The sequence below is a fragment of the Arvicola amphibius genome, chromosome 11, assembly GCF_903992535.2.
Source record: "Arvicola amphibius chromosome 11, mArvAmp1.2, whole genome shotgun sequence".
Classification (NCBI taxonomy): domain Eukaryota; kingdom Metazoa; phylum Chordata; class Mammalia; order Rodentia; family Cricetidae; genus Arvicola; species Arvicola amphibius.
The window spans coordinates 62,186,603-62,258,691 of NC_052057.2; the positions used below are offsets into that span (position 1 = coordinate 62,186,603).

General features: G+C 42.5%; 1 protein-coding gene across 2 annotated transcripts; it reads right to left on the reverse strand.

The window, feature by feature from the left end:
* Positions 1 to 18,636: 18,636 nt before the first annotated feature.
* Positions 18,637 to 52,012, reverse strand: Zbtb10 (zinc finger and BTB domain containing 10). Of its 2 annotated transcripts, none has more exons than XM_038348102.1 (6): positions 51,022 to 52,012; positions 37,586 to 38,468; positions 27,748 to 27,846; positions 22,656 to 22,832; positions 22,300 to 22,472; positions 18,637 to 21,838 (listed from the first exon to the last, which is right to left on the reverse strand). In XM_038348102.1, exons 1-6 carry the CDS (start codon positions 51,976 to 51,978, stop codon positions 21,533 to 21,535), a joined length of 2,595 nt encoding a protein of 864 aa, XP_038204030.1. In that variant the 5' UTR covers positions 51,979 to 52,012; the 3' UTR covers positions 18,637 to 21,532. The 2 variants fall into 2 exon arrangements, with proteins under 2 accessions (XP_038204030.1, XP_038204029.1); XM_038348101.1 differs by having other exon boundaries at positions 22,629 to 22,832.
* Positions 52,013 to 72,089: the final 20,077 nt, after the last annotated feature.

A 72,089-nucleotide genomic window follows, 5' to 3' on the forward strand; every position in this document is an offset into this window, starting at 1 on the left:
CTCTCTATGTAGACTAGGCTGGCCTCGAACTCACAAAAATTCACCTACCTCTGCCTTCTGAGTGCTGGGAGTAAAAGCATGTACACTATGCCCAGCTTTAGTTAATGAACTGGATATTTAATGTTTAAGCTTAGCAAGATCCATATGAATCATCTCAATTCTTCATTTTTAAAAGTTATTTCAAGTCAGGCGGTGGTGGTGTATGCCTTTGATCCCAGCACTTGGGAAGCAGAGGCAGGAGAATTTCTGTGAGTTTGAGAACAGCTTGATCTACAGAGTGAGTTCCAGGACAGTCAGGGCTACACAGAGAAACCCTGACTTAAAGAAATAATTTTTTAAAAAGTAATTTAAAACTTTGGTTTTCTTGTTTTTGATGCAGGACTGGCTTGTTTTGTAGTCCTGGCTGGCTTGAAACTCAGTATGTAGACCACCAAGGCCTGGAACTCACAGAGATCCTCCTGCCTCTGCCACTCCCAAGAACTGGAACTAAGGCATGGGCCGCCACCACAGCTCTCAAAGTGTGGACAGACTTTCACATTCTCTTGTTGGGGATCATGACATCTAAATATTCAAACAAAATATCACAAGCTGCCTTAGCTCATTCTGGCTGCTGTAAAAAAAATGCCATAAATTGAGTAATTTAGAAACAACAGGAATTTGTTCTGGGGGCTGAGATGTCCAAGATCAAGGAAGCAGGAGTTTCCGAAGGTTGTTTTTCTTGTTTGCTGGGATGGGGACAGCTGTTTTGAGACACACCCACAGTCACTGAACTCTGGGCATGGACTGCTACGATTGGCCAGAAGACCAGAAGGAGAAGAAATTATTCCGAGGAATCCAAAGTGGTGGCGACCACGGAGTGCTACATTAAGACAGAAGTGGAGCTGTGGAAGGATGGTTTGGTTTGGCCTTTTCGAGTTTACTTTTTTAAAAATTGAAGTATAACACCCACAGACAAGCACGTACACTTTAAATATGGAATTTGTTGAATGATTGCGTAGTGGCTTCACTGATATAACTACTGCCAAGATTCTGGAGTCAAAAGTCATGCTTGGAGGTCTCTGAAGCCCATGTCATGAAGCCCATGGCTCCACTTGGGGTGCTGTCTAAATGCGCCAACTCATCTCCCCAACCGTGTGCAACCTCCTCCAGCACTGGCTAAAAGCAGGGACCACTTGGTGTTTCTATTTCCTTCTTGCTCTCGGATACAGCCCTTTTTAAAGTGGAGATGGATGTGAGCCATCCTCAGGACACATCTTCCACCACTTCTCGCTCAGTCACCCATCTGTCAGCTTCCGGTCCAGCTCCCAATCCTACAGCAGTAGGGAACAGCAAATGGTCTGATGATTCTTCTGAATATTTGGCTAGCATTTCATTATTATGTTTTTACTCAGAAATAAAATCACGATACACACCTCAAACAATGTCCCCTCTCCTAAGTGTCAGGAATGAGGCATAAGTGAATGTCTGCACCCCCCATGTTTATTTTGTAATATGAAAGTAGTGCGTGTTACTGCGTAGGCTGTAACCACCATAGATCCACCACACAGAAGTGATTGGTGCAGACATTATCTGCCCAGGGTTTACCCCTTCAGTATTGGTGCAGACATTATCTGCCCGGGGTTTACCCCTTCAGTATTGGTGCAGACATTATCTGCCCGGGGTTTACCCCTTCAGTATTGGTGCAGACATTATCTGCCCGGGGTTTACCCCTTCAGTATTGGTGCAGACATTATCTGCCCGGGGTTTACCCCTTCAGTATTGGTGCAGACATTATCTTCCCGGGGTTTACCCCTTCAGTATTGGTGCAGACATTATCTGCCCAGGGTTTACCCCTTCAATATTTGCTATGCTTCTTTTTCACAAACTCACAACAGCTGCCATTTGAACATACCTCTTGGCTTCCTTATCAGCCTATAAAAGCATGTGAGTCTGCATTTCCCACAGGAAGTGTGGGTGAAATTAATTTTTTTTTACTGGTTACTTAGGAGCACTTCGCCTTGAGCCCATGGGAAGGCTGTAGACCAAAGTACCTTTGGATCACATAGAGAAAATTGTTTTGAAGAAAGATATTATGAAGTTTTCATAGCCAATATGCCGCTGTAAAGCCAGAACGTTCATTTGGTGGAGCACAAACTATAAATCTCAATCACATGAACGTATAACCAACTTAGAGGGCCTTCAGAGACTGAAGTCACAGCCTGCGGGTCATCCATTAGCGGGTCACAACACAGAGAGGCCATGTAACAGGCCATTTCTGTATTACATTACATCTCTCCTGGGCTGCTCATAAGAGAGTGGTTAAGACACTCTGCAGGGTTAGCTGGTTGTTTAGATAGTGATTTGAGATTAATGTCTTGCAGCAGGAACTCCCTTCCCTGCCCATGACTTCTGTGCAGGTAATAAACACGAAATAGCTTCCCAGGCAACAGAATCCATTGAAAAGCAGAATTAAAGTTGAACACAGTCAATTCAGATGTCAAGACTCATAATGGAGAAGAGACTGCATGACCAAATTGTCGTCTAACTCCTTGTACTCACATGAAGGCAGAAGCATGCTAAGCCTGGAGCCCTGACATAAACTACCTCCAGATAAAGTACTAAAGCATCCCACAAAGGACTCCCGGCAGCACCGAAAGGGAAACGCGAGAAATAAAACAAAACAAACAAACAAACAAAAAAACGAATGGCTATTCCAATAATTTTGGATTGAAGAATATACTTTATGTGAGGCATAAATCAAACCAAAACAAAATGATTTCATTATGTAAAAATATCCACACCTCAAAAGACCGCAAGACAATGCTGAAGGTTTTGTTTATGTTTACAATACAGGGAAATACAACCCTACCTACCTGAGGGTTCTTGAGTGTAATCGCTGGTGGAGCTTGGTTCATTCTGAGCCTTTGTTCTGAATGGGGCATGGACAAAGACAAGGCTTTGCAGTGGCGTCAGAATGACCTCTAAGGCGGTTCACACTGAGTGCCCGAAATGGCTTCATCCAGAAGGCAGATAAGCCACTGTCGTGAAGGGTCCACCGCTTCAGAGCAGTGCCCAGGAGGACTTCAACCTGGGTCTAACCCAGGTCCTGCAGCTGCTGGATGAGTGACCTCAGGCTGGCCCTAAGCTCACCACACAGCTCAGGTGTACCGGGAGCTCCTCTCAATCTTCCTGTCTCTGTCTCCCAAGTGCTGGAAGTACGGGCGAGCGTCGTCAGGCCTGGACAGACTCACAAGTTTACTATCCTAAAGAGAAGTGACTGAGCTCAGCACGGTGATGTGTGTATGCCTGTAACCCTAGTATTCCCGAGGCAGAGGTAGGAAAGTCGAGTTCAAGGTTATCGCCAGCTACTTAGTGAATCAGAGACGCTCTAATGGTAACTCACAACTATCTGTAACTCCTGTTTCATGGGATCTGACATGCCTCTGGTCATTCCTCAGGCACCATGCACATACATGCCGACAAAACATACATACCCATGAAATTAAAGACATTTTCTCTCATAAACAATGCTCTGAAGAATGTTTTCATGCAGAATCATCTGCCCTGGGAAAGGTCCGGTTGTACATTTGAAGGACTTGAGTGACAGTTGTTCTCCCAGGGCTCTGCCACCTGTCTCTACTTTCTCTTCACTTTACATTTGCAAGTTTAGAGTAGACCAGGCTGGTCTCGAACTCACAGAGATCCGCCTGCCTCTGCCTCCCTCCCAAGTGCTGGGATTAATAGTGTGCGCCAAACCGCCTGGCTAAGGTTATTATTGGTTAAAGTTGACCTGTTCTGTTATGGTCTGGTTCTGGCATTTTTGTGCACATGTGTTCCACTTGCTCCAAGTCACCCTTTTGTTAGCACGTTAGGTTGGCCTATCCCTTCTTCCTCCAGACAGTCTGTTGCCTCTTCTGCTTTTCTACCCCTTGTGCCCTATTACCTGACCCTTGATGGTGGCGTTTCAACCTCAGCTGGTGAATGTGGCAGGTTTTCATGTTCATCTTGCGTATGTCAGTACCGTATACTGAATCATTAAGAGAAAAAAAGGGCTATGTTCCATACTACACAGACTACGGCATTTGCCTCTGCTAAACAGTTGTAAGTTTATTTTCAAAAGGATATGTTTGCTTCTAGGAAGTATCTTTTTTCACATAGTTACTACAGGGGGGCATCAGGGAACCACACAACACAGGTTTACATCATTTTTTGTTTTTTAAAATTTAGGATATTTTTGGCTGGTGTGCAGTGCATTCAACCCCTGCACAAGGGAGGCTGCGCAGATGGGTCTCTGTGGGTTCGAGGTTGGCCTATTCTACATAGTGAGTTCTAAGGCAGTCAGGGCTACCCAATAAGAACTTGTCTCAAATCAAAACCACTAGCAGAACTTTTAATATTTAGGTTTGGCTACTACAAGGAACAGTAACTTAGAAATATCAAGAGTAAAGCCAGTAGGGTGGTGGCGGCGCACGCCTTTAATCCCAGCACTTGGGAGGCAGAGGCAAGAGGATCTCTGAGTTTGAGGTCAACTTGGTCTACAAAATGAGTTCCAGAAGAGAGCCAGGTCTACACATAGAAACCCTGTCTCATAAAACCAGAGAGAGAGAGAGAGAGAGAGAGAGAGAGGGAGGGAGGGAGGGAGGGAGGGAAGGACGGAGGGAGGGAGGGGAGGGGAGGGGAGGGGAGAGGAGAGGAGAGGAGAGAGAGAAAGAAGCCAATTCTGGTCATCCAGAGGCTAAGTAAGCAGGATCTCAAGTTCAATACCTCCCTGGACGACAGAGTGAGTTTCAAGTTAGACTGGGCAATCTAGCAAGACACCATCTCAAAATGGACAACTGGATGCCGCTCAGTGGCAGAGCATTGGTCTGCATGCCAGAGGCAATACCTCAACAAATAAATAAATAAAAGAGATGCGTGATGGTCCATGACTTTTTAAAAAGAGATTTGTTTATCTTGTGTGTATGAGTGATCTTTTATATTTTTATTTTTATTTTTTTGGTTTTTCGAGGCAGGGTTTCTCTGTAACTTTGGAGCCTGTCCTGGAACTAGCTCTTGTAGAGCAGACTAGCCTTGAACTCACAGAGGTCTGCCTGCCTCTGCCTCCCGAGTGCTGGGATTAAAGGTGTTCATATATATATATATATATATATATATATATATATATATATATATATATATATAGTGTGTGTGTGTGTGTGTGTGTGTCTATGTATGTATGTCTATCACGTGCATCCTGTAACTGCAGTTGAGGATGGCTGTGAGTCACCACATGGGTGCTGAGAGTCCTCTCAAGAACAAATGTCCTCACTGAGCCGTCTGTTGCACCGCTGGAGCAGACATTTGATCTGAGGCTTTGGGAGGATGAGCCAGGCCTGCTATGGAAGTTGCAGCGTCAGTCTGAGATCAGCCTGCTAACACAGTGAGTTCCAGGCTAGCTAGGCCTACATAAAGAGACACTGTCTCAACAGGGAAAATGAAATAGAATCTAGGTTTGTTTCTAAAAGAAGCAGATGCATTCACATTTTTCTCGTCAACCTTAACTGCTACCAGTGAGCACTATCGCAACCCTGGCCTCATCTTTACTGTCTGTCGTCATGGAAACCATACCCTATATCGCAACCCTGGCCTCATCTTTACTGTCTGTTGTCATGGAAACCGTACCCTATATCGCAACCCTGGCCTCGTCTTTACTGTCTGTCGTCATGGAAACCGTAGCCTATATCGCAACCCTGGCCTCGTCTTTACTGTCTGTCGTCTACGTTCATGGAAACCGTACCCTATATCACAACCCTGGCCCCATCTTTACTGTCTGTCGTCATGGAAACCGTACCCTGGGATCTCTCCACGGACCCTTCTACCTACCCCTCTGTGTAGCTGAGAGAATGGCTCTGGTCATCTTCCACAGTAAGCTATAAACAAGACAGGCCTGTTTTCTCTTCTGTGATGGAAGTAAAACCACGCAGAAAAACGGCCAGGCTCTTCCCTTACCACAGTGCCTGCCCGTGGTCAGCAGGAGGGTCTCTTTAAGCTATCCTAAGGAACAGCACAGCTTGTAGCACCGCTCAAGGGTCATTGCGTTCATTACTCTGATTCATTCTGTTGGTGGTGCTGCTGCCCAGCCATTCCTACTTTTACCAAAAAAAAAAAAAAAAAAAAAAAAGAAAGAAAGAAAGAAAGAAAGAAAGAAAAGAAAAAACAAGAAAGAAAGAGAATTCATCAGAAATAGCTTTTAGGAAGAAGCTCTTTATTCACGGAGAACACTTTAAGACACATCTCAACATTTTTATGAGGAATCTAAAGGATTCCATGGCAATGGTCACATGAGGTAATGTGCACACCGGTGACAGCTTCTGAAGAGAGGGCAGCCATCTATTTAAGGAAGCCAGACTTTAACGCCCATCTTCAACAATAACAAAAATGACACAATTTTAAAAAATGTTTGAAATAATTTCAAAATAAACAATAATGCTTCTTGCTAGCATACAAAACTGTGTGGAACTGACAAGTGATTTCATAGCAAGTTCCTAAATATAGCCTTGGGCCTCTTGGCGTAGCTGCCATGAGTCATGCAGTCTTGCACCTAACAGGAAAAACTTTAATTGGACCCAACTTTCCCGCTAAGAATGGGCACGGCCCAGTACCTGCTGGCAAGAGCACTGAAAATCAGCTGGGGACTGGGCGTGTTCCCTCTCAAAATATGTGGGCGTTTACCCAACCCGAGGGCTATGCCAGTCTGGGGTGCGGAATCCTGATAGTAGAGATCTGGGTGATGGAAACTGGCGGATGTAGCCAGGAAGGCGTTCTCTGCCCTTGCCCTTATAGAAATATAAAAATTAAACTCCTGTACCGAAGGGCTGTCAGAATGAGGAGAGCGAAGTGAGAGTGTGATTTGGTGGACTCCTCCACGGAGGCGTCGAGGGTGGGCTCAGTGGTTTCCACAAACACCAAACCCAGAACATGGCGATGCTTTGGAATCAGATGCCTCACCTCGGAGTGGGAGACGACCGCCACACACTGCATGCACACTCCACCGCACCCCATTAGGGTTCTCAGGCTGCGCTGGTGGGGGCAGCCCTGCTCCGCGGTTTCTGCTCATTAGCCTAGCCTGCCTCAGATGAGGGCTGGACCTGGTCTGCCTGGTTTCTCTTCAGGGTTGATTGACACTCACAGACTCAAATCTTAAACTTCTTGTGCAAGTTATTGAGTTGATTTCAAGTCTTAACTCTGACCATTTGTAAAACGGGCTTAGAACGAAATAATCTTGAGTCCTTTAAGAATTAATGTTCAAAAATATGGAAGAAGAAGTGGAAATAGGGCTGCCGACAAGACCACTATTTAATGGCACTTCTATTTATTATCACACACCGGTGCTCTTAAATTAGTGACTTTTGTTGTTTGAGCTGTGGAGCTCAGCTTATGGCCTCGGATTTATGGCAAGTTTCCTACCAAAAACTGGGATTATTGGCATGAGTCACTGTGCCTAGCTTTAAAGAAAAAAAAATAAGCCCTGCTGAGGAGTTTCATCCAGGCGGAACCTTCATCTGGTGATGGATGGAGATAGAGACAGAGACCCACATTGGAGCACTGGACTGAACTCCCAAGGTCCTGATGAGGAGCAGAAGGAGGGAGAAGATGAGCAAGAAAGTCAGGACCGTGAGGGGTGCATTCACCCACTGCGACGGTGGGACAGAACTAACGGGAGATCACCAAGACCAGTTGGAATGGGACTGAGGGAACATGCGATCAAACCAGACTCTTTGAATGTGGCTGACGGTGGAGGCTGACTGAGAAGCCAAAGACAATGGCAATGGGCTTTGATTCTCCGGCATGGACAGGCTCTGTGTGAGCCTTGTCAGTTTGATTGCTCACCTTCCTGGACCTGGGGGGAGTTGGGAGGACCTTGGACTCAGCATAGTGTAGGGAACCCTGATGGCTCTTTGGCCTGGAGAGGGAGGGAGTGGGGGTATGGGTGGAGGGGAGGGGAGGGAAGGGGGAGGAGGGGAAGAGATGGAAATTTTTAATCAAAAAAAGAAAAAAAGAAAAAAATAATAAAAAAAACAACACACACACACACACACACACACACACACACACCCCAAAACAGTAAGCACTGGAATCTGAAGGCCTAACAAGCCAGGCTGCAGTCACGGAGGCTTGGCTGAAGGCCCAAGCCGCTTCCACCTGCTCTGCCTAGCCCCACACCCAACTAGTAGACCAGAGGCATCTTCAAAGAACCACTTGGACCCCACAGTAGCCTGAAAATCACTGTGGAAGGCTATTTAGAGTAGAATCGACTCTACTCTTCTTAGGCTTGGTCTGCGCTTCTTAGCCAGTTTCCGCTTAGACAGAAGGCTGGGGACAGGGCAAGACCGCCAAGGGAAAGGCTGAGAAAGTGTGCCACAGAGGCTGTTCCAGAAGATCTGGCAATTCATGGCAAACACTAGAATAAAATGTAAACATCGAGGAAAGTTTTGTCCAGTAAGTGTGAATTAAAGCTCACCGTACGGTCACCTGAGAATCTGAAAGGTCCTTAACTGCCTTTTCCCCCAAGTCTGCCTGGATACACTAAAGCAATTGGGCTGGGAGGGAGGCAGAGACCCATGGGTCTCTGATAGCCTGGTTTACAAAGTAAATGTAAACCAGGGCTACACAGTGAGACCCCTATCTCTCTCAAGTAACTATATAAACAAACAAGTAAATAAATAATCACCAGCGATCAATTCCAAGAGTTAGTTAAAGAGCTAAAATAGAAATCCCAAGGTGAAGACAGAAAATGTATGGAAGACACACTGGGCTCTAATACAGAGGGAAAAGGAGATGCTGAAACAATTACTTCAAAACTTAAAATTCATACACATAAACTTCAAAAATTCAGGCTTGCAATCCTTGCACTTGGGAGGTGCAAGCAAGAAGGTCAAGAGTTCAAGGTCATCTTTGACTAGTTTGAGGCCTAAGATATATAAGATTCTGTCTTCAAAACAAAAATAAGACCAATAAAACAAAACAAAACAAACAAACAAACAAAAACCTCCTCCCCCAAACTAAAACCCTCAAACTTCCAGACTTGATATCTCTTCTTTCTGGAAACGCCAGCACTACCAAGACAGGGGGACTGCCCATAGTTCCAGGCCAGTCACGGCCATACAGTGAGACCCCATTCAAACAAAAGTCACATTATAAGTAACTTATGTAGATTATTTACAGAAATTATTCGTATAGACACAATGTACATACATATAAATTTAGATAAATATTTACTGATGAAAAATAACATGTTTCTACAAGGCTAAAGAAATACAGTTGTTAGCAATAGTATTCTCATGCCAAGTAGTCTGAAGAGTGAAAGAATTAGGCTTCAACTAGTCACCAAATTTACCTGCTGAATGGAAGTAAAGCCAGTTCATATCTAACTGTGGCTTAATTCTGAAACCTTCCTGATCACATTTGCGAGTCAGAAACTTTGACTTTTAATTTTCTTTTCATAGTGTGCCTCAATAGATCTCACGTATTCTCGCCCAGTGAATGAGAGAGCCACATTCATGAAACTGTTCCTTCTTAGAGATCTTTTGCTGACCTTTATCCCTGAAATAGAAAGGCCATAAACATATGCTACCTCCTAATCATTAATCCCAGGGGGAAAGATCTTAAAATTACTATGATAAGGCTCAGTTGCATGGAAAATTAGTTTTTAGTTTCAATTGCTTAAAACGTTTCTTTATACACAGTTAAACTTTGGTTCCCTTGAGGGCTTGTATTTAAAAATAAAACTGATGATCTTGTTAGGACATCTAAAATGCCAGCTACTGGCGCTGGAGAGACAGTTCAGCAGGTAAGAGCACTGGCCACTCTTTCAAAGGACCTGAATTGCTTTCCAGCACCCATGAGACAGCTCACAACGGTCTGCAACTCCAGTTCCAGGGCCCCAGTGCCCTCTGTTGGTCTCTGTGGGCACTGAATGCACACTCTCATACATAATATAGGCAAAACCCCATAAAATAAAATAAATAGATCCTTCCCCCAAAGTGTTTTTGAATGACAGATACTCCCTAAATGAATTATGCCAATAAAGGCAGTAAGAAATGTATTTTTTAAAATGGTGTATCAAGGCTGGGCAGTGGCCAGCGAAAGCCCCAGAAACCCTTGAAAAGCTCTCTCAAAGCTCACCACCAGTTCACCCACTCTGCATACTGAACATTTCTTTTTTTTTGTAAGAAAATTTTTAAACTTTTTTATTATATAATTTTACAAATTTTCACCTCCTCCCATTTCCCTTTCCTTTCCCCATCCTCCCTCCCCCTCCCTCTCCAGTCCAAGGAGCAGTTAGGGTTCCCTGCTCTGTGGGAAGTCCAAGTTCCTCCCCCATTCATCCAGGTCTAGGAAGGTGAGGATCCAAACAGACTAGGTTCCCACAAAGCCAGTACATGCAGTAGATCAAAACCCAGTGCCATTGTCCTTGGCTTCTCAGTCAGCCATCCTTGTCAACCACATTCAGAGAGTCCGGTTTGATCACATGCTCCATCCTTCCCAGTCCAGTTGGCCTTGGTGAGCTCCCATTAGATCAGTCCCATTGTCTCGGTGAATGGACCCACCCCTCATGGTTCTGACTTCCTTCTTCATGTTCTCCCTCCTCCTGCTCCTCATTTGGACCTTGGGAGCTCAGTCCAGTGCTGCAATGTGGGTCTCTGTCTCTATCTCCATCCAATGCTAGATAAAGGTTCTATGGTGATATGCAAGATAATTATCAGTGTGGCTATAGTAAAGGGCCAGTTCAGGCTCCCTCTCCTCAGCTGCTCAAGGAGCAAGCTGGGGACATCTCCTTGGATGCCTGGGAACCCATCTAGAGTAATATCTCTTGCCTACCTTCAAATGGCTCCCTTAATTAAGATATATACTTCCCTGATTCCATATCCACTCTTCCTCCATCCCAACTGTCCCATTCCCCCAAGCTCTCCCCATCCTCCCCTTCTCACTTCTCTCTCCCCATCTCCCCTTACTCCCATCCCAACCCCACCCCAAGCTCTCAATTTTTGCCTGGCAATCTTGTCTACTTCCAATATCCAGGAGGATAACTACATCTATCACCATGCACAAAACTCAAGTCCAGATGGATTAAAGATCTCAATATCAATCTGAACACTCTGAAACTGATAGAAGAGAAAGTGGGAAAGAGTCTACAACATATAGGCACAGGAGACCACTTCCTATGTATAACCCCAGTAGCACAGATAAGGGCAACATTGAATAAATGGGACCTCCTAAAACTGATAAGCTTCTGCAAAGCAAAGGACACTGTCAATAAGACAAAAAGGCAACCTACTGATTGGGAGAAGATCTTCACCAACCCCACAACAGACAAAGGTCTGATCTCCAAAATATATAGAGAGCTCAAGAAACTAGACTTTAAAATGCTAATTAACCCAATTAAAAAATGTGGTACTGATCTGAACAGAGAATTCTCAACTGAAGAAGTTCAAATGGCCAACGGACACTTAAGTTCACACTCAACCTCCTTAGCGATCAGGGAAATGCATATTAAAACAACTTTGAGCCGGGCGGTGGTGGCACACGCCTTTAATCCCAGCACTCGGGAGGCAGAGGCAGGCGGATCTCTGTGAGTTCGAGGCCAGCCTGGTCTACAAGAGCTAGGTCCAGGACAGGCTCTAAAAAAGCTGCAGAGAAACCCTGTCTCGAAAAATCAAAAAAAAAAAAAAAAAAAAAAAAAAACCTTTGAGATACCATCTAACACCTGTCAGAATTTGGCTAAAATCAAAAACACCAATGATAGCCTTTGCTGGAGAGGATGTTGAGTAAGGGGTACACTCATCCACTGCTGGTGGGAATGCAAACTTGTGCAACCACTTTGGAAATCAGTGTGGCGATTTCTCAGGAAATTCGGGATCAACCTACCCCAGGATCCAGCAATACCACTCCTGGGAATTTACCCAAGAGATGTCCTATCATACTACAAAAGCATTTGTTCAACTATGTTCATAGCAGCATTATTTGTAATAGCCAGATCCTGGAAACAACCTAGATGCCCCTCAATGGAAGAATGGATGAAGAAAGTGTGGAATATATACGCATTAGAGTACTACTCAGCGGTAAAAAAACAATGACATCTTGAATTTTGCATGCAAATGGATGAAAATAGAAAACACCATCCTGAGTGAGGTAACCCAGACCCAAAAAGATGAATATGGTATGTACTCGCTCGTTAGTGGATTCTAGCCATAGAATTGAGCATATATTTCATGATCCTAGAGAAGCTCGATAGGAAGGTGAACACACTGAACATGTCTAAAAGCTACATTCCTTCACACTCCTTTATTTGGCCCCACAGAATTGGCAGTGCCTGCTTGGTTTGGTGCTGTATACCTGTAATCCCAGTTACTCTGGAGGCCGAGGCATGAGGATCTAGGTTGAAGAATTTGAGGCCACCCTGAGACCCACTACAAGGCAGAACAGAAAACCCCTGCTGTTCCTTTCTGTGGTGTTTGTTTTCGGTTCCACAGTGGTTAATCTCTTCAGAGTTTAGAAAGATTTAGATGACACCACGTATTGCCATTTGGTACACACAGGATCCTGAGGCATCACCCTCATTTAGGCAATAGTTGCTGAGTTTCTGCTGGCTGTTGTTAAATGAACTGATAATTGCATGGCAAAGTTACTTTTAGAAAAACTACCCATCTTTGGCTGGGGAATGTGGCTTCATTGCCAGAATGCTTGCTTAATATGCATGGAGCCCCGGATTTGATTTCTAACACTACATAAAGCCAGGCATGTTTGTGCACAGCTGTATCCAGCACTAAAAGTGGAGGCAGGAGGGCCTAACATGCTCAAGGGGCAGTGTAGCAGATTCGAAGCCACCCTGGCGTGCCTAGCTGAGTTCACCACGAGTCTCTGTAATTGTAAGGGGAAGGACGCTGGGAAGCCCCCGTGGACCAGCAGCCTCTGTTCAGACTCCTAAGCACTTGCATCTCCGAGTGCCCCACTGCTTCTCATTTTAACCCCAGTCTTCAGTAATTCCTCCTCCAGCTGAGTCAAGTAAGAATCAGCCTTCTTAGAGCTCACCCAGTAATTCTTCCTCCCATTTCCAGAAGTCTTTATTGGAGGCGATGTTTTCTCGTGTGTGTAACTAGACTCAGAAAGGAGGAAGAAGGTACCATGTATTTAAGGTACGCTTGGGGTCTTAGCAGTTCATGGCACCTAGGAAATAATTCTGTTCTGTGTAAGGAACCCATGCTCGACTGTCCTTGTTCAGTAATAATTTAGGCTTCACTTTGAGCCTGAGATTTGAATAGTTAATATGAAAAACTAGAAGTTGGGTGGTGGTGGCACACGCCTTTAATCCCAGTACCTGGGAGGCAGAGGCAGAGGCAGGCAGATCTTGTGAGTTCAAGAACAGCCTGGTTTACAGAGTGAGTTCTGGGACAGCCAAGGATACACAGAGAACCCGTTTCGATAAATAACAAAAAGAATTTTGCTGGGTGGCGGTGGCGCATGCCTTTAATCCCAGCACTAGGGAGGCAGAGGCAGGCGGATCTCTGTGAGTTCGAGGCCAGCCTGGTCTACAAGAGCCAGTTCCAGGACAGGCTCCAAAGCTACAGAGAAACCCTGTCTCGAAAAACCAAATAATAATAATAATAATAATAATAATAATAATAATAATAGGTTTAATGCAGTATAATCCTAATACAAATTTGATTAATAAATTCCTTCTAGAATATATATATATATATATATATATATATATATATATATATATATATATAACAGATGATGAGAAGTTTCTTTTTCTTTAGTTGCATTTCAGGTCATAATTCTAGAAGAAATGAGACTTGTAATTCTAGCACTCAAGAGGCCGAGGCAGAATTGCCACTGGTTCTGGGACAGCCTGAGCTAACAGGGAATTCCAGGCCAGATGTGCTATAGTGAGATCCTGTCCTAGCGATCAATGCGATAGAATGTGACAACCATGTGAATGTTCCTAAGTAAGATTCTCACCAAGCTCTGAATGAGTTTCTGAATTTGAAATATTTGTGATTTCTCTCTTGGGAACCAGGCTGTCAAGACAAGGAAACACACTGGACATCAGGATACAGAACCATTGGATTCCTACTGAGGTCTCACTGCTTACTCAGTGCTGAAAGTGTCACTCTCTTCCCACTGCAGACTTCCAACTCCAGAAAGGAAGGACTTTCACTAACAATGGTGTCAGTTAAGAAGGCATGGCATTCTTCAGTGTATCAAAGGGAGAAGACATACTGATCTGGAGAAAACTGGCTCTCTGCCTAGGCTACAGGTATCTATCTGCTCACGGCTATGGCTGGGTCTAGGCTGCTGGTTGGAGTGATCTCATGGCCTGAGATTCATTGCCTGTTTCTTTAAAACAAGTTTGTTAGTACCTACACTGATCAGAATCCTGACTTAAAAGCAAAATATGTACATCTGTGCACGTATTCACACTGATGATTGGAATTGATTAAATATGGTATTAAGGGATACCACACACAGAAACAGTAAAAAAAAAAAGGGGGGGGAGGGACAAACAACACAGTGAGTGTGGTGGGCACACCTGTAATCCTAGCGCTATGGAGGATCACGATGAATCCCAGACTAGCTTGAACTCGCAGACTAGCTACAGCTGCACAGCAAGACCTGGTCTCACAGAGTTTTTAAGTACTGGGAGCTGACTGCAGAAAGAGCTGACTCCACTAAGTTGTCTCTGACTTTCATTATGGACCACAGCATTCGTGCACATATAACATCATCAAAAACACTGGCATAGAGAGGGATGCTACTAAGCTCCATCTTAACTTTCACTTGCTATGTCTCTCATATGATTAAGAACGACAAGCTCCAATATTCCTGTTCACAAATACAAAACACTGGCAACTAGAGTATCTGGTTAAATGGTCTTGCAGCAAATGGCTAATCTTTTTAAGCATTCTAAGTGTTGAAGATAGTGTACCACGAATGTTGTCTGCTGAAGGTTAAGTCTGGACCCTTCACATTGAAGTATGGTCGTCTGCTTGTTAGGAAAAGAGGCCTGAAGGCTCAAAGTGTCACCGCATTTCACAACTGGCAACACGACCAATGGAACAGTTTGACACAAATACTGAAATGAGGTCTCAGGTGCTCTGGGCCCCCAAACTCTACAATGTCACTGGAATACTTTCTGAACCCATTCCTGTTGTCTTGAAACTGTTTTATATTGTTCTCAGTAACTGTTATGGTGTGCCAGAATATCAGTCCTGTTCCTCACTGAGACCTAACAGATACCTAAATTATCTTGAAAGGTCAGTTTAATTGCTCATTTAAGACTGACCATATTGTGGCCGGGCGGTGGTGGCGCATGCCTTTAATCCCAGCACTCGGGAGGCAGAGGCAGGCGGATCTCTGTGAGTTCGAGGCCAGCCTGGTCTACAAGTGCTAGGTCCAGGACAGGCTCTAAAAAAGCTGCAGAGAAACTGTCTTGAAAAACCAAAAAAAAAAAAAAAAAAAAAAAAAAAAAACTGACCATATTGTGAAGAAACTGGATTATACCTGTTGGCAGGAGAGATACATACAGTAGGACATCATGCTGTTAGGAGCAGCATGACAAGCTTTGCCATGCGTCAGCCCCATCACCCAAGAGCTGGGTTAGGTGTGCCTGGAGCCTAGTTCCTTGCTTCAGATTCCTTCTGTTGATTCTAGTACCTCCAGCATATACTAACTTTAGAGTGATAACTAAGCTCTAAAACTGAAGACTTCTGTTTTGACTGCCCTGATCTGGTATTTAGATCAGGCTGGCCTCAACCTCACAGATCTTCCTGTTTCTGCCTTCAGGATACTGGAAATAAAGTCATGGAGCCACTATGCTAAGCTCAATTCTAAAACCAATTAGTTATATATAAATACAGTAATTCTCTCTGCCAGTTCTCAAACGTTGGGCTACCACTATTTATAGCGAAAAGCTTACACAGCATTTTTTCCATAAGGCAAGGCTAATTTGTAGGTCCTTTTACAAATTATGTGTCAAAACAAGCTTCTTTAAATATCTGCATACATATAGTAAAGCTTTTCAGCAATTCTACTTCATGTACTAAGCAAGGAGATGAACTGTCGGCAACTACGATGCCCCAAACCTTTAAAAAGTAACAAGGCAGGAATGCTTGCTAATACTGCTTTAGCCAAGATGACTGTCAACTAATCTTTTATCCACCTAGAACATTCAGTGGTGGAATTCCAACCCCCAAGCAGCCCCATTTTGTCTTTGGAAAACTCAAAACTCGTAATTTGTTCTTGGTACCACATGGAACACACCCTAATTCTGTACCTGACAGCTCACTGTGACATATGCTACATGCCCTCTCCTTCAGAGGAGGCAACTTCAACTCCCTTCTCTAGTAAAGTGGAGTCAAGTGGATACTCCGAGCCCCTCTTCTACTCATTCAGGAAGTTAGGTGCAGTGGATGACAGCAGCAATTCTAGCATTCAGAGGCTGGGGTTAGCCTAAACTACAGCAAGGTCCATACAGTAGTAAGGAGGGAAGGAGGCAACTTAAACTGTGTATGCATTCTCTACATAAAAAAATTTCAGCCGGGCGGTGGTGGCGCTCGCCTTTAATCCCAGCACTCGGGAGGCAGAGGCAGGCGGATCTCTGTGAGTTCGAGACCAGCCTGGTCTACAAGAGCTAGTTCCAGGACAGGCTCCAAAGCCACAGAGAAACCCTATCTCGAAAAACCAAAAAAAAAAAAAAAACAAAGACTTGAAACTTGTAATCTTATATATTTACTTGCAATCAATTTGTCTAATATACAGTGTATATGTGGTAGTGCTTCAGCTTTGACTTCCACCCACTTCCAAGAGCATTCACAATGTGAATCACAGGGAACTTTCCACATTCTCTAAGTCCTCTAAGTCTTCTGAAAGGCAAGTGTAACAAATACAAATCACTGCTGTGATGGGTGAGAGCAGCCCAGCAAGGAGGGCTGGAGGTAGTCTTGTTTATGCACCTTCATATAAAAAACAGAAAAACCTCAGATTCTACAATCCGAACCTGTAAAGTCCAAGTACAGAGATATTTGAATGTCCCAAGTTTACAAAGGTGTTCCCCTTACCCAATTACTCTAAACTAGCACACCTGCAAATAAATCAGAATTAAATACCAATAAAATTCACAAAGCCAGAAGCAGTTTAGTGCTCACAAGTTTATATTTTAAGTTGATATTCTTGTGTATTTCCTAAATACACAGACAGACAGATTTTGGAGGTTTACATACATGTCTCAGGACACTTATATTAGGTAGGTAAATTACATAAAAAAAAGTTGGTCTTTGTAAAAGATCTTCCCAGAGAGCTTTCACAAACAGCAGGCAGAAGAAAGTGTTCTGTTTACAGTGTTTAAGATGCTGATTCTCCCACATCATAATGGCCTCAATCATCCCTTTCATAAATCCCAAATTTCATTCTTCATACTTAGTGTATTCCAAATTTAGTACCCCAATATTCTAAAATTCAGGGCTAGAAAACATCTTTGAAAGTGTGCTTATCCCTAAAATGTTTTAAATGACCTTGTTCAAGTTCACTTGAAGCCTGGGATACAGCAGGGAAGGGACAAAATAAATAATCCTATTTCAAACCCTAAATTGATTAAGAAAACATCTGTTAGTTCAAACTGTGTAGATTAGGTACCATAGTTAAGCTTAAGGATCTGGGTGACTGAACGGCACAAAAGCTGAGGCTTACATCTAGTTCTTCAGATTAAAAAACCATCCTTTTATAAAGTGAAAGGGTCACAGCTCACTAATGATGCCAACTACAGTGAGGTGTTTAAGTCAAAGTGACGAGAGCTACCAGAAGGAACGTGTGGTAGGAAGCTTACTGGGGGCAGACAGGATACAAAATTCCTAACACAGCCATTTTATAGGGAGAATATAAATTTACAAAAAAGCTGTTTTATGGGGCAAATAGAGCCCCCTAAAAGAGCCAGGGCTTCCAAAGCAGACCTGACCAAACCCAGATCTGGTAAGCTGTAGTAGTTAGGCAAGTGTCTGATTTCTCTGAGCCTTTATCTGTAAAATAGAATAGCACCTACTTTAGAGTCTAGAAAAAAATAAGGCAGACAACACAAAAGTATAGGCATACCAAAAAGGCGTGGGAGCTTGAGTCATGAATCTGAGAAGTGATTCTAACCCTCTATGCTACCTGCTCAGAGAAGGCTAAGGTCCCGGGCTTGTCGCTGCTTTCCCACATTCACACTCGAGCCATCCTTGGGCCCCTGAAAGTCCCAATCCTTTAACTCCCTTTCTACTGGCTTTCATTAATTTTGTTTTTGGCTCACGTCTACTATTAAACTACTTAGTGTGCTTGAGTACTCTGTGAATGGCAATAATTAACTCACTCTTCATTGGGATGACTCAACCTAAGCCAGATAGTGTTTTTTGCCCCCAAAGTAAAAACTACTGGTTACTGTCCTGTTAACCCTTCCAATACTGCACACCCTCAAGATCCTGATCACTAGGGCACTAAAATTTAGCAGCTTGTCTAAGAAATAATAACCATGACAAATGAGGGACCATATGGGAAGTGTGTCTGGGAAAAATAACACATGATCTGAATTTATGACATGGTATTGCCACTGTGGAATATGAAAGTGTATGCTCTTCCCCTTCATTAAAATTAAAAACTCTAAAAATATTTTATTTAAAATATAAATTACAAGAAAAACTTCACCAAATGTACAACATAACTCTGTCAGACTTCCAGACAAAATCATGAGTATCCAATCCATTACCTTTCTGAGACCAATCAAAAGTTCTTAAGCAATTTATCAACTTCCTGAAGTTGTATTGTCAGAAAAAGGAATATACTTAAAAAAATAGAAACGTCCAGTAGTATACCTTAGTACTAAAACTATTTTTTAAAAAAGATCTCGAAGGGAAAAAAGCGATCCCTCAAGACCATGAAACAAAATAACTTAGGCAGTCAGCAAGTAGAAAAATCTGTCAATTCTGTTCTGGTAAAGTGTTTACTTCAAAGAAACTTATATAGGCTGAGGCAAATATATATTCAAGAGTATAAACATTTTTTCCTTTGGATTACCTAAAAACAAACTTTTTAAAGTATATTTCAGATGACTAAAAATATAGCCAAATTTGTCACAACACGACATAAAAGGCAATGGACAATTATAGAATATTTTAAATTAACAGTAATAAGTCATCTACATCAAACCTGTTTCCAACTAAAATCAAAACAAAAGCACAACAATCCCGTAGTGTACCAATGTGTATTTCAATTTACTGTATGCAATCTAACAAAAATTTGGTCATAATTTACCAGATATACATAAATGATTTAAGTAATAAAAGAAATTCTGTTTCAAGATAAGATCTTATCTTGAGTAAAATAAAGTACATTAAGGATGTAAAGCCAAGTCCAGTTTCTATGCAATAAGTGAACTACTGTCTAATAAAGCAGATTTAGGTGATTTTTTTAAATATATATATTTGCTCTTTAATATATATTTATATATAGACAGATCTACCAATTGTAAACTATGGTTTATTTTAAAGGAAGGGGATAAATGGGATGAAGGAAATCTTTATGCTATACTTACATATTCACAAAGCAGAACATTTTACGTTTAAAATACTTTTTCATTCATAATATTTCTGCCCAACTATGTCTACTTTGGACTTTACTAGAGTTACATTTTACTCATTTGTTTCAAACACTGAGAATAAGGTATACTCTTCATTTTAAACAAAACTCAAACCAGAACTAGTCTTCTGCCAGGCTCCCAGGTGTGCAGAGACTACCATACAGTTGAGGGCCATGGGGGCATCTCACAATGGAACACTAACATTTCATCTCTCATCTAGCCACACAGAAAGTCACTGACCAGTATCAAACCATCATTCTACTGAAATCAGAGGCAATGATCAAGCTTGTCTCTTTAAATGGAAATCAACTTTTCAACTTTGACCAGACGGAGCACCAAAAAGATTGTGTCTGTCAAAGCAGCTCTGTGGTTTCTTCCACACAACTGGCCCAATTTAGTTACTTGATATAAAATAGGAAAATATACTCAATTTGTATTTAAAAGAAAGTTGAAAATACGCTGTCTCTCACTCTTCTCTATTATACAATATGCTCCTGATCCATGTCGTTATGTTAGCACGTAGAACGCTGCTCAGAGTTCCACTGTCAGCTAGTTCATGTCACCAGGCAAAATAAATCTAACAATTTCAACTCAATGAATCACTCTTTTGGCTCCTGAAGAATTTAGATAATGGAACAATAAAGGCTCTCAACATTTTATTTGTAATATTTCTGCAGATTATTGAATCACGGTGACTATAAAGATTTCATCAAGGTATGGTGACTTTAAGGAATGGAAAAATAAATTATCAGCCACAACTTATATCATTCAACAATATCCCGGTAAGTATGAAACAAAAGAGAATGCACAGTTTGGGTTAATTTTAATGATTTAAAAAAAAAAGGGCACAGGGGGAAAAAACCTGATATTTCACTTATTTTGCATAACAAGCTAACCAAACTGGACATGGATGATAAATTATAAAACAAATCATTTTATGTATTTTTCTATGACTTTTCTTCAATTAGACTTCTGTATTTCAAATAAGGCTGAGGTATAGTACACTGGCAAAATTTAAGAGGCAAACAAGAATAGTGCCAAAGTAACAGATACCCAAAACCAAAAACCATGTCAGAAAACATCATATAGTAACCATTTATCGAATTAGAGCAGCAGGAGAAAGTCACTTCTAAGTCATCATCATTTTAGTGGTTTATGTCAGCTTCACCACGGCAACGTCATAACATCATTCTTCATTTGTGCAGGGGGAAAATCCGTGTCAAAGTGGAAGGGAGGAAGGGGAGTCAGTTCATTCCAATAAATTACCTCTCCAGTTCTTATAAACATGCCTATCAGCACAGAATTCAGAAATAATATCTAAGACTAGAAGAGACTTGGTTTAAGTTATAAAGCAAATAAAATGAAAAAAAATACAAGAAAATAGAACCAATGGGGTTGAAAAAGCCCCTCACTGAAAATCTGTATTAAAAAAAATAAAATTAATAAAATAAAAATAGAAACAAAACTCTACTAGTACAAACTAGCCTGAGTGGTTTGATTGACAGAGTGATTGGGTCAACTGTCACTGTACTTCCATAAGTGGATTTTCTTCATTCATGTTACAGTAGTACATGAATGTAACCTCTAGAAAGGACAAGTACTATATTTTCATAGAACCCAAATAGTTAACTGTATATCCTATAAATAAAAAATATTTTACTTTGATAACTGACTGAATGTGGGGACTCCATGTATCCAACCACATGGTTGTTTGCTGTACAGTCCTGTGCAAATATAAAAAAAATTTTTTTTTTTTGCTATAAGGCTTTAACCCTACAGTTTTTCACAGCAACGTAACTACCATCCAGCATGTACCATATTTTGCAAGCCTTCAAGTTCAACAATCCAAATTGTCGATTCATAGTATGTCCAAATGCAGCATTCTTGAGGAATATAGTAGGTCAGTTAAGCATCCAGAGACATACAAACATCTCCTGATTCATCCCACCGAGATGCATCGTTCTGATCTTCCCCATTCTCAGCCAGCTCTTCATCAGGCTCTCCTCCTTCATTCTCCTCGTACTCTTCATCCCGAGGGAACTCTGCATCCTGTCCCTGATCTACACCTTCTTGCCCTCCTGGCTGTGACTTATCTGCACAGTCCATACAGACTCCGTAGCGTCGAGATCCATGTCTTATTCCAACACTGGCTGCTAACATGAAGATCTTCTTACACACCATGCATTTGTATTTCTTATCCTTTTTATGCACCTAATTGGGAGAAAAACCCAAAATTAGGATAGTATAAAGAACACATTTGAGCCATCCAAATTAAGCCATACATTTAGTAATAAAAGGATAGTTAATGACGAATATTTTCTAGATGAAGGATACTATCAGTTCAAAACAATTGTTTAAAGCAACTTAACTATTCTTCTTTAAACTTGCGAATAAGGGGCTGGAGAGATGGCTCAGAGGTTAAGAGCATTGCCTGCTCTTCCAAAGGTCCTGAGTTCAATTCCCAGCAACCACATGGTGGCTCACAACCATCTATAATGGGATCTGGTGCCCTCTTCTGGCCTTCAGGCATACACACAGAGAGAATATTGTATACATAATAAATAAATAAATAAATAAATAAATAAATAAATAAATAAATAAATAAATAAACTTGCGAATAAAATGCTAGAAACATCCCTGCCGTAAAAGCCCTCATCTCCATGATCACTCACCAGGGAATGTCTTTTTACATGTTCTCTTCTAGTAAACAGCTTCCCACAAATGTCACAGCTAAACGATCTCACTCCAGTATGAATGAGCAAGTGTCTTTTTAGTGTTCGTCTGTATTTGGCTACATAGGTACAGTGAGGGCATTTTAACTTGTTCATGATTAGAGATGAGTCACCTTAAAGGAAGAAAAGTACTGTTTAATGCATATACACTTTTAAACAGAAACCTTGTATCAATGCTTCTGTGCTTAGCCATAACAGCAGTAGCTGTTAACACAGCTATTTATTTTTCAAAACTCAGAATGTGCAAGCTTTTAAATATTAAAAATTACCATTTTGTATTTGTTGGTAATACTTGCCATTTTCCCACGTTTCTTGTTTGGGCCAAGACTCTGGCAATAATCCATACTTGAAATCATTTGAAGCACCTGGTAACAATCCATATTTGAAATCATTTGAAGTACTTGGTAGTAATCCATACTTGAAGTCATTTGAAGTGCTAGGCATCACACCATACTTGAAATCATGGGATGCTCCTAGAGTAATTGAGAAGGGATTTTGAGGAAATGGTTAGGGGAAGTCTGTTATCCCTTAATTAGAGCCCAAGAAAATAAAATACAATTATAAGAACAATGATAGCTTTCTAATAGACACTAAATAAAGCTCCGTGTGCTGGCTCGCTCACACCTGTGCTCCTAGGACATAAGGCTGAGACAGGCCAGGAGTTCAGGGCCAAACTTGGATACACTGTGAATTTGGAGTCAGATATGGTCACATAGAAGATCCTGTCCTAAAAACTATCCGATTCCCTCACCCCGTCTTCACTCCAAAACCTAAATAAAAACAACAGGTCTTGGATTCAATTCCCATACTAAAACAATATAAATAAAATTCTTGAACCTCCAAAAGTGCAAGCTTAATAACAACAAAAGCCTAGTCCTGTAAAAACCTGACAAACACAGAGTCAAGAATTACCTCTTTCTGGATTCAATTACATTTTAAATATACATATAATTTATTGGGTCAAAGAAATTCTTCTGTATACAGAATCAACAGTTTTTGCCCTCGATCCAACCAATCATCAATTCTAAAATGTGATTCTTTCTCGGTGGTTTCAACTTGCTACCCAGTTCCCACTCAGTCACAGCATTTCCCTTTGAGACATGTTTTATGCAGTCCAGGCTGGCCTTGAACTGAGCAGCCTCCTGCCTTCACTTCCCAAAAGCACCACACCTGTCAGCCATTCTTTATAAAATCACAATGCTTGGGAGGCTGAGGCAAGATGATACAAAAAGCCAGACTAATAAGAGAAAGACCCTGTTTCAAAAATAAGATCAAACCCAACAGACTAATTCAGAGCCTGTGAAGAATCAGGGCTACCCATCTAACTCACTTTCAATACCAGATCAAAGACTAATCTGATGGATGGAGCCTCTTTGGGCTGCTCCATTCAGACATAAGGACCTCTGGGAGGTTTCTCCATGTGTGGTAAATAGGCACTTTTAACTCTGACTTCCCTGAAACATTCCTTTTTAATATAGACATGCACAGAACATGTAGTAATAGCATAGGCAGAACATCTCTAACCTAAAAACCCAAACAACCTCAAATGTTCACAAATCTAGAATGCTTTTAGAACATCGTATGCTCAAAAAACTTTCAGACAAGGTGCTGGAGAGATGGCTCAGTGGTTAAGCGCACTGACTGTTCTTCCAGAGGACCCAGGTTCAATTCCCAGTACTCACATGGCAGCTTATAACTGTAACTCCAGGTCTTAGGGATCTGACACCTTCACACCAACAAACCAATGCACGTAAAATAAAGTTAGAATTAAAAAAACTTTCAGACTTTGGAGCATTTTCAAGCTTTTAGATGAGAGATGTCAACCTATCAGTAAAGGCCATGTATCAAAATACTTCAAAATCCGAAAAGACTCCAACATTTTAAAAACATCTGGTCCCAAGCACTTTGATAATAAAAATATCCCATAAGCTTCTTTATTTCATAAAAAAAATCAAATTTCCACTTACATATTGTACTGTAAAAAAAATTTCAGGCAGTGGTGGTGCACGCCTTTAACCCCAGCACTCAGGAGGCAGAGGCGGGCGGATCTCTGAGTTTAAGGCCAGCCTGGTCTACAAAGTGAGTTCCAGGACAGGGACCAAAGCTACAAAAAACTAGAGCAAATATATTTTCTTTGGTAAAAGAATATATAAGTTTTTTAAAAAAAACTTTGTGGGATGATTTTTTAAAATGTACTACATAGCTTTATACACACCCACAGGAGAGGGAGAGGGAGGGGGGAGAAAGAGAGAGAGAGAGGGAGAGGGAGAGAGAGAGAGAGAGAGAGAGAGGGAGAGAGAGAGAGAGAGAGAGAGTGAGTTCCTGGACAGCCAAGGCCATATAGAGAAATCCTGTCTTGAAAATCACCAAAAAAAACAAAGAAAACAAAAAACAAAAAACAAAGAAAACAAAGAATACCCCTCTCGGGCTATAAATACCCAATGCTGTTGATCTCCAAACTAGTGGGACATGGGACAGGGAGGGGAATGGAATGGCAGCCTGGGGCAGTCAACCTTTCAATTTCCACTTTCCCATTTCTAAACTGAGCTGGGGCTTTATGATTCCTATTTCTTACCTGTGTACAAAACAAATTACAGTTGCTTTCTAGGACAGCAAGACCTGTCTTACCTTTGTGCTTCTAGTGTTTAACATAAATGACCTTTACCTATCTGTTGAATAAATATTTTAGAAAGCCAACATGTACTTGATATTTTTAACTTGTTCAATGTACTTCAAAAGTTGACCTCAGAAATCATTTTAGATCTGCTAAAATTCAAATAAATAACACCGACTACATACAGACAGAAAATATTTATAACAATAAACTAACAATGCAAGATTAGAATTAAATTTAAAAAACCACACACTTCCAATTCCATGCTTCTCTGTATTTACCATTCATGACTAACAGAAATACACACTTAGGGAGACCGCGCAGTGGATTAAGACCCTTGCCGCCAAGCACTATCAATTGACCGACTCCCTGGGACCCACATGGTAGAGAAAGTCAGTTCCCAGTTGTCTTCTGACCTTAGTGCCACATTGTGTACACACAAGAAAATCAAAGTATTTTTTAAAACATTAAAAAATATTTACAATTCAAATTAAGAAACCCTCACTCCAAATTTCATAGAAGACTTCTAATTCTTAATATTAGCAAAGATAACTTGTAGAAATTATGTGGAGCTGTAATTCAACATACCTAAGAGTTAATAGGTCTATTTCAAACATATACTTAATGTTCACTAATATCTTTGGTATATCATTCCACAGATTGAGGAGAAAACAGTTGAGATCAAACTCATCAAAAGGGCGACCTATGACACAACTCTGGAATCCAGAAGAGCCAGCTTGATTAGCATGTGCCAGACCAAAATTCCCCCAAGGGAAATAACTCTAAATCAAAGATTTACTCTTAAAAATTAAACAAATAAAATGGCTCATTTTCCACAGAAAGCTGTTTGTGTATTGTTTTACAGTTTTACATTCTTGAACTTAATTTCTAAACCAAAAAATTGGGTTCTAAGACAGTAGTAATTCTCTGTACAATCAATAAATAAGTAATTCATTTAAAAGATCTTCAAAATTCTCTATTGCTCAAAAAAAAAAAAAAAAAAAAATCCAAAGGCATGCTGGGCACTTGGGGGATAGGGACAGGAAGATCTGAGTTCCAGGCCAGCCAGGGCTACATAGTGTGACCTGACTCAAGCAAAACAAAACAAAAAGGTGTCTCTCAGAAGCACAGGGTATGGCCAGCATATTCAAGGCCCTGTATTTGGTCTCCAGCACCTGAAAGGGAGTGGCAGGAGCCAATAACTTTTACAAGCAGTGCCACCTGTTCTTCCACCATTAATTTTTAAAAGTTCAAATACGAAGTTGAATTTACATCTATATGTCACCTTTAAATGTTAATATTTTGCCCCTTTTCTTTTGTGCATTTTATCCACTATTGTAACATGTACTTTTTGCTTTATGCCTAAATACAATACATATATACTATACACAAATAAAAATGCGTGTATGTATGTATGTATGTATGTGTATATATATATATATATATATATATATATATATATATATATAAACATTCTTCTACAAAACCAGATGTACACAAATTTTATATTGAATATTGCTAACAAATACACAGCCACATTTCTAACTTCTTCCTAAAAGGGCAAAAGCCATCAAGACCATACTGTATTGAATTCAGTCTCCTTTCCTCTAGTGGTTCCTTTGTATGGTCTTTCTTTCCAGCCATTAGGGCTTGGACTGCCTGCTGTCTTTTTAAATTTTCTCCTCACAGATAAGATTCAGGTTAAACATTGTTCAAAAATACTACCTAGGTTGCTGTGTACCCAAAAGTGTATCACATCAATTGGTTCACAGCATTTCATTAAGCTGTTTTCAATCACAGTCATTCTAAATAGTTGGTTATATTAATGCTCCTCAGATCTCATTAGTGTATCCATACCTCTTCCTTCCTGGTAAGGTAGGTATGCACATACACAAAATGTAACAATTAAAAAAAAAACTTTACAGAGAATTAATTTTGAGGGTTACAATGTAGATTTCTGTTCAATTCTACCAACCTCTGTTTTTGACACGTTAAGTAATCTCTTTTATTCCATTTTATTTATGAGATGAATGTAATTCTCTCTCTCTCTCTCTCTCTCTCTCTCTCTCTCTCTCTCTCTCCCTCCCTCCCTCCCTCCCTCCCTCCCTCCCTCTCCCTCCCTCACCTCAAACTCACAGATATCCACCTGACTCAGCCTCCTGAGTGCTGGGATTAAAGGCGTGTGCCACCACTGCCCGGCTAGATTTTTGCCTTTATACACATCAAGGCTTTCCCAAAGTATAACTGATTTAAATACCACTATTTATCAACATTTCTTTTAAATTTATTTTGTATTATTTTTTTATTGTGTATGTCTGTATGTATGTGTAACATAAATGCAGGTACTCCTAAAGGCCATGTGCCTTTAGTTGGAATTATAGATGTTGGTGAGCCACTGGGTATGGGTGCTGGGAATTACAGTGGTCTTAATTGCTGAGCTATCTCTACAGTCCCTTTCAACATTTTCTATAACCATCAATGATCAGAATTATTTTAAAAAACTAAGTAAAATACACTAGACAACCATTGTGATAATTACCCTTTCAATTCCATCAATTAGCTGGCAGCAAGTTATAAGCTCCATTAAACCAGGCAATATTTAAATGTTTAAAAATACTGATTAAGTCCTCTCAAACAAAACCAAAAATATCAATTTGTATTTACCAAGTTCCTAAAGTCATCACAACCTTAACTAATCACAGACTGGTCTCACTAGCACTCCACAGTCCTCAGATCCTTAGATATGTTCTTGCTAAAAATCTTACTGTACCTACCAGCATCACCTGCATCTTGACCACTGCAGGCTTCAGCCAATAAATTTGTGTTCACGGTCCTATCAGCATCAGGCCCTGAGAGTAGTGCACCGTCCAAATCTGAAAATGATACAAGAAGTTTATTTACAACGACAGCATTAACAACTCACCCAAGAACACTAGTTTCTTTCTAGACCTCTTTTGATGCAGACCAGTTAAGAGGCCTTTCAGTATTGTGTATCCACATGTGCAATCCTACAAGCCAGAGAGGTATCGCTACAACAGTACAAACAAATGTAAACTCCAGGCGAAGCAAAGACTCTAACTTTCCTACTGTCGAAAATGAACGCCCTCCAAATAATTGTTAAATAAACGTAACACTCTATGTACCTAATGTGTGCCAAGAGTATGAAGTTGCAGAGTCTCTCCTCTTACCATGGGTTCCAGGACTTAAATTCAGGATGCCAGACCTGTGTAGCAATCTCTTACAAGTCTTCTCACCAGTCCTGTGTTATTTCTGACTTGCCGTTAATTGTGAAAACTGTGCTACTATGTGAAAATACTTTTAATTAAATGTTTCTTTGTGATGCTGAGGATTTAACCAGGGCCCTGTAGGTCCTAAACATCCTAGGTAATACTACCTTCTTTACAATTCATCATGTAAGATGAGACAGAACATACTGAAAACAATAACATCATTTTACTTTTTGTATGAATATAATGCCTGAACGCATGTATGTGCACTATGTGTGTGCCCATTTGAACTCCTGGAACTAGAGTTACAGATAGTTGTATGCCATGATGTGGGTGTCAGATAATGAGAAACAAAGCCAAGAATAAGACCATGAAAGGAACCCTGAATTATTTTTAATCCCATTTACAAAGTATTTATAACACTCTTAGGATAATACTTGGAAGATTAACAGGGCAGGTGGAAAGAAGGAAGGCTTGTGTTGGGAATAAAAGAATGGGGGAATGTTTTAAGAAATGTGACTATAACATGGAAGAGTGAGAAATAGAGTAAGAATTATTTTTAGGGGGTAAAAGTAACATCTTTAAATGCTGCCAGAAGTCACTGAAAGATGTCAAGGATACTCAACATATCAACAATGAGAAGAATATTTTTAAGAATCCAGAACTTGGGGTGGAAAGAAGGCTCAGCAGTTAAGAGTACTGGCTGCTCTTTCAGGAGTCCTGAGTTTAATTCCCAGAAAACACCTGTTGGCTCACAACCACCTATAATGGGATCTGATGCCCTCTTCTGTCATTCAGGCACCCATACACATAATACATAAAATAAAATCTCTAAAAAGAAGACTCTAGAACTCCAGGTCGGAGTATTCAGGAGAACAGTGCTAAGTGTGCTAGACTTGAACCAGTAATTCCAACCCCTGAGAGATGAAGACAGGAGAACTGACCTGAGTTTGTGAACTGATGACACAATTTCAAACCCCAGGACCTACATGAAATGTGCAGTGTGTCTGCAACCCAGTAACCAAGCACTGTTTTGGCACCAAGAAGACTGTTGGGCATTGCTAGCCAAGTTCAATGACAGATCCTGTCTCTCAGGGGACAGATGAGCAGGACACAGCACCCTCAATACCAATACTCTCAAAAAGATTAGGGTATAAACTGGCAGCAGAAAAAAATTTAAAAATAGCAAAATTCCATTGCACAAGAACTCTTAGAGACTGTGATCTATACAAGTTTCATTTTCATATAAACATATCCATAATTTATTACCATGGCATATAAAAAAGCATGCAGTTACTTAAAAGCAAGCCCTTTATTTATCATAAAGAAAACAGCTATTTTTCTCTTTCCTATTCAGTAATTTCATTTACAACATAAATGTTTTAACTTCTAGTTTCTTAGCATCCTAAAAACTTGTTTTCCTTCACCCAAACTCACTCATTCAAGTGACTGACTGCCCTGTCTTGTTTACACTGGGCTCCACATAGTTTCTTCTTCTCACTATTCAAAGACATATTTCTGTCAACAAATAGTCCTTAACTAGTTTCCTCAATACACTCTAATTCTAATTAAACAGATCAAACCTCTACCTGAGAAACCTCTGCTGCCCAAGTCATAAAACAAATTTCACAACTCACTATCTGGCATACAAATATATAATCTAGCCCTAAATCTACCTCACCTCTCATCCATTCACTATGTCTTCTATCCTCTTGTCCATGCACTCCAGTTTCTTGCTACCCTGCCATTGAATATCTTAGTTCCTCTCACAACAAATTCCCCCACAACACCATACCAACTCTCACTGCATTCTCTCCCAAATCTTTTCTGGGCTGTCAGCCCACCTTCCACACTGGAACCTTTCTCATGATTCCTAAGCACCCAATAGATCATGAATTACTACTTACAAATTAGTTTCAGGTAAGATATTCTTAGTCTTAACCTCTAGAATGTGCTTGATATCTTGAGATGTAAATTTTGTTTCCTGACTCTTTATGATGTGGAAAGTATCATTTGTTATACTGTAACTTTTTTCAAATAGTACAGCTTTGAGAACAAAAAAATTTCAAATACTCCGGCTGGAGTGTGATAGCTCAGTTACTTATAAACCAGTGCTGATAAAATGGAGACAGGCAGATCTCTGATATTGCCTTACCAGCCAATCCAGCTCACTTGGCAAAGCAGGTTCCAAGCAAGTGAGACTCATTTTAAAAACAGAAAAGGGGGTGGAAATAAGGTGGATGTGCACACCTGTCTACCTGCAGACATGGATATTCAAAACAGGAAACAGCCAAGCAGTGGTGGTGCACACCTTTAACCCCAGCACTCAGGAGGCGGAGGCAGGTGGATCTCTGTTGAGTTCTAGGCCAGTCTGGTCTATAGGGCGAGTTCTGGACAGCTTGGGCTATTACATAGAGAAACTGTCTTGAAACAAAACAAAACAAAACAAAACAAAACAAAACAAAACAAAACAAAACAAAACAGGAGAGATGCTTCTGTGGTTAAGAACAACTGGCTGCTCTACCAGAGGACGTGGGTTCAATTCCCAGCATCCACATAAAGGATCATGATCATTTTCAATTTTCAGTTTTTGTCTAGCTTCCATGGACACCAACCATGCACATAAAAAACTGACATACATGCAGACAAAACACTCAATGCAAAAATTAAAAAGGAGATAAATTCAACAGTCTGGTCAACTCACTATATTGCTGTCAGAGCTAATAGTATTATATAAACTTGAGGGGTAGGATGATATGATAGATACACAAAGCACCCAGTTTGCCTTGCATTACCAAAACACAACTACTACTTCTCCAAACTTAGAAGTCCACATTAATAATATTCAGACAACTTATCGCCTGCAGCAAACAAATCACATAAGGCTTCTTTCTTCAGCTTCTATAGCTTCACCTCTGTTCCCTGGGGTTTCTTACTTGCAGGCTGTAACCACCAATACACCCAAATGAAATGGGAAAGGAAGGAAACCAGAATTGAAGAGTCTATATAACTCTTGCACCTGAGAGGCAGAGGCAGGGAGATCAGTTCAAAGCCAGTCTCAACAGCCAGAGATCATTTCCAAAATGAAAAATAAAAATAAAAAATATCAAGAGCCAAATTCATGGGGGGGGGGGGGGAAGAATGGCAGACACTTTCACTGTTCCATCTCCTAAGTATTTAAAAATTCTTATTTAGTAAGATTTCATAGCCCAATAACTACTTTTAAAGTGAGCAGTAAACTTTCCTTTTGGGGGGGTTGGAAGAGGTGCATTTTTCACAACATAAGCTTTAACAAATGATGCCCTTAAGTGTTGCCTGAACATCTAGAATGGAGTCTAGTCCATAAACGGAGAGACACACTTTAGTCCAACAACCCACTGGAATATATAGGCAGCACCCTGCAACCACAACGTGCAGACTGCAAAGTAGTGGTTGAGGGTGAAAACTACATAACCAGACCTTGTCACAACAGAAACATATCTATGACAAAATTTAAGACAAAACATTAAAATATACAAAAACATTTGGTTAACAAAATTAATTTTCTTTAAAAATTGGGGATCTTGGACACTCTTACATAATTTCTAAATTCTGAGCTGTTTGCTTTCCTCCTTTCCCATTAGAGAAGTTGTTCGAGGTACACTAGGGGATTTTTAAGAAACAAAACCATACCTAAAACATTTCAATCAAAGCAAACTCCACAGTTCTAGACTCCACTCTGAACAGTTCATACAAGAGGTTCTATTACAAGGTCAAAACAGTATGAGGGCTCAGAAATGCCCAACATAAAACTATTTTAATGGCATGTGAACTATCTCAGTGGGTAAAGGCATGACCTGTGTTCAGGCTCTGTGAGTTACACAGTAGGAGAACAGACGCTCCATAAACTGACCTTTGACTTCCACACACAAGAAGGTATATAAATATATGTGCGTATGCACACAAATGTGTTAATTTTTAAAGAATATGTATGATTTAGAAAGCATTTCAGAATTTTGCAATACCCAAAGTAATAATGAACAATAATTATTACCATAAATATAGGACAGAAATGCTGACTAGCATATAACTAAAAGTTTCCTGTAATTAGAATTACTAGTTATTTTGGATACATGCTTTATTAAGATTCCCTAAAGGTATGTACTTTGAGCACTGCTTCCTCAAAACTGTTTTCTAAATATCAAATTATATACTATTTCACTAAAAAAAATATTAAGAATGTGAGGCTAGTGTCAGTGAGATGGCCCAGTGGGCAAAGATGCTTACTACTGCCCAAGTCTGTTGCCCTGAGTTGGTTCCCTGGAACCCATGAGGTGGAAGGTAAGGACTAGCTCCTGCAAACTGTCCTATTTCCAAATGCATACTGTGGTAACCTTACATATGCAACATGCAAAATAAATGTAATAAAAGACACAGGTTGGGGTAGCACATGTCATTTACCAAAATGCTTCAGAAGCTGAGGCAAGGGGATCACAAGTTCAAGGTCTTCATGAACTACACACAAAGTTCAATGAAGGCCAGGACATCTTACTATTAGCCTGTGCCTAAATGCGTACTTCATAAGTAAAGCTCTTCAAAGAAAGCCAGCCTACAAATCACAATCCCAGAGAACCTAGACAACAATGAGGACCCTAAGAGAGACATACACAGATCTAATCTACATGGGAAGTAGAAAAAGACAAGATCTCCTGAGTACATTGGGAGCATGGGGACCTTGGGAGAGGGTTGAAGGGGAGGGGAGAGGCAGGGAGGGGAGCAGAGAAAAATGTAGAGCTCAACAAAAATCAAAAAAATAAGTAAAGCTCTTGCCTTGCATTCACAGCACCCCGTGTTTAAAACACAATGCTGAAAAAATAAATTAGTAACTAAATTTTAAATCTTAATTTATCCAATTTAGTTAGAATTTAATGTCCAGTAACAAATCAGTTAAAAAAAAACAAATTAAAAATCATTGGAACTCTTTTATTTAATTGGCAAGTTTTCAGTTTTTAGCCTATAAATCCAATACGAAAGGACAAAAATTTAAAATCCTCGATTCCCCCTCATGTATTCCTGTGTATAGATATGTCAAATAAAATGTGCTACTTTAAAGAGTCAAAATGTAAGCCTCAATATAACCTCCAGAAAAATGTTAGGAGATGCAATACCAGCTTCAACATTACAACGGGACAAGAAGACACATCTTTAGAGCTGCAGTTACAAACTATAGACTTACGACCTGGAGGAAGTCACGTTTCCTTTACAGGTATTCATAAGTCTAAATGTGCCAAGCATTGATTTTTAGATTTCAAAATATTCACTAGCACTTTTTAGTTGTTTGTAATAGGAGCTTTAAATTCATGCAAAAACATTTCACTATTTTTTCATTTTTCTTATATAGAAATTTATGAACAAATTTTCAGGTTCAGAACGAATTTTTTAAAGATCTTAGCATGAGACATGAACCTGAAGAATCCTTTTACTGTGGAATAATCTTAGGAAAGGACTTTACCTTAATAAACACACAGATTTGTTTTGTTGGTAAGAACTTCCCTACAAATTTCAATTCTCTATATTCAACAGAGAAGTATAGACACTTAAACGTGAGTTCAGAAGTATTTAAATTTCTAATCCAATTAAAGGGTTTAAAAACTATGTCCAAATTACACTACAAAAACAGAATAAGGGTATTCCAGAAGTTAATTTTGGCTTAATATAATGGCAACTTCTATTAACACTTATCATATACACAGGCTGCTTAAGGTCATCTTTGTCAGCATTCAAGCAAGCCACGCTATGTAAACCAATTATCTGCATTTGGCAGAAAGCACACAGCACTGGAAAACTGTTATAAATAACTTCAAAAGTCTTTCCCAACTTTAAGGGCACTAGACGTGACCATGGTAGATAACTGTGCATGTATACTTTTTGCTTAATTTCCATATGCCCTTGTAAGAAAATAGAATGCATTTTTAAAGAATAAAGATACTCACAATCTTAACCAAGTCAATCAGACCAATCACACTCATGAAATGGGGAGTCAGTTTTAATGTCTAACTGAATCTGGGCTCTTACTCCATCACCAGTTGACATGCAGCTTATCATCATGAAGCCAAATTTGTGACTGAAGCCAAGTTCAGGCACCAAAGCGCTATAAATGATGCAAAAGCATGACATTTATTATTTTTAGGATGAGATAAACTGACACATTAAACTGCCAGCAGTTTTTGGTGCTTGCTAAAATAATTGCTTTTTTTCTTTTTTTTTAAAGTCATTCCAATTTTATGTGGTAGTTTCTCTGTTTTTTTGTTTGTTTGTTTGTTTGTTTCTCTGTAGGTTTCTTCTCTGTAGCTAGAGCTTGTCCTGGAACTAGCTCTCTTAGACTAGGCTGACCTTTAACTCAAGAGATCAGCCTGCCTTTGACTCCTGAGTGCTGGGACTAAAGGCATGCGTCATCACTGTTAGGCTTTCATAAGAACAAGATTTGTTCTAATTAGTTCTGCCATCACCCAAAAAAAATACCTGCTTGTTTTCCAAAAGGTTTTTTTATTATATTCATGTTTCAGTGGTTTAGGGTGGGTGGGTGTGTAAATATACATTTTTAAAACACTCTAGCTACTACCACGTTGGAATACATTACCATTTTTGAATTGTTAATACACAAAGTGCCAGCTGAGGCACTAGATAAAAACTGCCTCAGAGGTAGGAATGTTGGCACACCCTTATAATTTCAGGACTTGGGAGGTGGAACCAAGAGGATCAGGATGGATATAAAGGTGATATTCAACTACAATCAGGTCAGCCTGTGTTACATAAGGCTGTTTCAAAAGAGTCTCATCAGGGATTTGCTGATAAAACTGATATAAAATACAAGGAAAAAAAACAGCAGCAGGGCAGGGTGATGCACACCTTTAATAGCAGCACTTGGGAGGCAGAGGCAGGCATCTCTATGAGTGTGAGGATAACCTGGTATACATAGCGAGCTTCAGGACAGAGTTACAAGGGAAGACCCTGCAATATGCATGCGCATTCCCACACATTAATTTTTTAATTATAAACTGTTTGGCCTATTATTAACTAGTTCTTACATCTTCAATTAGCCAATAATTCTTGCCTATGTTTAGTCACTTGGCTTGGTACCTTCTCTTAGTAAGGTATTCTCATCTTGCTTCCTCTGCATCTGGCTTGTGACTGCATTTCTGCCTTTCCTCTTCCAGAATTCTACTCTGGTTGCCCCGCCTATACTTCCTGCCTGGCTACTGGCCAATCAGTGGTTAAGAATACTGGCTGTTCTTCTAGAGGACCTGGGTTCAATTCCCAGCACCTTCATGGCAGCTCACAACTCCAGTCCCAGGCAGGATATCTAAGGACCTCTTCTGGCCTTCACAGACACCACACACAAGCATGATACATAGATAGAGATGCAGGTGGAACATCCATGCACATAAAAGAAAAATGAATTTTAAAAAGATGTACAAGAGCCTTATCCAACAGCATTTCCCTTTTTTTTCTTTTCAAAGCAAGAACCCTGAATCTAATTTCCTTTGTTTAGCTTTTTTTCTGACCATTATCTATAACAACTTGTAACCAACACTCTAAACAAAGACAAACATTAATAACCCATTTTTTGCTAACATAGACAGTTCTAGGCTATTTCTTGCTAATTGGGGGCACTGATAATCTTGTGGGGACCCAAAGAAAATTTAGTATTATTCATTTCCACATCATTATTTCTACTAGTGAAAACTAAAATCCAAAAGGTCAAAACCCATTTCCTAGGCTTGCCTTCTGGAAAGAAAACAGTTGTGTGACGACGCGCAGGATAGCTCAGTGGGGAAAGGTGTTTGACTTGACAGCCTTACAACCCAAGTTTGATCCCTGGAACTTTCCTAAAAGTGAGAACAGTCCTTTGACTTTAACATGTGTGTGCTATGCTTTTACACACACACATACACATACACACACACACACACACACAGAATAAAAATAATAACTTTTAACAGAAAGTACTCCATCAAGATGGGCGGTGGTGGAGCACACTTTTAATCCCAACACTCGGGAGGTGGATCTCTGAGGCCAACCTGGTCTACAAGAGCTAGTTCCAGGACAGCTAGGACTGCAACAACAGAGAAACCCTGTCTGGGGAAGAGAAAAAACAAAACAAAACAACAACAACCAAAAATCCCCACTCCATCCTCATTATATAAATCACACACCAACAGGCATTCTTTTTTTGAGAGTGCCTGTGAGGGAACTTGCTATGTGGACCAGGCTGGCCTTGAACTCAAGAGATCTGTCTGCTTATGCCTCCCAAATGCCAGAGTATATGCAACCCTGCCAGTTCAAGCATGTTTTGAGGTAAAACAGGCATTTTCACACAAAATAGTGCACAAACTTAAAATATGGGAAAGCTCAACCCCCCCAAGATGCTTCAAAATTAGTAATAGCCAATTTAAGTCCATTTTATCTGTATTCTTTAGCACTCTTACTCCATTTTTAAAAAGGTCTTTACCACCAATATGGTGTGTGTATATACTCACTTAAGAATATAGTGAAAACAAAGGCCTCTTTGGCATATGTTTGGAAAGGAAAACTAAAATTCTTCAAAAACAAACAAGCCCCACCTCCTAAACTATACAAATTATATATAACGAGACTCAGGTGACAACTCAGAACCTCCTGCTTCTGAGGCCCTGTGCTAAGCAGAGCAGCTCTAAACAAATTAGAGTTCTCTGGATTGGCAAAATTCTATAGCAATAAATATGCTTAAATTAAAAAATGTTAACTAGATCCTACAAATATTTCAAAAAGACAAAGTGATTAACTCTCCACACAACAACTAAACACTCCCTTCTAGTCATGCTAAAACAGGGCAGAGGCTGCCCTGCAGGAGCCACTCTGAAGGGTCCAATTTAAGAGTTCAATCTAAAAATTTTCCAAATTGTTATAAAACAAAAGCAAGCTCTACAACCACTTTATTTTACTTTCAGTTAACTTATTTATTAACTGAAAGTTACTAAGACATTTACTACTTATAAGATAGAGCTCTTGTTTAATGAGCTGCCAAACAGTGATGTTCAACTGGCTAAGTTTATTAAATGCATTTCTGACTTAGAGACAGTTTCATCTTATGATGTGTTTACAGATATAACCTTATCCTAAGTCAAAAAGTATCTGTATATGCAATACTTAGTTATTAATAAGACAGGCAGTACTTTAGTTACTACCCAATCTAAAACTTTTAAACTCACATACATACCAACAAAAAAAACCCCCAAATTTGAGTACCCCTGTTCTTAATACTATTCATGATTAAACATTTTCCAACTAAAAACTAAATCTCAAAATGATTTTTGAAGTACAATCAGAATGAAAACTGAGGTACCTTTGCACACATGATAGTTACCTGGTTCTTCCTTGATGAGTAGGGCGTTGTTTTCTTCTGGATAGGCAACAGGTGGCTGCATCACTGAGCAATCTTCTACATTTGTTTCATTATTAGGTGGTATATTATAAACAAATCTCTTGGTAGTTTGGTTTTTCCTCCTTGCTTTGCCAGTCTCTTGAGAGCTCACATTATTCCAAATAAACACCTTTGTCTTAACTTGAGATTCATTTTCAGCCAATTCAGGAGAAGCATCCTGGACCCAGTTACTGTCATTCATCTGGTAGTTTTCTATTTGGCCCTCGTCGACATTACAAGCATCATTTTCAATTTTTATACTACTTGCCAAATTGGTAAGATTCCGTGTGGCCCAGAAGCTGGCAATCTTTGGATCCCTGGATGAGGTCAGGCCGTCTCTGTTAACTGGTTTCCTGTTGTTATAGTCCACCACCACAGATTCCGGAGCTTCTGATTTAATGCTTATATTTAAGGCATCTTTAATGAAATTACGGCAAGTTTGGACAACTTCACTCATTTGAAGGTAGCTGGCCACTGTCATCACTTCAATGGCATTTTGGCTTGTGAGCACCAGGTTCCCAGAATACAGGAAGTCCAAGATGACTGAAAAACCTTGAACTGCAGCAATATCTAAGTGGGTAGTATTGTTTTGGTTAGGGCTTTCTTTGTTTGAAACACAATATAAAGTCTTAAAGAAACGGCTGCCTGCAACCAGGATGTTCTTATGAGCTTTAAAGATTTTCCCGCTCACCACAATGCTGACATCACAAAGAATATCTTTCTTTCTCTGCTCATCTAGTTGACGAAGAAGTTGATAGCAATAAGAGTTCTCATTTGGCCTACTATTAAAGTCACAGTACCCCTCCTCTGACGGTATTTCTGACTCCTGTAATTGGAGGGAAAACATTAACATTAAATTTTATTTACATTTTAAAGCCCCCAACCCAAGGAAAACAAATGTAACTGTCAAAATAAATAGTTAAACACTCAAGTATATCAATTCATGGATAACTATATATTTTGAGACAGACATGTCCGCCATACTAAACACTGGGAGGAATGAACAGTGTGGTACGACTCACTAAATGAACACATCTTACTGAAGGATCAGGAGGACGTTATTGGTTTTGCTTTTCAAATATAAACTAGGGATATGAATTAAGAAACTTTAAAATGAAAAGAACAATTATTTTCTTAAAATTTTCATTTATGAGAGAATCAAATTAGTCTGTTTTATCTCTGATAGGAAAGCAGCCTTCCTCTTCTCATTAAACTTAAAATACTCAAGTTATAACACAGTAGGCATATCACCTTCCCTAACACTATTAGATAGTTAAAAGTTTAAGTCTGGGCAGACACTGACATAAACAGTTTAGGCCAATGAAGTTAATTAAATCTAAACTGGAAATGTTAAGACTGGCAGGAGAAAACCTGCTTTCACTATTGAGTATATTCGGTTATAATTCTAGTCAACTTTGATAATGTTTTCTCTTTAGTGTCACAAATACTATCTCATCAATAAGGTGATTACAAGTTCCTGAATTCAAGAGGCTTCAATATATATAAATTTTACTTCCCATGATGCAAACTGGTATTCATTATAGCTCTATTTAGCATGAGTCCCAGGGAGCAATTAAGCTAGACATTGTGGCTCGAGTCTATAGTCCTATCACTGGTGAAGCTGAGGCAGGATGATGAGGCGTTCAAGGACATCTGACTACACAGTGTGTTTGAGGTAAGAGGGACTGGGGCTGGGAGCTGAGTTCAATGCCCAGCACTGCAAGAAAAACAAAACATCATATGACATAGGGCTGGAGAGGTGGCTCAGTGGTTAAGAGCCCTAAATGCTCCTGGTATAGGAACTTGGTTATAAATTCCCAGCATACACAGGTGAGCTCACTACCATCTGTTAACTCCAGTTCCAACGGATACAGCACCCATCTTCTGGGTGCAGTGCAAATGTATCTCCCCAACACACACACAAACACAATCTTAAAAAAACTACATGATATAAGAGTATGATCTAATTTCAGAATGTGTGTCCTTTGGCAATTCAGTCTCCCTGAGGCCTCAAATGATAGCGATATTAACAACATTAGTTCTAATTAATAACTGTGGCTTCATTCAGGGAATATGTAGGCAGATGCTCCAGGCAGAGCTCTATATTCCCCACCAACTTCATACTGCTTTGCACTATTTCTGCACGCTTTCCAATCGTTAACAGTCAATAAATAAATAAAAATAAATAAAACCCACAAACGCCCAACAAAGCATTAGCATTCTAGCACACGAAGTGCTCCCAGGCCTGTGGACTGGTATGGACCTGGAAACCTGCGGCACAAATAGCTGCTAGAGTGGTGAGTGGACAGCACATAGAGACTCAACTGCAGCCTACCCTTGGTTTTCTGAGGCTATTCTACCACAGCAAACCTCCCAAGCCATTCTTTTACACCACAATCTTCTAGGCTGTACATTAGCTAATTCTCTTCAACTAAAACTCTGTCAGGAATAAAAACAAATCTATTTATTCATTAGAGTAAGTCTAACTTTTTGCTTTGAAAGAGAGTGAGGTTTCAAAAATTAGGGGATAGCTGAAGAATGCGTGGTACAATGAACTTTTAATCCCAGCACTAAGGCAGAGGCGAGTGATACACAGTGAGATGCTTAGTGATGGGTGCTTCCCCTCTTCCTGCATAGAATATGCATGCATGAATGAGGTCCACCCAGGTTCTAAGAGGTTATTTTTAAAATATGAATCTTGCATCTAAACCACATTACAAAATTTCCAAATATTTAGCATAAGTGTAAAAAAATTGACTTATGTAAATAAATGCAAAAGACAATTCTGAAAATGTCTATAATAAGCGCTATTACAACATACCTTCGAATAAAAGAACCAATCACACTGAACTGATAAAAACCTGGATCCTTTTATAAACAGACGACCTGAATAAAATTCATTAACTTACCAAAGCTCTCCACAGACAGTAGGAAACACGAAAGAGAAAGTTTTTCTGGTTGTTATTGTCATTTGTTTGTTTGTTTGTTTTGGTACAAACGTAGCTTTAAACTGTGAGTGTTGTATATCTGGCTAACAATGGACTCATTTGATTGGTTCCAAGTTCTACCTAGCAGGTATTACAGTAAAGGTTTGAATCTTGGAAGAAGTCAAAGTGTTTAACATTTGACAAATGTGGCAGCACTTCTATGAAGGCTCTGTGGAAGCAGTGAATTACCATTTAAAAGCAAACAACTGCCGAAAGTTTAAATAACAAGCAGTGTGACGCACAGACCTGTAATAACAGAATTGGGGAAGCCAAGGCGGGAAGTTTAGTTGAGGCCAGCCTGAAATAATATAGTTCAGCTAAAGTGTGGGTGCTGGGAAGGTGAACCCAGATTCCTCCGCAAGAGCAGCAAATGTTCCTAACCAATGAACCATCTCTCCTGATCCTCAAAGGGCTTTCTCAATAGCTGTTAGACATAGCATAAATCCTTCAGTAACACGCAGTGTAAAAAGAAGTATGTGTAAAAGCAGACATTGGTGTTATTCTATAGTTATAATGAGAAAACATGGTGGTTACAGGGTGTTTTGATTTGTACAGTATGGCTGTGTTGTAGGTATGCTTTTGACTGGGGATTTTTTTCATTTGTCATTTGTGTGACAAATGCAACAAACCTTACATAAATAGGTTACAGGACCCAGTGACGTAGCTTAGGACGGCTGCAATAATTAGATAGAACTACTGCCAATTATGGTTTTTACATTCTCCTTTTGGATGGGATCTTACTATGTTATTCCTTTAATTCTAGTTCCAGGGTATTCAACTCAGGGGTTAAGAGTACTGGCTGCTCTTTTAAAGGACCTGGGCTCAGGTTTAATTCCCAGCACCCACATGGCAGTTCACAACTATCTGTAACTCCAGTTCCAGAGGACACTGACATCCTCACACAGACATACATGTAAGCGAAACACTAATGCACGGATCTTTATATAAAGAATATAGGGTAAAAGCAGGGCAGGTGAATCTCTGTGAGTTCAAGGCCAGCCAAGTTTACAGAGCAAGTTCCAGAAAAACCTTGTCTCAAAAACAAAGAAAAGAAAAGAAAAAGAAAAAAGAGGGTAGGAGGATGAACATTCTAAACAAATGAGATATTTTATAAAGATAACCAAGATGGTCTATAGCATCCTTAAAATTCTAGATTTATTTATACGAGAACTACAAGGTGTCCAATGTCCATAAAGCACATATAAGCACTTATCACATTTCTCACATATAAATGCATCTCACTTCCATCAGATTTATAAACAAGCAGCACACGCCTGTAGGGAAGGAGAATCACAAGGTCAAGCCCTGGACTATATATAGGGCTGCAATAAATTAAATAATAGAGCTGAGCCTGATGACAAAGGCCTAAAATGGTGGCAGTGACTGGGTGTAGGTAGCTAAGGCAGGAGGATCTCAAATTCAAGACCTGTGTGGGTTTTAGTTTTTTGAGACAAGGTTTCTTTGTGTCGATTTGGCTGTCCTGGAACTTGTTATGTAGACCAGGCTAACCTCCAACTCACCACACAGACATGCCTATTTCTGCCTCCCAAGTATTGGGACTAAAAGCATTAACATACCCGGTCAAACTAAAAAGTATTTAAGAAAACTGTAACGCCTGCCTACCATAGCCCTAGGCTCAATCCCTGACACCACAGAAATAAATGAAAGTATATCTTTCAAAGGGGCAAGCGCCACTGCTATGGATGCATTACAGAATTTACGTGATAGGGTTTCTTTGTGTAGCCCTGGCTGTCCTGGAATCTGGTGTCGAACTCATAGCAAGCCATCCACCTGCCTCTGTCTCCCAAAAAGTAGGATGTGTGTGGTATGTGTGTGTGTGTGTGTTGGTGTGTTGGAACTCAGATCCAGGCTTAAAAAATTAGGTACAGTATTGGATTGGCCGACAGACTCAAGAGATAACTATGGTGAAGAAGGATCAATACTACAGAATTAAAACAAGAATTACTGTGACCAGTTAGGAACCTACTATTAACAGTATTAACACAGCAGCTCAATTGGCAGAGAGCTTGTCTGGCATGCATAAAGTCCTGTGTTTGATCCACAGCATTGCATAAAACTAGGCATAGAGGCAAACATCCACAACCCCATATGGGACAGGAAAATCATTAGTTCAAAATCATCCTCAATGACAAAGAATGAGTTCAGGGGCTGGAGAGAGATAGCTCAGTAGTTAAGAGAGAGCGTTTACTGCTCTTGCAGAAGAAGCAAGCTGGCTCAGTTCCCAGCACCCATACCATGTCTCACAGTCTGTAACGCCAGTTCCAGGGGATGGATCCTCCACCCTCTTCTAGCCTCAGCATATGCACTAGGTATGCATGTGGTTCCCATACATACATACACACACATACATACATACATATATGTAGGCAAATACACACATAAAATATTTTTACATTTTAAGAAAAAAGCATGAGGCCAGCCTTTACTACATGAGAACTTTTCTATTAAAAAAAAAGGTGTGTGTGTAATGTAAGGTATTTAGAGGGAAAAAGACAGATGTTAGTGGAAAATAAGACAGCCTAAGTGATGAGACATGGGAGAAAGAACAAAGAAGAATTCGTACTTTCACCATTCTTCCTTGAAGAACTATACTCCAACTTGCAGACCACTTCATAGAGCACTAGCCAAGTCACCTTACGGTGAAGGAGAAAAAGCTTAATTAAGCAATAAAACCTCATCATAGCTTATCAAATCATTAACAATAAAAATTAGCAAGCATTTTCTTTCTCACTCAAAATTTAGTCCTTTTATGATAATCAGATAGCAGAAAAAACAAATATTTTCAGCGATCATCAATATATAAACTTAAAGTATTAAAAATTCACTATTGTTTGTTTCAAGAACTCACTTGGAACAATATAGAGAGAAAATTTCTGCTTCTAAGTTTAAAAATAAAATCCAGTTTTTAGGATGTGAGAACAAACAAGGCCATAGCAAACACGAACCCAATCTTCTGGTGTTAGCAAATTCAACAGCTAATGGAAAAGACACAGCTCTCCTCTGTAGTCTGTCCTCTCCATGGTGGCCTTGTGGGGTGATGCTATTCTCTTAAACACCATCCCCAGAAATTCTACTTCTGTTTTGTTTATTTTGCTTAAGGCAGGGCTTCACTATGTAGAGCTGTGGCTGGCCTGGAATTAACTATGTAGACCAATTCAAAGATCTGGCTCGGCGTAGTGGAATGCCACACCCACTATCAATTCTAATTCTGTGTTTGGGGAATGAGAAGGTGAGTGTCAGGTGATTAATACCCTGGCATCTTTGGTAATCAATTATATATGCATTATCCCAGCTTCCTTCTCAAATTCTAAACCTATATGTGCATTATGCTGGTGTCTCCAGGAGCACATACACATCTGATTCTCCCCTACTTAAAATGGTGTTGTTGCCCATTTGCTAACAGAATACAATGCAATTCTTTTATTTTCAATTGGTTTGACTGAGACAGGGTCTCACTCTGAACTCCCACAAACTTCCTGCTCATAACAATATCTAGGATGGTAGGTATGTTCTACTGTTCCTTACAACACCACCTTTATTGCATGAAAAAGATCCTTCAAGATCTGGTGATCTACCCATTAAAACCTCATTTGTCACCCTGCTCGGGAATTAATCCATCTCTCAGGCATAGCAGCACCATTTTCACTCTCCTGCTGCTGCTTCCTTCCACATGCAACGGCGTAACACCCTTTCCTCCTTGGTCAAAACCCAAGTTAGCAGGAAGGACTCATCAGCCTGAATGGTAGTATCTTCATTTTTTTTAAAAATATTTATTTATTTATTATGTATACAGTATTCTTCCTGCAGGCCTCATTACAGATGGTTGTGAGCCACCATGTGTTTGCTGGGAATTGAACTCAGGACCTTTGGAAGAGCAGGCAATGCTCTTAACCGCTGAGCCATCTCTCCAGCCCCAGTGTCTTCATTTTTTAAGTTTTTATTTTTATTTTATGTACACATGTGTCTGTGTGAGGGTGGTAGTTCTTGGAGTTACAGACAGTTGCCATGTGGGTGCTGGGATCTGAACCTGGGTCCTCTGGAAGAGCAGCCAGTGCTTTTAATTGCTGAGCCTTCTGTCTAATCCCCAATGGTCTCTATTTCTACATGGTCACATTTCACTGCGGCTGCTGCTTGAGGGCAAGGAAGTCTTTCAGGTTTATCTCATGTCTTGTACCCACCTAATATAGGAGAAAGATGCCCCTTCTAGATATATAATAATTATAATTCCACAAAAAGGAAATAAACGAGCTTTTATGAATCAATTACAAATTATACAATGGTAATTTGATGGATCACAGCCTCATCTTTCATACTAACTTTCCCTCTCAGAAGACTTTCAAGGGCTGAGGAGGCATGGATCATTTGCTTAACATATATCAGGCCCAGTGTTCAATGCAGAATACACCAGTTGTGGTGTTAGAAGTCTTGCACCTCAGTGTTCAGGAGGTGGAGTCAGGAGTTCATTCTCAGCTATACAGAATATGAAAGTATATTTGGGATACATGAGCGCCTAACTTAAAGACTTTCAGGATCCACAAGATGTCTCAGCAGCTAAGAGCACAGTTTGACATTAGATCCCACTGTAGGAAGGAGAACGGACTTCTGAAAGCTGTCTTCTCCATACACACTCCCACACACACCACATATGTACACACGGAACACAATAAAAAAGACTTTCAGAATTCTTCCTAAGTTGTTAAAAACTAGCCAACCAAGTAAGAGTAAACACCAAGCAACCTTTGGGACTTCCCGTTTCCAAAGCAAAGGCTGGCAGCCCTACCTCACCTTCCTCTTCTCCACCTGACAGCAATGCACTGCAACCAGTAATTTCAATCACAGCACTAGGCTGGATCCACTGTTTAATTTCTGGAAAGGTTAACTAAACTTACAATAATAATAATTTGGGTGCATGTTGTAGGCTTAGCAGACTGCAGAGAGTTGACAGAACGAGTGATTTGGGCTCTGAGAATTTCACAATTGGGTAGAAAGTGCTCTGAACCAAGCTACAGTGGTAATCACTGTAATTAAAGCAATTTTAAAATCTTTCTGGGCCAAATGGCCAAATTCTGAATGAGATAGTTCTTGAAATTGATTCTGACACACTTCAGCACCAAACCAGTAAGTTTGTCTCGCAGACACTTTCTAAAGGAGGGTCCCCTTTTACTAACAAAGCCTCAATACAGATTCACAGAGGATCTTAAGGAATCCTCCCCAGGGGCTGTGGCTATAGACCAGTGGCACTTGACTAGCTAAGTATCCATGAGGCCGAGGATCAAAAGACTCCCCCAAATAACCTCTCCCCATCTAGAAACTACAGGGAAACCCTGTCTCGAAAAACCAAAAAAAAAAAAAAAAAAAACCTCTCCCCAAACCAGGCATGGTATTCCCATCTGTAGTTTCAGCAACAGCGACAGAGGCGGCAGTACAAGAATTTGAAGCCAGGGCCCCAGATTGCCAAGCTGGTAAGAGTGCTTATCACACAGCCTGACAGCTAGTAGTGCAACCCTTAGAAGGTCACAGCTGAGAGACTAGCATCTACAAAGCTGTCCTCCAAACCTCCACATACATATACACAACCGTTTTAAAAATAAGGGTTTGAGGCCAGCCAAGAAACCCTGCCTCAAAAACAACAACGAAACCACAAACTACTGCCACCACCAAAACATTTCTTCTTAGCAGTCCTTAATAACTAAGAAGACAAACATGAACTCCAAGTGCAGTAATACTCTCCTAGAGTTCCAATCACTGGAGGCTTGGAGTTCAACCAGCCTGACCACCACCACCACCACCACCAAAAACCTCAAAGAACTTTTCCTATTTTTATAAAGCATGAGAAACAGGTCCTAGCAGGGAACATGTCTCTAATACCAACAGCTCAGGAGGCTGAAGCAGGAAGATCACAGGTGCAAGGTCTTGTAGGGAAAGAGCTGCAGGCAGCCTAGGGGGGATACCTGGTGAGGGGCGAGAGGGCAGCTAAAGATAAACTTCAGTGGTAACGCTCTGATCTAGCTTGTGAGAACCTCTAGCTTCAGCTCCAGTACCTGACCTCCAAGGAATGAGAAGTAGAATAATAGAAGTAAACTTTAGTAATGAACTAATACCTGCCTGAATTCTCAAAACTCCAGCAGGAAAGAGTGATGGCACATTCCTTTAACCCTAGCAACTCGTGGGAGCTCAAGGCCAGTCTAGTCTACACAGTGAGTTTCAGACCATCCATGACTATGTCTCAAAACACTAATGAACAAAAACTCCAGCATGGTACAAGCTCGGAATCCTGGCACTTAAACCGGAGTACTGGGATCTCCTGTAGGATACTAGCCTGTACTACAAAGCACAGTAAAATCCTGTCTTTAAAAACACAAGGGGCTGGAGAGATGGCTCAGCACTTGCTCCTCTTTCCCAAAGGGCTGGAATTTCATTACGACCACCCACATCAGGTGATTCACAAAAGCCCCTGGACTGAGTCCAGGGGGTTCTCATGTCTCTGACTTCCTCAAGCACCTGCACTTATGTGTACATAGCCACCTCACACCCCATACACACATCTACACATAATAAAAATGAAAATTAAAAACTTACAACATACAGTCTTTTAATAGAAAAAAGAGGCCTTCAGGTGCAGCTCGGTGGTATAGTGCTTGCCTAGCATAAATGAGGCCTTGGATTCGATCCTCAGTTGTGAAAGAAATGAGAGCTGGGTGTGTTGACACTCAGCACTCAGGTGGCAGTTAGGCGGATCTGCTTTAGAGGCCAGTCCGATGTAGAGTTCCAGACTGCTGGGGCTTCAGTGAAACCTTGTGGGGGTAGAGGAAAGGAACGGAGGGAAGGAGAGAGGGAATAAGGAAGCAGGGTAGTATGGTGGTTCTTCAAGTCTACAACTGAAGAACTCCACAAACAGGCAGGGTGACATGAATTCAAGGTCAGTCTGAGCTACAAAGTGAATCCCTGTCTCAAAAAAAGAAAAAACCTCCAGAGGGAGGAAGTAAATCTAGCTTACAGGGTCTAACTATGTAGCCTTGAGATCCTGCTGCCTCTAGTTCTGGGGAGTTTGCCATCATGCCCAAGTCAAACTCAATTCTTGCCTAAATTCTAGAACTCTCAAACAGTGTTAAGACTGTGTCTTGTCTTGCCAGGTGGTGGCACACGCCTTTAATCCCAGTACACCTTTAATCCCAGCTCTCAGGGAGCCAGAGGCGGGTGGATCTCTGTTGAGTTTGAGGTTAGCCTAGTCTACAAAGTGAATTCCAACTGGCTCCAAAGCTACACAGTGAAACCCTGTCTCTAAAATACAAAATAAAAAAGACTGTCTTGGGTAGCCCAGGCTAACACACACACACACACACACACACACACACACACACACACACATCCAAGAGCTAGAATTACAGGCATAAGGTAAAATTTATTTGTACATAAGAACATTTTTTGTATGCATATGCATCACATTCATCTTTCATGCCTGTTGGAGCCCCTGACAGGAATTAGGGATGGTTGTGAGGCATTGAGTAGGTGATGTCAATCAAACCCTATCTCTGAAGAGCAACAAGTGAATAATAACCACTTAACCACTGAGCCATCTCTTCGGGCACCATTTCATTTTTTAAATAAGAAAGCTAATACAAGATACTCTGTGAAACTTATGAATGCCCAGGCTGATGATGGGCCTTGGTCTTAGGAAGTACGAATCAAGGGCAACACCATGACAAAGTGGCTTCAAAACTGATGACACTGAGAGACTCTGAGGCCAACCTGTGCTAAAAGAGACCCTCCTGAAATAAAATTTAAAAAAAGGTAAAAGAGGACACTGATGAGCAAGAGACCAGAAAATAAAGAAATCTTGGGCCTGGGGTGTGAAGCTTAGCAGTAAGAGCCTAGCAAGTGTAAGGTCCCAGATTAGATACCCAGCACTGCTTAAATCAATTTAAAGCTTCAGCGGGGTGTGGTGGAAATGCCTGTAGTACTAACATCTGAGAAACAGGTAGAGGACCAAAGAAGGGTGAGGCCAACCAGGTACTATCTTAGTTTAGTAAAATAAGTATGACAATAAATAGGGCTAGTGTTTACTAATTATGTGTAGATGTTTATAAGACTTTTCCTACAGAAAAAGTGGAGGATTAGGACTCAAGACCGACCCTAGGCCCTTACGGACTGTCTTACACTGCCTCCTAAAGGTAAGGAAAGGTGACAGCGCAATAACCACCACAACAAAACAGCAAATTCTGCTCAGAGTACTAGGAAACTGTCACTAACATTACCAAGGGAAAGTTTCAGGTGGCTTTTTTTTTTTGAAGAGCAAGCTATCTTCAAAACTAAGGTTAGCTACAAATTAAGAAAAATGATTGAAGATCAATTCAAAGTGGCAACACCTAAAATTCAATCAAGGAGACTAATATATAACCCCTAAGGATTTAACAGAATGCCCTAAAAAAGTAGATATCTCCTAGATCACATTAAAAGGCACTGTCATTAAGGGGATGGGAAGGGATAGGTCAGAGATCAAGTTTAGTAAATTTTGTTTTAACCTAGGAATAAGCTAAGATCCAGGTAAATGCCTGCAGGATACACCCATACTAGTTCTACCATAAGGTTATCCAACTAACTCCCTCTCCCAGAGTTACGGATCACTGAGCAGCTTATTATAATTTTCAGTCCCATTCATGTTTGCCTACAGAACAGAATATTCTTGGTCCACTGTAGATTAAGAAAACACAATCCATTTTTTAAAGTTTAAAATTTTAAAATTTTTAAGTTTTTTTTAAGTTGTAAATACTAACCTACCAATATATGAAAAGCTCAGCTTTCCATTTTTACAAGCCACACACTTACCATCTTACTAAATACTTTCAGGTATCTATCACTTAACTCTTTAAGGCCTGAAATGCATCTTCTGTAAAACAGAATTACTGTCCAGAGTAATGAGAATGAGCCTGGCACACCTACAACAAGACAAATGTTAGTGCCTTCTCATCACAACATCCTTTATAGGCCCTAGTCTCAGCTGTCATCCAGGGTTTAAGGCAATTGACTAAAAATTTCTAGGCTTTACATTCTTTAAAAAATAAGTGACCTTCAGCCAGGCGTGGCGGCACACACCTTTAATCCCAGTAATCCCAGGCAGAGGCAAGGTGGGTCTGAGTTTGAGATCAGCCTGGTAAACAGAATGAGTTCCAGGGCAGACAAAGTTACATAGCGAGACCCTCGTCTCAAAAAACAGTGATCTTCCTTGTAAGATTTAGGAAAAGTAATTTCTGCAAATATCAAAGTCAATCCAAACAAACCCCATTTCCCTGCCTTCTGGGGAAAACAAACAAACATACTTTTAAACCTAAAGTTACTTGTGAGCCTAATAAACTACATAGTGTACTATGATGAGCAACAGGCTCGTTCCCATCAACACCACAGTGAGGTACTAATACCTGAATGTTGACTTCCTAAAAATCAATGACTAGCTAGCAATACAAAAGGCTGACACCACAGGTCGTCTGAGTCATAAAAAGGAGAACTGATCAGTATCTGTTTGACTTTGAAAGGGCTATCAAAATGATTAGGTTATTATAAGACTGTTTTAAGAAAAGAATTGCTTTGTAACTCAGGACTGCCGGTTTTCCAGGGAGCGAATGATGTCCAATCACTTCACACTAAACATTTCCAAAGCCGAGCTTAACTCTTCATGTAAGCTACCCTGAACAAAGTTTGTGAAAGGGGTAATGAGTGTCTTAGAGGAGAAATACGGAAAAAGCAAGCAACTAAAACTAAAGTTATTACTTTACCAAGAGCGTTCAAGTTTAACAGACACCGTAAAATTACTCACGTTATTCAGCTACCTCCACATTTACATATGCCTCTCATATTTCACATTATCTCGACCTGACATGAGAATTTAAGAGGGGACTGCCAGTAGCACCAAAGCTGAAGGAAACTGCTTAAATCCATTCCTCGGGCTACTTCTAGCACTTTCGTGTGTACCAGCACAAGGCTGTTCTAAAATCTGCTCTGATTAAAAAAAAACAAAACAAAAAACTTTTTGACTGAAAGTCAATCCTAAAGTTAAAATCTCTTTCGGATTCAATCTTCTAGACAAACGCTTAGTCATTAAAAAAAAAAAAATCCAGCGCTATCTAATATTAGAGAACTGTCGTTCCACCCCTCCCCCAATACATCCACAACTTTGGAAAACTTTGTTCCCAGGCTTTCTAAACCCCTACGCAGAAGCTCCCCCGAACCTCTCTCGATGGGAACGACGCCTTCACCCGGAGGATCTTTATTTTTTCTTTATCCGCTGTAGTTTTAGTCTTTCTCACTGATAAACCTTTCCCGAAAGAGCTCCAAAAATTAAAAGAAAAAAAAAAGCAGGAGCAGGATCTACTGTACCTGGGCGTTGGCTTCGTGGAGTTTGTGCTCGGTGGAGACGTGGTGCCTGAGAAGCAGGGTCTTCTTGTAGTTGCGGGTACCTCGCGAAAGCTCGTCGTGCCCCACCGGGGACAGGTCCGCGCCGCCGCCATCCTCGGGGGGCTTGTGGCACCAGCCGCAAAACATGAGGCCGGTATCCCTGGAGTAGCGCAGCCACGGGAAGTCCTTGAGCCAAGAGGTCTGGAAGGAGCACTGGAGCTTCTGCAGGAGGGACTTGGGCCTCGCGAGCGGGAAGTGCTGGACAGCCTCTCCGTCGCCAGCTCCCACACCGCTGCCCTCCGCGTCGTCCCCGCCATCGCCTCCCGACCGCCTGCTGCTGCCGCAGCTGCCGCCTTCCGCCCCACTGCCGTCGCCCGGGCTCGCCCCCTCCTCCTCGTCCTCCGTGCTGTCGCTCAGGGACGCGCCGTCCTGCATCAACTCCTTCCCCTCCAGCGCGTCCAGCTCCAGCTCCACGGCCGCCGGCCCGCGCCCATTGAAATGCCTGAGGGGCCACGCCGAGGTCTCCGGGCGGCCGCGGCTGCTGCCATTGTTGCCGAGACCCCCGGCGCCTCCCCCGCGGAAGGCCAGAGTCCGACGGTTCCTTTCCGCTAGCAGGGGGCCCCCCGCGCCGCCGCCCAGCGAGGCGGGGCCGCCCGCGTCCTGAGGGAGCAGCAACTCCTTGGCGTCCTCGGCGGCGGTCGCCCCGGCGGAGGCCTCCGAGTCCTGGGGCTCCAGGCCCTCCGAGTCCATTTCCTCGTCGGCCCCGCGCCCATTGGGCTGCTGCGGCGCGGGCGGTGCGGGCTGTCGCGGCGGCGGCTGCGGAGGCCAAGCCGAGGCCTCCCCGCCGGCGTTATTGTTCGTGGGGCCGCCGCCGCCGCCGGTGATCAACCCGCCTCCTCGGAACGCCAGCGTCCTGCGGTTCATCTCACTGAACGACATGGCGCGCGCCGCCGCCGCCCGGTGCCTCGGCTCGCACCCGGCCTCGGGCCGCGTCCCGCGCGCTCGCCGCGGCTCCCCCAACGTCTCGCCCCCGCCCCCGCCCCCGCCCCCGGCGCTGCGCCGCTCCGCGCTGCGCTCCCGCCGGCCCGGCCTCACCCTCCCGCCGGCTGGCGCTCGCTCCCGGGCCGCCGCACGCGTCCGCCGCCGCCGCCGCTGTCCCGGCCGCGTCCTCTCCGCCCCGCCCCGCCCCGCCGCGCTCCGGGCAGCGTCTCCCGCGGGAGAGGTGGGCGGGCGGCGGAGCGGCGAGCCGGGGCGCGTGCGGCCTTCGAAGTTGAGGAGGAGTGCGGGCGGGCGGGCGCCCCTCTGCTGCCCCGCTTCAGCGCCGCGCGCGCACACCGGCCCGCCAACAGCTCTCCGTCCTCGGGGGAGCCGCGCCGCCGACGCCGGTTGCCGAGGCGCGGACGCGAGAGGCGCGCTAAGCCGCCGGGCTCGGCCACATAGCGAGCCGACAATAAAGCCGGCGGAGCGTTTCCGTCCGACCAGGCCCTGGCGGAGGTCGAATGGCAAATGAACAACGGACCGTGCGCCCACAATGCACCGGGGTAGCAGTAACCGCTGGAGGGGGAGAGGGTGGGGGCCGGCCGGGGGAGGGGGCGGGCTGGGCCGGGCTGGGCTGGGCCGGGGGCGCCCGGGGACCGGGAAAGGGGCCGGCCGCTCGGGCCTGCGGGCGGGGGTGCGGCCGCGGGAGGAAGCGGGCGGCGGGCGGGGCTCGCGCAGGGCCGGGGTCTCGGGGCGGGGCCGGCTCGGCCAGGACAAACAGCTGGCGGGTGTCAGGGACCGCCTTGGCGCCGCGCGCCCCGGCGCTCCAAGCCCGGCTCTCGCCACGACTTCACCTGGGACTCCGGGAGGAACTGCGCTGGCAGCGCGCGGCAGCCGTGGCATCTGCCGAGGGGTGGGTGGCCGTGCCCGAGGAAGTGAACTTATTTTGTTCCTTCACAAAAGCCTGGACCAGGCGGTGCCTTCCTCGCGAGGACACCTCCTCGGGCGCCTTGTGTGCGCCGGGCAGCACCTCTGGCCCCGGGCGGTGATCGTTTCGCAGAAAAAGCACCGCCCCGAGTGTCTTATTGCTGTGATGAAATGGAAATTTAAATAAAAGGTCGAACACGTGCGTTCACTGGGAAGTATTGACATGGGTGTTACATCACCAACAGCCAATCAGATGACTCCAGTCGTGTTTATACTTCTACAACCACCTTGTGAGTATTACAGTATGTCATAGCGTTATAAATATTAGGCAGGGTTTTCCCCACGAGCGGGGAGGAGTCAGCTGCTGCGGGCGCTGCGTGCGGCTGCGAGGAGAGAGCCGCTCCGGAGACAGCCTGAGCGGATGAGAATGAATTTTCAGGACTTGGAGAAGACGCCGTTGGCATCGCGTGTGGAGTTTAGAGCGATTAGGACTGTTGAAGCCGCAAATGAACCTCCCGTAGTTCTAGTAGTTCTATTAGTCGAGTTTTTCAGGAAGAGGCTTGCCAATTAGCCCTTAAACTTACCTTCCCCCTTAATTATGACCTATTTGGAAAACATTAACACGTTTAGACTTTTACTGTCTTACAAAGTGATACCTGTTTTATTTGTTTTGTTTTTTATTGGTTTTTTTTTTTTTTTGAAACAGGATCTGCCAAGTGGCAGGCGGATCTCCGAGTTTCAGGTCAGCCAGGGATACACACACTGAGACCTCGTCTCAAAATTAAACAGGGCCCGCTATCTAGCCCAGGCTGATCTCGAACTCACAGCAGTTCTCCTGCCTTAGTATTCCTAGTGCTGGAATTGAGGGTGTACACCACCATGCCCCACAAGATTAATCTTAAAATTCTTTTGTTCAAGCTTATTTCGGGCTTTTATTTCCTTTTTCTTTTCCCTTTTTTGATTTCTTTCTTTTTTTAAAAAAAAATTTAAAGACAGGGTCTCTAGACTCTGGCTGTCACTAGACCAGGGTGGCCTCCAACCCACAGAGCTTCCCCTGCCTCGAGCCTCCTTAGGGTATAACCACCATGTCTGACTCCCTTTTCCCTTTTGGGTGGGCTGGGCTGGACTGGGGTGGAGAGAGGAGCCAGCAAAGGATCTCTCTCCACTTTACAGTTTTCAAGATGCTGGAGGCTGGATAGACTGTTCGGCTGTTCTTCCGGAGGAACTGGCAGGCTCCCTGGAGCTCCAGCTACTGGGGATGTGACAGCTCATCTGTCCCGGAGCACCAGGCAGCCCATGGTGCACAAACATACATGCAGGCGATACACAAATGGACATAATTTTTTTTTAAGTTTAAAGCTATGTGTTACAATTCCCCAAAGTGTTATAAATTACTGTTTGCCAATAGGGTTTTTTTTTTTTTTTTTTTTTTTTGAGCCGGCTTTCCCTGCAGCCTGGCTGGCTCGAGTCATGCCTCCACCTCCATGGTTTTGTCACCGCGCCCAGCTACCTAGATGGAGGTTTTGGTTTATTTTGTTTAGAAGTCTCACTTCATACCTCAGGTTGTCCTAGAACTCTGTGTGGAGCTCAGGCTGCCTTCTAACTTGGGCAATCCTGCCTCACTTAAGTGCTGGAATTCAAGGTGAGAGCCACTATGCCCAACTGCCTTAACGTTTTTAATTGAACTAAACACAAGCATGAATGTTGAGATTTATGTGTTGGTGTTGACTTTTCAACCTTAATTTTACTGCAGTTTTGTATATGAACTGAAATTGGTTAATTCCAATGTGAGCTCGTGTTTATTTGCCCGAGTTGGTCTATCAGCTGTAAGCAACAACGTAATTTCAGTGTGAAGACTGGCAGGACCATAGTTGCACAGGAAGCCGTGGAGCTGAGTTATCTTCCAGCAATGAGCATCTCATCACCGACATACATTGTCACTGGTCACCAGATGCTGTAGCCACTTGTTCTGATACCGTTGGTGAGTTCTGATTGTTGATTGTAAGAGAGCCTGCACCTACCTTTACCTTGGAGTACGAAGAGAAATTTACCTGCTGCAGTATAGGAAAATGTAACAACATGCTTGGTTTTCCATGCATTTTTTTAATTCTAGGCATTTTAAAAATAAGTACATAATTATATTTTAATCACACAGCCTCTCCCACTTGAAAATTAGCTATCAGATTAAGATTTTGAGAAATGTTGTCTGTATGTCTGTTTTCTTCCAAGACTAATAAATCTTACTTCATCTCAATCTTGTATCCCTAGCTAATATATAATTACTTTATCAAGTTATGGTATTATTTGCTTTCTTGTAGTGATAGGCAATCAAAAAAGCTGGGATCCTGATGGCGCTTACAGAGTGCCTCCCCTCACACCTGCACCCTTGTTATTGCATATACACTGTTGTCAGACATGGTGGCACAGCACTGCAGTCTCAGAAGAAGCCGAGGCCAAAGGACCAGCTCAAGCTCTCCTCCGTTACCTCTCAGGCTTTCAGCCAGCCTGGGCTACACAAGACCCTGTCTCAAAAATACATTGATGATCAAATATTTAATTTAAATAGAATCATTTTCACATTGTGTTCTTTCTGGAAATTGAGGAGGAGCAAATTAAGAATGAATGGTGGTGGGGTGGGGGGAAATGCTCACAACTAACTACCTTGCAACTACCTCCTCTTCCTACTCCACAGGCAGCCTGCCCCGGCACACACAAACACAAACAAAAGCTTCGTGAAAGAGCGAATGATATGGGACTCCGGTCTGAGTATGTCGCCATAGTTGGTGAGTGCTTGTCTAGCATGAACCCAGGATCTCACATCTCATACACAGGCATGCTAGAACATCCCTGTGATGTAAGTAGAGGAAGAGAACCACGAGCTAAAGGTCATCCTTAGCGCACAAAGTCTGAGGCCAGCCTGACATTCAGGAGCTCCTGTCTCGAGAAAGATGATGAATGGTTGAATGATGCTACATTCATGTAAATGCTTTAAATTCTACTACCACTGAACTGGTTAATAGCCAGATAGTAGCAGCGAGAGTAGCTGTGTGTCCTCTTTTCAGTGGTCTGCCTCTCAAACCTAAAGGAGATGAGAAACAGATCTGTACCTTCAAATACCCTGTGCCAAGGGAACTTTGAATCACAAGGGGATCTCCTCTGTAAATGGAGTTTTTAGGAATTCCCCCACCCCTTCCAGTCTCCCACTAACAGGCAGGGACCTGTTCTCCCCTGTAGCCCCCATACTATTAGGGTTCTGCCATATTCAAGGGAATTCCCCCTGATGCTTACCAGGGGAACCCCTGAAGAATGGGGCAATCCCAAGCAATTTGTCCCCTAATTTCATCTAAGCTGTGTAAAACCTCTGGAGGTGATGTTTCATGCTGTCCCCGCGGGCCTGATAGGGATGACCCTCTAGCCCTGCTGTAGCGGCTGCTGGGCCAGGCTGTACTGTCTGTCAGGGCCTTGGTAGAGGGCGTTTGCCCTCACCACTTTGACTCTTTAGGCTCCAGAAACAGTGGCCCAGGCTTCTGTGAAATTGGCACCGTTCCTCTCCCAGGAAGATGGGGATGGTTTAACTAAACAAGGTGCTAGGCCCAGCCTGTCAAAAGCCAGCCACAAATAAGCTTTGGGAAATGCTTATAATGCCTTTCTTTGTGGATGCCCAAAACTGTGAGCCTATTCCCATTTTGGGCAAAGGTCAGAGAATTGGAACTTACCTCCAGTTCCTTCAAGGGTATTTATTGTGCTTCTGCCTCAAACCAAAGGCCCCTCCTAGATGTAGATCAGAGAGTTCTGCTCTCTCAAGGCTGTTGTCAGTAGGTGTGGCTAATAGCCAGACCTTGTATTTCAGGAATAGAGAAGTAGATGTGTTTCTACCCCAAACAAAAATCTAAAGATCCGACTGAGGGTCCAGTTCCTTTAGGGAGATTTTCTTGTATCATGTTAATGAAGTTTTTGTCTTACTCCTACCTTTTGGGGTCAGTGGTATTTGAATCAACTGGAAATTAAATGCGGGCAAAATTTCAGTACTTGCTGGAACCCCATCCCGATACTATTTTATGTTTCTCCATTTTATTATTTTATTCGTATCTTCATATTCTTTACTATATTCCTAAATCCCCACAGCTCTACTAGCAAGAGGTATTTTTGTGGAGGCTGGTCCCCAGCATTTCCTCACCACCACCCCACAAGCCACTCAATAAACTCTTCTTGTGTTTCTCTCTCCCCCCCTCTTTCTGGTTTTTTGAGACAGGGTTTCTCTGTGTTACAGTCTTGGCTCTCCTGGAACTCACTTTGTAGACCAGGTTGGCCTGGAACTCAAAAAGACCTGCCTTGCCTCTGCCTCCCAAGTGCTGGATTAAAAGCATGTGCCATCACCACCTGGCTTTCTTTTGTTTTTCTCATCTAAGGAAAAGTTATTCCTTCAAAAATATTGAGTTAGAGCCAGAAAGGCTGTAATCCAGCCATTAGAAGGCGTAGGCAGGAGGACCAGACATTGAAGACGTGCTTCAATTGTAGAGAATATTTTCAGCTAGAGCAATACCTTCCTTCTTGAGAAGGATTAGGAGGTGTGGCCTTGTTGGAAGAAGTATATCACTAAGGGTGGGCTTTGAGGTTTCAAAAGCCCAAGCCAAGGCCAGTGTTGCTTTCTCTTCCTGTTGCCTGTGGATCCAGATGTAGAACTCTCAGCTCCCTCTCCAGCACCACGTCTGCCTGTATGCGACTATGTTCTCTGCCATGATGATAATGGACTTAACTCTGAACTGTAAGCCAGCCCCAGTAAAATGGTTTCTTTTATCAGAGGTGCTATGGTCATATCTCTTCACAGACAGGTTAGATAATTATTTTTTAGGGAAAACAATGATCATTACTACTGTTTGTTTTAAGACAAAAACTCATCATGTATCTGAAGCTGCCTCAAACTCCTGATCTTCTTGCCACAGACTACCAACTGCTAGGATTACAGGAATAATCCCACCACGTTTGACCACTTTCTTGATTTCTATTAATTGGGAGGCTGAACCTTAAGATTTCTTCATAGATACTGTTTGACTCACAGATTGGTTGCCTGGGGAGTTAACTTGGTTCTTTTCATTGGGCATACCACTGTCCTCTGCTTATTTTTTTTATATATTTTTGTAAACTCACAAATTCCAAACCCCGACAGAACACTGGCCTAGGAGCAAAGTTTATTCTTGTTTTTGTTTTGGTTTGTTTGTTTTAGTTTGTTTGTTTTTGCTATATAGACCAGGCTAGTCCCAAACTCCTGGTATCTGTCTGCCTGTGTCACCTAAATGCTGGGATTAAATGCGTGTGTCACTCTGTCCAGTTAAAGAAAATGCTTTATACAACAAAATGTCATGGGCTTCATGAGGAGTAGAAATAGCCAGCTTACCACAAAGTTTAGTGCGCATAGTCGTCAGTCACTTCAAGGCTTTTCTGAGCTACTGTCTATCGGAGTTAGGACAGGGATGTTGAGGTGACTCAGCCCAGAAAGGTACTTGCTACACAGGCTGATGACCTGAATTCCGCCCCCCGGGACCCCATGGTGGAAGCAGTCCTCTCTACATGTGTGTGCTCCTTCTCACAAGAAATAAATGGTGGTGGTGTTTTCTGAAGGACTGATTTAATAATCATTGATGATTGAGAATATCCAAATTAGTAACGACAAGGAGCTAGCCCACTGATGAAAGTGCTTGTCTGTACTTGAGATTCTGGGTCTCATCTCCAGCAGCAAAAAAAAAAAAAAAAAAAAAAAAAAAAAAGAAAGTTAAATGTTAATAAACTTATATATAAGTTGCTGTGGAAACATGGACTGTGCTGGTAGCTTGAAAATGAAATACTCTTTTATTTTTTCTTCTTTTTTTGAGACTGGGTCTCCCTCTAACTCAGGTCAACCAGACTTTACTATGTAGCAAGCCTGAATTTAGAGCAGTGCTCCTGCCTCAGCCTCCTAAATGCTGGGATTGCAGGCATGAGTTACTGTACCCAGGTCAAAAAGAAAGTCTTGAGCCAGGTGGAGGTGGTGCACGCCTTTAATCCCAGCACTTGGGAGGCAGAGACAGGCGGATGATCTCTGTGAGTCTGAGACCAGCCTGATCTGCAAGAGCTAGTTCATGGACAGGCTCCAAAGCTACGGAGAAACCCTGTCTCGGCTATTTCAAACATAAGCAAATGTTATGGTGGTTGGTGTATTTGGAGTGTAGGAGAAAGACTTGAGGTACGGCAGGGGGATCAGCATGAGAGACTAACAAGGTCCTTAGACTGGAGTTCAGTGACAGAAAGCTTGCCTCAAATGTAGGAAGCCCTGGTTTCAGTCCAAAACCAAGCAATACAGGCTTTGATTTATTCTGGTAAGATAAGATGAGGAAACTGAAAGGGTTTTAAACCCAGGACGGACTCCCATCAGCCCTTACGCATATCTGTTTCCTTCATATTAATTATATGGTCATCAATCCATTCCATTTTTAACTTGGCCTTGACGTAGGTCACCTGCCAAGAAGAAATTTCCCTTGGAAACAAGGTATGTTGCCTTGCCACGTTTGTTGATTTGAAGAGTAGCAAAGCAACTGTTTCTTCTAACATGCTTAATTTGATATGGTATACGTGAATCTGACATGTTTCAGATTGACTCATCAGGCCCAGTTAGATCAGGCCGTGCCTGATCTGCAGATCTGGAAGATACAGCAGCTAACCCCACCTCTTCCAGTCCTGCCCAAGAAGCTAGAGCTCTATGGCACTCAGGAGATTGCCCCCTCATGGGGACACTGAGGATTCCCTAGTCCCTGTCTTATTTCTTTTCTCTTTTTATTTTCTTTGTGTCTGTGGTACTGCATATTTAACCTAGTGACTCACGCTAGGCAGATCCTTTGTAGCTAGACAGACACTCAAAGCAGCCATAGTCTCATAAGACAGCAGTCATACTTTAAAAGTTCGTACTGTGGCACATTTAGGAAGTAGAGGCTACATAGAGCTCACGTCCAGCATATGATCCTGTCTCAAGGGGAAGAAGGGCTATATGCAAAAGCCATATGAAAATCTGCAATTTTATAAGCTAATTAAGTATAATTTAACAATTTAATGCATAATGATAAATGAAGAACAATAATACTTATAGTCAATATCCCAACTTCTAATAAATGCAGGTGGAGCTCTTTGTGATGGGACCACATAAGGTTCCCCTCCAACACTTGACCTTCCCGCCCCAGCAAGACTTGCAGATTTGCATAGTGGGGCACACTTACTAGAGTCCCAGCACTCAGGAGATGGAGGCAGGAGAATCTCAAGTTTGACACTAGCTTGGCCTGCACAGTAAAACTCTACAAAGGAAAACAAAACACAAACTAGACAGCCATGCACCTGGCTGGGCCAGGTAGTGGAAGGAGAAGAAAACACGAGCACCTTTAGATGACCTGCTCTGGACAGTTGCCGCGCCGACACCTAGCCAGTCTTCTACAGCGTACTGTAGACATCCCAGGACTTGGGAGGCAGAGGCCGCAATGTGTGTGTGAAGCCAGCCTGGTCTACAGAGCGAGTTCCAGGACAGGCTCCAGTGTTACACAGAGAAAACCAGTGGGGTAGGGGGGTGACTATTGTTACATGTGTGAAGAAGAGGAGAAAGATGTCTTTAGGACTGTTGAAGGGCAAAACGCAGGCCCAGATGGCTACATGTGAGGAAAATGCCGTGTGAGATGGATAAAGAGGGACCCATGACCCCATGACACAGCACCCTGTAGCAAATGTGTGTATATAAGTATACAAAAGAATATATAACTTTTTGCATTATATACATATATATGTATAACAGGGTGTGTGTGCGAGCATATGAGCGAGGGCAGCTTACCAGAGGCTACACCACTCCCTTTGCCCCAGTAACTTCATTCCTCCTCAGGGAAAGATGAGGCCTTATGAGCCCTCCCTGATCCATAACAGCATGTTGTTGGGCTTAGTCTTGTGTGGGTACCTTCTGGTGCTCTGAGTTCACGAGGCAAGGACCACGTCACCTCCAGAGAACAGTCTTTCACAACACTCCTAAATTCTTTCTCCCATTTCTTCTGTGGTATTTCCCAGGTTTTGTGTGGAGTTGAGGGTGGTAGTGATTCTCTTTTCCAGGATAAGCACCGAAAGTCACTTATTCCCAGCACTTTGACTAGTTATGAGTCTCTGCATTACTCTTTGCCAACTCCAGACATGTGTGTCTAGTAAAATAGGGACAGTAGGCCAGTGACCTACCTCCCAGTCATAGACCTTTGATGGGTTTTACAGTACCAGGTATGGATTCCTCCTGTACAGGAGTGGATCTAGAATTCAATCAGAAAACCCATGGTTACTGCCATAACAGCTATGTCACCTTTTATAGCATAACAGAACAGGGTCACCTATGATAACATCACTATAGAACAGGGTCACCCATGATGATGTCACAGTAGAAAAGGGTCACCTGTGATGACATCACTATAGAACAGGATCACCTATAATGACATCACGGTAGAACAGGGTTACCTGTGATGTCATCGCAGTAGAGCAGGGTCACCTGTGATGACATCACAGTAGAACAGGATCACCTATGACAGCGTCAGAATAGAACAGGGTCACCTGTGATGGCGTCACAGTAGAACAGGGTCATCCATGGTGTCATCACAGTGGAGCAGGGTCACCTGTGATGACATCACAGTAGAACAGGATTACCTGTGATGGCGTCACAGTAGAACAGGGTCACCTGTGATGATGTCGCAGTAGAGCTTGGTCACCTGTGATGTCATCACACTAGAGCAGGGTCACCTGTGATGACATCACAGTAGAACAGGATCACCTGTGACAGCGTCAGAATAGAACAGAGTCACCTGTGATGGCGTCACAGTAGAACAGGGTCACCCATGATGCCGTCACAGTAGAGCAGGGTCACCCGTGATGTCATCACAGTAAGAACAGGATTACCTGTGATGGTGTCACAGTAGAACAGGTAAGAAACATAATCCATATGTGCAGCAGGCATTTAGAAGATAGTCTGCAGTGGAGATTTTTCAACATATGTTTGGAAATTACCAATTTATAGCAAGTCCTTAAAATCAGAGTAGATGAAAGAAATGAAGGAAAACACACCAAGACGTAGAGGCAGAGAACTGAATTCTTTTTCAGTACTAGAGCTTAAACACAGGGCCTTGTGGATGCTTGGCAGGCACTGTTCAATTGAGACACCACCTTACCCCATCAGCAGAGAACTCAGACACATGAGACTGTGGAGACCTGAGGTAATCCCGAATCTGATAATCATTTTCAAAAGTCCCTTTTATATCTGAGTTGGGCCTTCCACGTTTCTGAGTCTGTCTTGAAGAAAAGCAGCTGATCTTCATCCTGCATGTAACAGCCCTTCCTATGCTGAAATACTGTTATTAAGAAACCTAGCAGTCTTCTAACTTGGGCTAAATAATCTCTAGCTCCTCTTTTTCTAACCCTTTAATCATCTCTGTGGCTCCCTGTTGAATCCCTTCCACTTTCTCCACATCCCTCTTTAAGTTGTGGAGTCTGGCTAGATGTTGTACTAGCAAGGTTCACTTTGAGGACCGTCAGAGCTCCCTCTCCTTTCCTTCACCCTTCCTCTCTTGTTTTTTGGTTTGTTTTTATTTTTTAAAGACAGAATCTTGGGCCTGGTAGTGGTGGCACATGACTTTAATGCCAGCACTTGGGAGGCAGAGGCAGGCCATCTTGGTCTACAGAGTGAATTCCAGGACAGCTATACAGAGAAATCTTGTCTCCAAAAACCAAAGCAAAACAAACCAAAACAAACAAACAAACAAACAAAAAACACCAAAGCAAAACAAACAAAAAAACTAAGGGGTCTCACTTGAGTACTTAGAATACCAATCTGCCAGAAAAGATATGCTCACTTTTGCAATAATGGCATTCTAGGGGTAACTGACCACTTCCTGATTAGATCTGACTCCTGGTACCATAAACCTGGCCAAAAGCTGAAGGCTAGGAAGAACATAGGCCATATTGTTAAATAGACATGTGGTTAAACTACTTTCCAAATACTTGTGTTTATATCCTTAGTCCGAGATGCTTCATTTGACAGTGGGTCACAATCAAAACAAAGTTCTGAGGAAATAAGAGACAGCTGAGTGCACATCTGTAAATGGACCATCTGTGTTACTCACCTTGGGGCCCAGGAGACATTGTGAAAGATGAGGTGGAAAGACTGTAAGGCTGAAGGATTTGGAAGAGTCTTGTAAAATGCCTCTTCTGGGTAGGATGTGCCATTGTAATTATGAGCATGTGGCCGCTATGGCCACCTGCCTAAGGCCTACAAAAGACTCATACAAGACCTACAAACAGGAGAGGGGCTAATACGGAAGCAGGAGGCCACCAGGAATAGGAACGGATACAAGAAGGTGAGGGGTGGGGATCTGATCACAAGTAGAAACTATCAAACATGTAAAATCTCCTCATACTACAGCTACTAATAAAAGAGGGCTGGAGAGATGGCTCAGTGGTTAATAAAGTGGGCATTACTCTTCCGGAAGGGTCTGAGTTCAATTCCCAACACCCATATCAGGCCATCTACAACTGTAATTCCAGTTCCAGAGAATCTAACACTTCTGGCCTCCAAATATACACACAGCATGTGTTATATACACATGGGTAAAAATAAAATACATCTCCAGTAATAATTTCTATACTATACTTGGATTTGTGCTAAGCTAAATGTTAGATTTTGCTAAAGCAGTTTATCTTAGTTACTTATATCTAATTGGCTAAAGTAATTTTTTTCATGTATTATTGATCTTAAATCCCTATTGTGACTCTTCAAATAATAATAATGTTTCAATGCTGTTTTCAAAGATTTACTATTTTTTGTGTATAAGTTTTGCCTCTATGTATGTATGTGCACCATATATGTGTCTTGTGCCCAAGGAAGCCAGAAGAGGGTATCAGAGCCTCTGGAATTGGAGTTACAGGTGGTTGTGAGTCTGCACATAGGCACTGGGTGCTGAACTAAGCCAGTGCTTTTAAATGCTGAGCCATCTATCCAGTTCTTCAAGTAATAGTTCCTGATGCCATTATAGATGAAGTAAGTTTTTTCTTAACTAAATCATTTGATGTGAGAAGACCCACTTTTAATCAGAATCTTTTGAGGTGAGAAGATCCACCTTTAATCTGGGCCACACTTTCTGCTGCAGCCTATATGAAGGGCATAGAAGCAGCAAGTTTGCTTTCTTTGCCTGCTTGTGCTCATTGGCAAGTCCGTTCCTTCCTGGCAATAGTGCCTGCTTCTTCGGGCTTCAGGTATATACCGAAGACAAGCTGAGACACCCAGCCTTGCAGACTGGACAACTACTGGATTCTGATCCTTCTGTTGGTAGACAGCCTTTGTTGAATTAGCTGGCCTACAGCCTATAAACCATCCTAATTGATCATATATATGTGTGTGTGTGTGTGTGTGTGTGTGTACATATATATATATATATATATATATATATATATGTATTCATTCTCTAAGTTCTGTTCCTCTAAAGAACCCTGGCTGTTGTAGAATATTATTTTAAGGTGTGTTACATTTGTTTATGCTCTGGAACATTTGTTTAACAATGCAGGATGTGTTGCATTCCTTTATGTTGCATTTATAGCTCAATGAAGCTGTGGTACTGTGCCTATCTAAAACACTGGATGATCTAATAAAGAGCTGAATGGCCAATACGAGGCAGGAGAAAGACTAGGCGGAGTTGGCAGGCAGAGAGAAGAGAAGAAGGGGCCAGTCACCCAGCCAGGCATGGAGTCAGAGTGAGAGTGGGATTGCAGAAGTAAGAAAAGGGAAAAGCCCAGAGGCAGAAGGTAGATGGGACAATTTAAGAAAAGCTGGCAAGAAACAAGCCAAGCTAAAGCCAGGCATTCATAAGAAAGAATAAGACTCTGTGTCATTTATTTGGGAGCTGGGTGGTGGGGCCCCAGGAGCCAAAAGAGTAAAAAATAAGCAGCAGCAACATTTCTGTGTTCCAACATGGGGCTAGAGTAAAAGAAAATCCAACAGCTGGTGGTTCAGGTTCTTGCTGTGCTGCTCGCTTTCTCTCCCTCCCTCTCTCCTCCATCCCTCCCTCCCTCTCTCTCTCTTTCTCCCTCTCTCTCTCTCTCTCTCCCTCCTCCCCCCAGAAGGACAGTTATTCCGGCTGTCTCTGTTCTCAGTCCACTTTGCTTGTTTGTGTGAGAGTCTCGCACTCGTGCCGCAGCCGCTGGAGCTGGAGTGACAAGGTGCACACCATCACACAGCTCTCACTCCGCTGACTGTTAATACCATTTTTCATGTTTGTGAGTCTGATAGGCCAAAATACATTGTGTGATTTTCTAGACTAATAGTGAAGTGTAACTAACTCTCTTCCACATGTACATTGGACTTATTTGCTTTAGAATTACTAGTACATAGTAAGTGTGCCAATTAATGGACTTCCTTGTGCTATTTCCATACATGGACATAATCACGTTTTAGTCATGCCCATCCTCCTTTCTATCCATTCATTTTTTTAAATTATTTTTATTTTGTTTTACGTGTATGGGTATTTTGCCTGCATCTACTTCTGAAACCCCTGGAACTGGAGTTAAGGGACAGTTGTGAGCTGCCATGTGGGTGCTGGGAATTGAACCTGGGTCCTCTGGAGGAACAGCCAGTGCTCTTAACCACTGAGCCATCTCTCCAGCCCCTTTCTACCCACCTACTCTTTTCCTCCTTTCTCTACTTTGTTACCCACCACCCCTTGCTTTTTCCTAGACTATTTTTAGAATCGCATCATCATATACTTTCCTTATTTCCCTTATTGGCTATTGCTTTGTTCAGGCTTGCCACACATAGCACATGTGGCAATTTTCAGAAGTCAGTTCTCACCTCTAGCCAATGTAGGTCTGGGGGAGCAAATAAAGTCATCAGGCCGAGGCGGCAAACTTCTTTAGCTGAGCCATCTTAGCAGCCCTCCCTATTGCTTTTGCTGTTGTTTTGGTTTTTAAGTTTTATTTATGTATGTGTGTGACACATGCATGTGTGTGATGTAAGTCTGCATGTGCCATGGTGCTCATGTGAACATCAGAGGACAAACATGGGTGCCTATCCTTGAGTTAACATCTCTTCATTGCTCTCCACTGCACTAGTTGGGCATTCTCCTGCCTCCACCTCCCATCTAGAAGCATTGGGATTACAGAAGCCCACAATCTTGTCTGGCTTTCCGTGAGCCCTGGGGACTTGAACATGTGTCTTCAAAGCTGTGTGGTAAGCACTTCAGTCACTGATCCTTCTCCTCACTGCAAATTCTTTATCCACACCTGCTAATTATGCGTAATGGATTTCATTACAACATTTCCTTCTATGTATATAATGTGTCCTGATCATAATTCGCCTCCCATTATCCTTTTATATCCTCGGCCACCCCTGCTCACTTCTCAGCTGTTTATGTTGAGAGTGCTGAGCTAGGTGTGAGTTACCCGACAGCTTCTGCTGGGCAGGCGATGGAATATTTCTAGCTTATCAAAAATGCTGTTGTGCACAGAAATAGCCTGTCTTGTGGGTTATCATGGCAGACAGTTTGCCATGAATCTGGGGCACAGGAGAGGAATCATAAATAGTGTATGTTTATCACTAATAAAAGATAGCAGCCAAGTGTGGTGAGAGAACACCTACAGTCCCAACATTGGGAAGACTGAGTCAGGATCAGGGGTTCAAGACCAGCCTAGGCTACATAGTACATATCAAGTTTGAGACGGTCTAAAACTCAATTCAATTTTTAAAAACTTAAAGCAGGAATAAAAGAAAAAATTAAAAATCAGGCAATGCATCTTAATTCCTGTGAGGTGCTTTGGTCCCACTCCAGTAAGTGACAGTTCTTCTGAGAAGGAAGAGAGCTCTGCTCACTTTATAGGACACAGAAGGACAACAGAACATCTTAGAGTTCATGGCCCTGTTAATCGACTCACCCACTCATTTGGCCCAATTACCCACGCTCTATTTTTAGTGGCTCCTAGAAATTAGGCAACTGTTAGTCTGCACAATTGCAGCTCTGTCCCAAAATGTCACTAGAAGAGTTTTGTCTGTTGTTCAGTCCTTGATGTGCCTCAGAAAGCACTCGGTTTGGCTTAGACGTCAACAACAACAAAAATAATAGTGTTTGGAAACTAATTAAAGAATTGGGCAGCCTTTTTAAACATTCCAGGAGAGGGCTATGAACACAGCTCAGGGGTCCTTAGCCTGCAGGAAGCCCCGAGTTCCATCCTCAGCACTTGTGAACTGGGCTTTGTGGTGTGTCCATCAGCCCAGCACCCCGTGTAGTGAAGAATCTACAGAGATGTTGTGTTGGAGGTGTTGTTGACCCTGGCGTGTGAGAAACAGTCCCAGGTGCTGACAGTGACAGCGCAGTCTTGGAGATTTCTGCTTAGTTTATCCGACCTTCCCTTCACTTGATGCAGAGATGAAGTCTAGGTGCCCTCCCTGACCTAATTGTATCCATGGGTTTTGTTTTGTGGATAGGAGCCAGGCTGGCCTGGAACTCTCCTCTTGTGCCTTTCAGGCACACCTGGCTGTACACCAGCTTCTTCAGCTCATTAGTGGTTCTCGTCACTTTTCTCAGAGTGCACTTGTGAGTTCTAGTTACGTTCCTACCCCTTCATAATGGTGGGCTTTTTATCCCACCTCTCCAGAGGCAGTGGCAGACAGATCTCTGTGAGTTCGAGACCAGTCTGGTCTATGTGCCTTCCAGGACAGCCAGGGCTGTTTAGAGAGACCTATCTCAAAAAAAAATATATATATACAAGAAAGAAGTTAATTAGTTACTCATGTTTTGTTTTGTTTTTAATTTATTTTGCTTGAGAAAGGGTCTCACTACGCAACCCAAGATCTCACACACAACTTTTTTGTTCTGGTTTAACCCTAACATTCTTTGTAGACATTCTGAATTTCACATAGACCCAATCAGTCCAGGTCTGATAAACTGTCACAGGACACTCCCCCACCTGAGGAGAAGCCCCTACTTTGCTGCCCTAGGCTCCTGTGACTCAGCTTTTAGAGATGCGAGCCAGGTCTAGCATCCTCCTTTCTCCCGCAGTCCTAAATAAAATGGGGTGCTTTGCTTTGCTTTTTTGGACAGAACAGGTTTTGATAAATATTTGCCCAACGTTACTTTAAAAATTTTCCCAGAAAAACAGCAGCTTGGCTCTGCTCCTTCCCCAGAAGTTTTTGTCTGTCTGTCTATCTGTCTGTTTTTGAGGACCTTGTGTAGGTGGCAGATGATGTTCTGCAGGAGGACTCATGGTCTGAATAGTTTGATGTTGGGGTTCCCTCAGCATCTGTACTCCTAGCCTTGGGCATCAAGGCTTAGTTGGACAGCCTTAGAGGAGAGAGTCACCAAGTGTGTTTGGCCTGTCTACACCAGACACTGGGATGGCAGGGGTGTCTCTGTGCCAGGCTCAGAGTGACCACAAAGGCTTGGCCTCCAGAGACACATTTGGACTGGCCATCACATCTCTGCTGAGCCCAACCACGGCAGCAAACTATGACTTCTTGAAGCATGCTTTCTCTTATCTTTCTTTTCTTTGTTTGGTTTTCGAGATGGGGCTTCTCTGGGTCCTGGAACTTCCCTGACTGTCCTGGAACTCTCTCTGTACACCAGGCTGGCCTCACACTCAGAGATCTGCCTGCCTATGCCGCCCTAGTGCTGCGGTTAAAGGCGTGCACCCCCCCATCTGTTAGCTTTCTTGTTTTGTTTTTTCAGTGCTGAGGATTGAAATAAAGTCTCACGTTAGGCAAGTGTTGGACCACTGAGCTGCACCTCCATTCTGGTTTATTTCTTCACTGCTGCATCAAGTGTTTATTGTCTATCTCTGAAAGTCTGCTGAACACTGACAATTATGGGCTGCATAGTTTAGTTATCAGTAAGGAAAAATTGAAAAATAATCACGGAAGGCATTGTCTCGTGCTATTTGATGAATAAAATAAAGGCACTGGATCAAGTACGAAAACATATGACTTTGTTATTTTGATACAGGGCTGCCCTAAGCTGCCCAGGCAGCCTCAGCCTCTACTTCCAACTCTTCATTGCTGGAACTGAAGGTGTGCACCCTGAGTCTTTATGGGTTCTTTCTACTTAATCATTTTCTCTTTTTTCTTTTTTGTTGTTTGTTTTGTCTCTCGAGACAAGGTTGTCCTCAAGTAGTAGTCTAGACCCGTTCTCAAGTAGCTGAGGGTGACCTTAAATTCCCGATTCTCCTGCCTCCACCTCCCAGTTGCTGAGATTAAGGCCTGGGACACACCCGATTTCATTCCATTTATTCCTGACTTAATTTGCCTTACTCCCCTTCTAGCCAGATCTCAAGTTGATATCAACTGTTATCATAGCAAACACCCCACCTCCCCACCCCAACCCAAGAGAAGGCACACCTAAACACCCCCCACTTCCCCACTCCAGCCCTAGAGAAGGCACACCTAAACACGCCCCCCACATTCCTATCCTAGTCCAAGAGAAGGCATACCTAAACACCCCTATCCCCCCCACCCCCCCACCCCCCCCCCCCCCGCCGCCACATCCCTACCCTAGCCCAATAGAAGGCACACCTAAATTCCTACAGAAATATCTTTCTACGGATGATAGCCCTGGGCTGATCCCACGACCCACGTCGGGGTACTCATCTCATCCTTGGGTACAGAGCCTACCATTAAACTTGGAGCCTCTGAATCTCCGGGGGAGGAGGACCGCAGAGGACCCGACACTGAGGTCAGGATGGAAGCTTTCTAGTCTGCATCCCACCACCACCCCTGAAAGATTATAAGCAAAGCAAACGCTTGGTTTTCTGAGCCCCAGTTTCCTTCTCTATTAGAAAGTGGTGGCTCCTGGCTTCAAAGGCATGCCAAACCATTTTCTACATGAAAGACACGTTAATAAGTCAGGTGGTGGTGGCACACGCCTTTAATCCCAGCACTCATGAGACAGAGGCAGGCGGATCTCTGTGAGTTCGAGGCCAGCCTGGTCTACAAGAGCTAGCTCCAGGACAGACTCCAAAGCTACAGAGAAACCCTGTCTTGAAAAACAAAACAAAACAAAGACAACAGCTGTGGCCCTCATCTAAAAGCAAAGGCACAGTGGCCAGACTTAAAATCTCAGCAGAAGATCAAGGTCATCCTCACCGCTTTGTGAGTTCAAGGCCAGCCTCCCCAAATAAATAAATAAATAAAAAGACAGAGAAGAAACGAAGGTATGATTTGTTTAAAGGACAGAATTAGTACATTAGGCTTTCCCACACCGGTACTTGGTCACTGTTGACTGCTTTGGGTTGATGAGATGACTTGGATAAAGGCACTTACTGCCAAGCCTGATGACCTGAGTTCAGTCCCCAGGATTCTGAACTGACGTCCATTTGAGCTCTGCTCAGTGGTAAAATCCCCTACCCCAACACTCACACAATAAGAACAAAAAAGGAGCTAACTACTCTGCCGGATTTGATTAGGGAATAAAGGATTCCAGGGGTCAGTGCTATTTAGATACCACAAAGGCCCAGGTGGAGGGTGATATTGTAAAAATAAATACTGCAGGTTCCCTGAGGGGCGGTAGCGGGGCAGCAGGCAGGGAGCCCGCAGGTCAGGGGGGGGGGGGGCTATGAGGGGCAGTGAGTCCCAGGCAGGGAGCTGCTTGGTGGGTGAGAGACCGAAAAAGATAGGTACACCATGCAGAGTGAGGTTGGATATGTATTTGGTGGATTTTGGAAGGGAAGGGGAGAGGGAGGGAGAAGGGAGAGTAGGAAAGAAATGGGGAGGGGGGAATTGGAGGGAGCTGAGGCAGCAGCTACCTCAGCAGCTGCCTCTTTGGGGAAACAGAAAGAAAGGGGCTCAGGCTGCCTTGGTGGTGGTGGTGGTGAGCTTGTCTCTTAAAGGGACAGGACAGGCCATTACAGAGGGAGGCAGGAAGACAGCAATGTTAGCAGGAAAACCTTGGGAAAGTGTTCAGCCAAGGGGGACTTTATGCCTTCTAGACTTTTCCGTTGTACCTAGAAGGCAGAGGGGAAACTGGGCATTCCAGGCTTCTGTTGTATTTGGCTGTCTGGATTTTTTGCTGCTTTTCTTCCACTCTATCTTGTAGTACCTCCAGGATCCAGGATTCAAGTGAGTATCCAAGCCAAGATTGATTAAGTTTTGTGCACTAGCCTGGGAATTTCACCCATAATAATGTTTCTGAAAGAAAAAAAATTGATTTTATCTTCCAAAGAGCCAACCCTTAAATGCAGTTTTGGAATGCAATCTGTTTGAAAACGGAATAGCTGGGAAGCCTGTATAAGTTAGCTTTCCAAAAAAGTTTGGAGGTAAAAGCATATCAACTACTTATTTCTAATGGGAGCTAAATTTTTCAGCGCTATGTTGGATAGACTTTGGAAGGATCTGGGCTCTAAATATATAGATGAGGCTTACAGATTAAAAAATACTTAAGTAGGCGCTAAGACCTTAAAGCAGAATCACAGATCAGTTTGGTCATGTTTAAAGATCAGGAAACTGTTTCTTGTAGCCCTGGAATCTGCTAGAGTAGCCAGCCTCCCCTTGCCCACAGTCAACCCTGAATGTTTGTTTGTTTTGTGAGACAGGGGGTTTCTCTCTCTCTCTCTCTCCCTCTCTCTCTCTCTCTCCCTCCCTCCCTCCCTCCCCCCCTCCCTCTCTCTCTCTCTCTCTCTCTCTCTCTCTCTCTCTCTCTCTCTCTCCTGTGTGTGTGTGTGTGTACCCTGGCTGTCCCGGAACTCATTATGTAGACTAGGCTGGCCTCAAAACCAGAGATCCTTCTGTCTCTGTTCCTATCCAGGATATTCTGTTTGCTTTGAGAGCAGGATCTCACTATGGTACCCAGGTTAGCTCGGAACTCTCAAGGGTGCCCTGCCTGTCTCCGAAACTCTTAAATAGCAAAATGTGCACTGTTCTGAGAAGTGTGAGAGAATCTTGTGCTGGCTTTGCCTCTCCAAGTTATGTCGCTCTTTACCCATCAGATTCATAGTGTAGCCGCAACTCAGCAGAAAGTGTTGTGGGCTGTCACATCATCTGTCGGTATACTGCAGTGCTGGTGTGCAGCTTACCCTCATTTTACTTAATAACAGCCTCAGACCATCAAGCAGGATGCTGGGCATGGTACAAACATAATCCC

Excerpts from the sequence above, each read along its gene's own strand:
- Zbtb10 (XM_038348101.1), bottom strand. The coding sequence starts at position 51,978 with ATGTCGTTCAGTGAGATGAACCGCAGGACGCTGGCGTTCCGAGGAGGC. Across the intron at positions 27,847-37,585 it reads ACTCATCAAGGAAGAACCAG|ATTTGGACGGTGCACTACTC; the intron begins GTAACTATCATG and ends TATCATTTTCAG. Across the intron at positions 22,833-27,747 it reads TCAAGATGCAGGTGATGCTG|GAGCATCCCATGATTTCAAG; the intron begins GTAGGTACAGTA and ends CAATTACTCTAG.